The 72089-nt window shown below is 36.2% G+C and overlaps 2 protein-coding genes across 6 annotated transcripts in view; both read right to left on the bottom strand.

Annotated features, from left to right (window-relative positions):
• Positions 1-6121: 6121 nt before the first annotated feature.
• gria2b (glutamate receptor, ionotropic, AMPA 2b) lies at positions 6122-56863 on the bottom strand. Of its 5 annotated transcripts, none has more exons than XM_073820865.1 (16): positions 56606-56863; positions 56372-56512; positions 36189-36428; positions 26177-26373; positions 22586-22639; positions 22346-22504; positions 20413-20580; positions 20122-20226; positions 19505-19612; positions 19191-19397; positions 18728-19095; positions 15615-15813; positions 15186-15433; positions 13898-14012; positions 10429-10644; positions 6122-7930 (listed from the first exon to the last, which is right to left on the bottom strand). In XM_073820865.1, the coding sequence occupies exons 1-16, from the start codon at positions 56688-56690 to the stop codon at positions 7766-7768; spliced, it is 2775 nt and encodes a 924-aa protein (XP_073676966.1). In that variant the 5' UTR covers positions 56691-56863; the 3' UTR covers positions 6122-7765. The 5 variants fall into 5 exon arrangements, with proteins under 5 accessions (XP_073676966.1, XP_073676963.1, XP_073676962.1 ...); XM_073820862.1 differs by lacking the exon at positions 13898-14012 and adding an exon at positions 13370-13484 and having other exon boundaries at positions 10510-10644; positions 56606-56862; XM_073820861.1 differs by having other exon boundaries at positions 10510-10644; positions 56606-56862.
• An 11256-nt stretch (positions 56864-68119) lies between these two features.
• Positions 68120-72089, bottom strand: part of glrbb (glycine receptor, beta b) — a 23821-nt gene continuing 19851 nt past the window's right edge. The window contains exon 9 of the mRNA XM_073820226.1: positions 68120-69006. Within this exon, the coding sequence (XP_073676327.1) occupies positions 68624-69006 (383 nt within the window). The 3' untranslated portion in view covers positions 68120-68623. The remainder of the gene's footprint in view (positions 69007-72089) is intronic.

Raw genomic sequence — 72089 nt, forward strand, 5'->3', positions numbered from 1 at the left:
AGTCGAAGTGTGTGAACTGCTTTTTTCTACTATTTTGTACTGTTCTCTGAGGTTATGGTGAGGCAAAGAGAGATGGGTCTTTGCGGCATATGTAATTTGCATTTGTATTGCTGCAGCACAAAGATAGACAAAATATAAATTTTTAAACATACAATATCTCGGAAAACACCTGGGGGAAAATGAGCTTGAGGAAATCACGCAAAAACTATATAATCAACTAAATACATTTCACCCTTTATAACTTATAATGTTATAAAGATTTTTACATCAATAATCATAATTTAGGAGTAATAGTCAATTTTCTGTCCTGTTTTTAACCCCCCTCATCAGAACGCTCAGTTTGAATAGGCATAGCATGGCGGATTTTAGACTCTAAAGTAAACACCCACTGCTTTGATTGGCTAATAGTTGTGTATGTTTGACAGCCTGTATCCTTCACAGATGGAAGCGGCTGTGATTTAGGTTAAAATGCATAAATACTGTCGGCGCCAATAGCCTTGTGGGCAGTGCGCCGACATAGTGCCGTTGTGCTCTGGGCGTCCCGTGTTCGAAGCCCGACTCGAGGACCTTTCGCGATCCCGCCCCCTGTCTCTCTCCCACTTCACTTCCTGTCATGTTTGATCTGTCCTACCATAATAAATATAAATCTTTAAAAATGCATAAATACTCACCAAGTACATATCAAATGATCTGTAATAACAGACAAAGCAATAGTGACCACATAATAAAAACAGTTACTCACACTTGTGTGATGCGACATTACTGTCAAATCCAATATAGCTGGCACAGCAGCATTCTGTGGTAAAATGAAGCGAACAAAGGACCAAGTTCTTTCTGACACGATCTGCAACTTATTTAAAAGTTAACCTCATCCACTCTTTCCTAATGTTGGGATCAGCAGGTTGTTTTTCCACAACTTGACACTGCACAGCATCTTGTTGTCTTCGAAGCCATGTTTGTCGTTTGGTTTCTTCAAAGACCTGCATTCGCCTCTCTTTTTTACACTACATGCACAAATCGGTGGATGGGGGCTAAAAAGGCAGCGATGTAGAAGCAGGCGTTGATCATCTTCTGCAGAGCATCTTCATGTCAAAGGAAAACTGAGTTTTTAGAAAACACTCTCCAAAGTCGACACTACAATTTATCCATTTTCAAAAAGCTTGGTTTTCATTGCATATTGTATCAATAGATATTTATGTTTATACTGGTATTGTGCCTGTTATGTGCTATTCACTTTCACACCGTTGCGAAAGATATGTTAAATTGTACACAGGGCAGTTGCATTTTAGATCGAACACACAATGGTGAGTGAGCATCACCTGGACGTGTCAGTAAATGAGATATTTTTGTAAATAAAATGATCCTGCCAGAAGAATTGCATGAAAACATATTATGTCTGTTCCGTCTGTAACATCTCATTGAGTTTTCATGCCAATTTACACATACACAGTATGATGTTTCATCAACAAAGTTCGGGGGAAGCGCGTCAGATACTTAGCGTAAACATCACAAGAGGAGCCCACTCAAGTCAATCAGTGTCATAGGTTTAAATACAGCTGACTCACCTCCATTCACTTGACGGTTTATCAGTAACCCTCCACCACCCCATCTCCCACTCTGAGTTCTCACTACTCCTATTGGGGGGTACTCTGGTTTCGGGCCATCCCCGAGCTCGGAGCCCTTCACCGGACAGCACGCCAAACATGCATTACTATTCTCCGGCTAATTATATGTAAGCGTGAACTCGTGAATTGAAACATTGGAAAACACTAGTGTGGACAGAGATTGTTATAAAACGAAAATGCAGGGGTTTTTTTTTCAAGCATATCCATATTAATGTAGACGTAGCCCAAAGCCACTAAAAATCCTTCGAATGACCAATCAGAATTGATTATTCCAGGCCATGTAATAAGTGATTATAAAGCATGAATGTTTTTTGTCCTTGAATACTTTGATCTAAAATGTAACAAAAAAACTTGATCAGAGTTTGTCTTGATTAATCACATCTCTGGACTGGGGAAATAGAAATATTGTAGTTGATGAATACAAATGATTTTGTAATGAGACTTTGGCCACTGACCCTAATATCAAAGTAGTTCTTCTCCCTTGACTGGGTGACATATGCAAAATTCATTGCTTGGGCAAAATTGTGAATTCAAATGAAATCCAATGGACTGTCAATCAAAACATTTCAGGTTTCTACATTGCTCTTTTACCATTCTAGATGGAGAGATTGAGGTAGGCTACATCACCATACAGTACATTCTGGTTAATATGAAGTAATTTCTTCATCGTTTTGTATTTTTGAAGGTAATATAAGTTCATCCTTAAGAATATGTACATACAGAAATATTTACATGTCTTTTGCCAAAGCTTGTAATATAAATTATGCAGTGAATTGGTGTATTATTTAAAGCACAATTGCATTTTTGAATTTGGGATTATTAGGATTACTGCAGGAAATGTTCTTGCCCCAATTTTGTCCCACGTAATTCCACTTATGTTTTCATGAAATTGTAATCGTGTTCTTGCAGCCCGCTCTTTGGTTCCTCTGCAGACCCCAGGATATAGCTTTGGGGCTTCATTATGAGAGTAGCGAGATGAAAGGTGAGGCTGTATGAGGTATTGATGTCTCCACTGCACTGGCATATTCAGGGCAGTCCTGTTGTTCCTCCTGCTGTCATCTAGCTGCGCTGTGCTTGAGTTTATCAATGATGGCTTTGATTGAGTTGCAAAAAGAGGAAGCTCCAGCACTGATAGTCATCTTGGACATGGCAATGGGTTTTAAAGCTTAGCCTAACAATCCCCTGTCTTATCATTGACCTAATGACTGGAGATAACCCAGAGGTCAGTGTTTTCTGTCTGATGTGGATTTAACCACAGCTATCCCTCCTTTTGTCTGTGTATCAAATGACACTGCCTTATTCTTAGCAATGTATCTTTGAAGGTGTTTTGAGGATGTGTTATAAGTCTTATAGTTAAAAAGTCCCTGTGCAACAAAGATAATAAAATTTGTGCTTCCAGATGACCAATTTGATACCAGCAAACATGCCAAAAGGTGCACTCATTAATTTTTCCTTGATTAAAAAGTTTTACCTCTAAAGGAAGAAATTAATTATACATTTAAAATTAAGGTAGGTTTTGGGGGAGGGCGGTTGTTTTGTTTTGTTCTTTAAATTTACTCCAACCAAAATGTGACTAAAATTTGGGAATGGCCATAATGATGTGTAGGTCATGTGCAAGCAGACGTAACAAAAAATGCGGTCTTCGCTTTCTCAGGTGGATGCCTGCTGTTTGGGAATAAAGCCAAGGAGGACAGTTCTGGGAGGCAATTATATAGAAATACTTTAACGACAGACTTTGCTTGGGCTTTTCAAATGACCATAACAACATTTCAGATGTTGCGCAACGAGATCGGTCCACTAGATAGTCAAGTTATGCCTTTTCATCGTGAATTATAAAGTCAGAATTGTGTGATATGAACTCGCAATTGCTAGTTATAAAATATATATCAAATATATAAACGTACAATTTTATATCTCACAATTCTGACTTAACTCAGACGAAGTCAGAAATAACTTGCAATTATGAGAAAAAGAGTCAAAATTTTTAAGATATAAACTCGCAATTCTGAGGAAAAGAGTCACAATTTCGAGATATAAACTCGCAACTCTAAGAAAAAAAAGTCACAATTCCGAGACATAAACTCGAAATTCTGAAAAAAAAGTCACAATTCCGAGACAAAAACTCGCAATTCTGAAAAAAAGAGTCACATTTGACATATAAACTCGCAATTCTGAGTCAAAATGTCACAATTTCGAGATAAATTCACAATCCTGAAGATAAAGTCAAGTTTGAGTTTTGAGACATAAACTAGCAAGTGTGAGGAACAAAATTCACAATTTTGAGACATAAACTCACAATCCTGAGAAAAAGATTCACAATTTCAAGATATAAATCGGAATTCAGAGAAAAAAGTCACAATTTCAAGTTTTGAGATATAAACTGGCAATTCTGAGAAAAAAGTCACAATTTCGAGATATAAACTCGCAATTCTGAGAAAAAAAGCCACAATTCCAAGACATAAATCCGCAATTCTGAAAAAATCTCGCAATTCTGAGAAAAAAAAGTTCATTTCGAGACATAAACTGGCAATTCTGAGAAAAAAAGTCACAATTCCAAGACATAAACTCGCAGTTCTGAGAAAAGTGTCATATTTTCGAGACATAGACCCAAAATTTTGAGACATAAACTCACAATTCTGAAAAAAAGTCACAATTTCGAGATGTAAATCAGAATTCAGAGAAAAAAGTCACAATTTCAAGTTTTGAGATATAAACTGGCAACTCTAAGAAAAAAAAAGTCACAATTCCGAGACATAAACTTGCAATTCTGAAAAAAAGAGTCACATTTGACACATAAACTCGCAATTCTGAGTCAAAATGTCACAATTTCGAGATAAATTCACAATCCTGAAGAAAAAGTCAAGTTTGAGTTTTGAGACATAAACTTGCAAGTGTGAGGAACAAAATTCACAATTTTGAGACATAAACTCGCAATCCTGAGAAAAAGATTCACAATTTCAAGATATAAATTGGAATTCAGAGAAAAAAAGCCACAATTCCAAGACATAAATCCGCAATTCTGAAAAAAAAACTCGCAATTCTGAGAAACAAAAGTTCATTTCGAGACATAAACTGGCAATTCTGAGAAAAAAGTCACAATTTCGAGATATAACTTGCAATTTTGAGAAAAAAAGTCACAATTCCAAGACATAAACTCGCAGTTCTGAGAAAAGTGTCATATTTTCGAGACATAGACCCAAAATTTTGAGACATAAACTCACAATTCTGAAAAAAAGTCACAATTTCGAGATGTAAATCAGAATTCAGAGAAAAAAGTCACAATTTCAAGTTTTGAGATATAAACTGGCAACTCTAAGAAAAAAAAAAAGTCACAATTCCGAGACATAAACTCGAAATTCTGAAAAAAAAGTCAGAATTGTGAGTTTCATCACATTAATTTCCGAGGGGAAAAAAAATTCTGAATTGTGAGTTTGTATCACGTAATTCTGAGAAAAAAGCCAGAATTGTGAAATAAAAAGTTTGACCTTTTTATTTATTTATTCAGTGGCAGAAACAGGCTTCCATAGATTTCAGACATTACCTAAATGTTACATAACCGGCAACCACTAGCCTATATTATTGGCCACTTTTTTGCATCTATGCTACTAAGTGTCAAAATAAATACAAGATGGTACATGATAAACATTTTACATATTAGGCTATTATTGGTGAAATATTAATATGAGTGTGGCGCTTTGTTTGAAAAACCAATCATAGAGGAACGGAAACCGAACAGGTGGTCTTTTACCAAAAGCTTTTATTCCCAAGCCAGATATCTGCTATTTTGTCTTCCATCGAACATCTTTTGAAATGCAGGGAAGTGCATTTGAAGTGTCTCAAAATACAAAAGTTAAGATCATGAAATATGGAATTACATAAAGAGTCTGTATTTCTGAAGTGCCCTCCAAAGCCAATATACACCCTTGTGTAAAAGCCCAAAGGGCCTTTAATATTTCGAGACTAGATGTTAGATAAATGGATGTCTCCAGAAGTGTTGGGCACCATATGGGCTGCAAAGATGCAAAGGGGGGATTATGTAGGAAGAGCAAGGGAGGGTATCTGTCATTTCAAAATGTGTGACATTCATTAACACCAATGCAGAGACGTCACAGCGTGATTATTTATGATCAAAAACACCTCTCTGTTCCTCTCACTTCCTATCAGCTAGCAGACACATTCCAATCCAGCCCAACACAATGAGGAATGAGTGGAAATCACTTCATGAATTATCTATTTGGAATGAAATCGTTGATTGTGTGTTTGATTGAGTCATTTTGTCAGTGATTACTGGAAACGCTTTAAAGAATCATGCTAAAATTGCTTTTTACTTCAAAAAGATCAAAATGATTAGCACATATTTCTCAGATGACTTGAAATTCTGTAAAATGGCGTCTGGATGAAGCTGTGCAACCTCAAACTCCTGCAGAGTATATTTTGATGCTTCCTGCTCAGACATACTTTCTGGTTGGTCATTGAAAACTGCAATCGAAACATGAGACTATTAGTCAGCTTTTATTTAGAAAGGATCCCAAAAAATAAACAAGTTGGCACACATTCATTTACAAAATGGTAGAGAGAGCGGTTCTTAAAATTACATGGCCTTGTTCAACTAATATTAAGTATATAATGACAAAACCAAACGTCTTAACCAGTCTCCCAGTCTAGTATGAAAGACTGAGGAGAGAAAGAAGAACAAAAATCATACAAAAATGTACATAACTGTGAACATTTTGTGAGTTTACAAATGTACTCTCACTTTTAGGGACATCTTTGTTTTTTAATCTTGGCTTATTGCAATATAAGTGTTAACCGTTACAGTTGCAATTGCTTTTATAGGAAATAGTCATAGTACCTGCGATATAATAAACTGTGAACTATTATCATTATCAAACAAATTGTTCTCTCGTGGTAGGTTTCCTAAATACTGAATATTAAGCATAGATGTTTTGGCCTGTAAATGATGCTTGGAATACAAATTAAAGATGCAGAGTGAAAATGTAAAAGCCATATTGTGGTCTGAATTTGAAAATTGCTATAAAGTAAAAACAAAACAAAAAAACAAATTTAAATGAAAACCCTTGATAAATCACTGTGTATACCATCCAACTGTACATTTAGTAACAAAACTTACAGAATGTATTGACTACATTCACATTGATGACAGATTAATATATGACTATATTTATCAATAATTTTGGCACACTTAATTATTTGGCATTTTTAACAGAGCATTTTGTTGACGTGTATGCTTCTATTCATTTCACAGCAAAACATATGCAATAATACAATAGGTACTTTTTTTTTAAACATTTTCCTTTTTTATGTTCATATTGTAAACACTTTATCTTTTTTTTAATATAATAACCGCTACCCTGATTTTCTTGATAAACAAAGAAAAAAAAAAAAATACAAACAGATCCTCGAAACCAAACAAGTTGATGAAAGTAAGAGAACGTAACTGCGGCACCCACTTTTCAAACAGATTTCAAATGTCAAGCATTGCTAGATATTTCATATTAACACCAAAATGTTAATGGATATATCAGAAGAGAGGACTAATAAATTACAAGATAAGCAACATATTTGGCATTAAAATGTGAAACTAGTAGCTAAGCTCTTAAAAGTATGTCGAGATTATGATTTACAGCTTGAATTAACTGGTATGTAAGCAGGTTTATTTAAAAGCCATTTCTGTGAAAATACATAAAAATAGTTTTTCATAGAGATTTTTTTGTTGGTTTTATTAATAAAAAGACATTTCACATCCTGAAGCAGACAATGGTAAAGTGTGCTTGAGCCGAAATAGACATCAGAACGGCGTCAGCTACGAAAACAGACAGACTTTATTAACTTCTCTCTTTCCCGCGAAGAGCTTCAAGTTTGTCGTCAAAAATATCCGTTACAGGGGGTAGATGTCGTCGGCTCGCTAAGCGAGTGTCTTTGTGTCGGTCGGCGTATTTCCAATAGAAGAGTGCGTCTTTTGTTATAAAGGGCCAAGGAAGGATTATGTCTCTGTGACATCAAAACGAGGCCTCCGTCCTCCATTCAGGCGAGAGATAGGGGGAGAGAGCGACAGGAAAGAGAATAGAACGCGCTCTATTGAAAACCATTGTGTAAGGCACTCGGCAGGTTCTTATCCATCAGGAGAGATCAGTCAGACTGACGTTCATTCCCACACCAGGTCTAACAAAGGGCACCGCATGTACTGCTTTGGGGAACTCAGGACTCATCACACGTCCATTCTCGCCAGTACTCCCAGTAATAGACAGTCTCGCTTTGCTCCTCATAGCGTCTGAAAAGGTCACCTGGAACACACGCGCACAAACGCGAACGAAGAAACAAACATTCACGCACGCACACACCAAACAGAGAGACGAAGGACAGTTAGACAGTATCCCGCAAATGAGCTTCAAGCTTATTTTTAAAATGTTGAAAATGCAGACGTGAGTTGGATGTGATGGGAGAACATCAAAAATGAGGAGCAAAGTTACAGGCAAACACCATTTAGAAAATAATATCGCAAGCAGGAAATGAGGGAGATTGTTTTGGAAGCTTGTTTCGGTCATATAAAATAAAAATGCTTTTTTTCTCACAGTTCTGACTTTTTTTTGTAATTCTAAGTTTACATCTCACAATTCTTTTTTTTTTTCTGGTAATTGCACATTTATATTCTCACAGTTTGGACTTTTCTTCCATCTAGGGCCAAACATCTTGCAATTCTGACTTTTTTGTAATTCTGAGTTTATATATCAAATTTACAAGTTATAAACTTGTAATTCTAAGATTACATCTAACAATTCTTTTTTTCTGTAATTTAGATTTTACATCTGCTTTTAGATTTTACATCATCTAATTCTGACTTTTTTGCCACAATTGTAAGTTTTCTGAGTTTATATCTTGAATTGTTTCCCCCCCCCTTGTAATAGATTGCAATTTATCCTCAGTTCAGACTTTTATTTCACTAGGTCTTAACATCTCACAATTCTGACTTTCTTCTTGCAATTCTAAGTTTATATCATCTCAAATTTGTAAGTTATAAACTTGTAACTCTGAGTTTGTCTCGCTATTTTTTCTTGTAATTTCAAGTTTATTTCTCACAGTTTGGACTTTTCTTTTACTAAGTCTTAACATCTTGCAATTCTGACATTTTTTGTGTAATTCTGAGTTTACAGTTCTCAAATTGGCATGTTATAAACTTATAATTCTCAGTTTGTATCTCGCTATTTTTTTCTTGAAATTCTGAGTTCATATATCAGATTTACAAGTTATAAACTTGTTTACATCTCACAATTATTATTATTTTTCTTGTAAATGCAAATTTATATTCTCACAGTTTGGACTTTTCTTCCACTAGGTCTTAACATCTTGCATCTAAACATCTAATTTTCTTGAGTTTATATATCACAATTCTGACTTTTTTTCTTCACAAGCTTATATCTTGTAATTTTAAGTTATAAGTTATAACTATATATAAGTTATAACTTATTATATAAGTTTATAATTCTGAGTTTACATCTTGATTTGTTTTCCCCCCCTTGTAATAGATTGTAATTTATTCTCAGTTCAGACTTTTATTTCACTAGGTCTTAACATCTCACAATTCTGACTTTCTTCTTGCAATTCTAAGTCTCGCTATTTTTTCTTGTAATTTCAAGTTTATTTCTTACAGTTTGGACTTTTCTTTTACTAAGTCTTAACATCTTGCAAATCTGACATTTTTCATGTAATTCTACAGTTCTGAAATTGGCATGTTATAAACTTATAATTCTCAGTTTGTATCTTTACAAATTGCAAGTTTATATTCTCACAGTTTTGCCTTCACAGTTTCTTTCACCAGGTCTTAACATCTTGCAATTATGAGGTTTTTCGTTCTCATATGACATTATCCCCCGGTTTCACAGACAAGGCTTAAGCCTAGTCCTAGACTAAAATGTAAGTCTGAGCTGTTTCAACTGAAAGAAAATTGCACTGATTGATCTTAAAATATATCAGTGCCTTTGTTTTGTCTCAAGAAGCACACCAGTAATGTTTTTTTCTAAGCATGTTTATAAAAATTACTTAAATGTCCTAATTGAACTATGACCTAATCCTGGTTTAGGCTAAGCCCTGTCTGTGAAACCGGGCCTATGAGTTTATATCTCACACTTCCGAGTTGTTTTCTAATAATTCTGACCTTTTTTTTCTTAGGGCTGTTTTTATCTTGTAATTTAAATTTTTTTTTTTTTTTTCTAAATTTGGACTATTCTTTCACTAGTTCTTAACATCTTAAGTTTATATCTCAAATTTGCTAGTTCTAAATTTGTCATTCTGCAACATTACATGTTGCAATTCTTTTCTTTTTTTTCTTATAATTGCAAGATTATAATCTCACAGTTTTTGACTTTTCTTCAACTGGGTCTTAAAATGTTGCAATTATGACTTTTTTTCTTGCAATTCTAAGCTTGTATCTCACAATTCTGCAATAAACTCGTAATTTAGTCTGTGGTGCAAATAAGCTTCCATAGGGATGGGTGATTCAACAACAGTCATACATGACAATGTGAGGTTGACGAAACAAATCACACGAGATGTACAAAAAACTTTTCTCTCTAATATATGTGCAGTGGGCTGAGAGAAAGGAAGTTTTTTTTTCCACTAGGAACACCAGTACATACGATCAAGCTTACGGTCCAAATCTCCTCATTCAATAGAACATTCAGGGAATGGAACAGATGAAAGCCAAAAGAAGCGTGCACGAGGACAGACTAGAATGACGGCCGCGTATCCTACCCCCTTAAATTTTTACACTTTCGATCCCATATACGTTGTACCCTTCCTTATAAGTGGCAAAATTCTGTGAATTCTGCGAGGAAGTGGGATTAATATTCTGTGCATTCTTTGCCACCTTCATGCGCTTGGCCTCGGCTCGGGACTTGTAACAGAACTCGACCAGGGCCACCAGCATGGCCAAGCCCAAGCCGCCCACTAGGATGTAGAAGACCCCAGCCACATTGCTCAGGCTGAGAGCGCTGGTCTTCTCCTGTAAATGCATACGAGACACGGGTCAGCGGTCAGGGAAAGTACAGGATCTCAGTAATAAGCATTCACACTGTATGCATAAATAACAATATATTTAAGTGGCAGTTTTACGTCTATGTGGATACAAATGCACAGCTCAGGACAGTAATGCTAAAACAATAATTGTACTAAGTAGAATGCGCTGCCGGTTAATGTGCCCTTGAAGCAATGCAATGGGGGCATTCAACAATTCTGCTTGAATGGGATGGATTTACTAAAGCCTTTAGCATTGGCTTGAAAATTATATACAAAACCCAACATTGTGGTTTAAAATCACAGCTCTTACAGTCCTGCATGCTAATGGCTGTAGTAAATATTATTTCTTTGTTGAATTCACAGTTATAGCAGGGGTTAATGTGCTATGCTTAGCTGTGATATGAATTACACTCGTGTAAGAAAGCCTACAGGACCATTTAAAGGGATGCTCAAGAGAGGCATCTGGATGGAAGGCATAGCATTAGACACAAGGAAGCAGATGACAGGCATTGTGGGTAAAAGGCAGGAGTTTAACACACAAATACACATCTACAGAAAAGTCTTTGGGCGACAGGGGCTGTCATTTAGATATTCTTTTCGAAATATTAGTGTACTGTACTGTGCACAAAATGACCACGCATAAAACACACAACACATAGACAGATATAAAGCTTACTTCTGTGAAAATGAACAATTCTTTCAAATACCTTAAGGATCCTGGGATTATTTCATTGTTTGATTAACAATTTAACCACCTTTAAAAAAGCATTTTGTTGAAATTTGTATGTGTAACCATATGCAGTTAGGTCGATTCAGTCAAGCTAAATATGTTTGACTTGAATAAAACCTGTTACCACATTTTTAGGTTACCCGAAAAAAGTTTGTCCAATAGTAGCAATAAATTGGGGTTCCAAAATTACAATTATAAGAAAAATGTAGTACTAAATACTATGGAGGCCCGTTTCTACTACTGAATAAAAATAAAAGAAGGTCATTTTTATTTCACAGTTCTGACTTTTTCAATCATTCATTCATTGAATTGCATAATATAAATTTGCAATTCTGAATTTGATATAAACTCGCAATTGCAAATTATAAAACAGAGTTACGAGATATGAACTTGCAGTTCTGACTTTGTTTCTTACAAATGCGAGTTTGAATCTCGCAATTCTGACTTTTTTGTCACAACTGTTTATATCTTGCTAATCTGGCTTTTTTTCTCAGAACTGTGAGATATAAACTCACAATTGCGAGTTAAAAATCAGAATTGAGATATAAACTCGCAGTTCTGACTTTTTTCTTGCAAATACGAGATTGTATCTAGCAATTCTGACTTTTCTCACAATTGTGAGTTTTTATCTTGCGAATCTGACTATTTTTCTTAGAACTGTAAGATATAAACTCGCAATTGCAAGTTATAAAATCAGAATTGTGAAATAAACCCGCAGTTCGAACATTTTTCTTTACTTTTTTGTAAAATTGTAAAACAAAAAACACAATTGCAAGTTATAAAGTCCAATTCTGCCGGGGGAAAAGACTGATATATTCTCATAATTGTTAGTTTATATTTCACAATTCTGACTTAACTCGCTATTGAGTGCTAGATTTAAAATTCTGAGGAAAAGACACAATTGCTAGACATGAACTTGTAATTTTGAGAAAAAAAGCCAGAATTGTGAGTTTATATCTTGCAATTCTGACTTTATTTCTCAGAATTACAACTTTAAACTTTGCAATTCAGTTTTTTTTTTCTCACAATTGCAGGTTTATATCACTCAATACTGACTTTATAACTCACAACTCCAAGTTTGCATCACTCAATTCTGAGAAAAAAATGTCAGAATTGCGAGATGTAAACTCACAATTGTGAGGTAAAAAAAATTGCAGTTACCTTTTTCATTTTTTAGTTAGTAGTGAAAATGGGCTTCCAGTAAATACACCTAAATTGATCAACCACTAATCTGAATATTGCCTATGGTGGATATGACCCTGAAGTTGAGGTTGCACTTTGATTCTATTGCTTTAAAAACAACCTATGCTACGTTGCAAAGAGTTTTGTTTTGTATACCCATTTTTCTTATATTCTAAAAGTGCAAACATGGCAAAGCATGATGTATCAGGTTTCACATACTGTACATAACGATATTTCAGTAAGCACCAAAACAAGGCACACCAACACCAATACGACAATTGACAAAACACAACCAAACAGCTTAACACACAATGAACACAAGGACATTTAAGAATCTTGGACACCCTTGTAGATGGTCCTACAAATGACCTGAGAGAAATCATGTTCATACTTGAACAATTTGAAGTCTTTCGTTGTATGTGCTGGATATGAATGTCTGAGAACTGCTATTCTAAACTTGGCACAGCTCAGGCCTGCAAGTAATAGCAGGATCTGTGATTCTCAGATTTGAGAAGCTGGAAGGAGACCACTGGTTGTGTTACAGATATTACAAAAAGTGCGTATGACTGAAGTGGCATGCATTACTTTTTAATCATCAGTGGATGGTACCAGATATTAGTAGCTCTGCAGGCATTAGTCATAGAATCTCACCAAGGCATCTCATGCTTGTCTGTGCATTGTCTGACTAATTTTTTTCTTTTTTTTTAATGATTACTTTTTTCAGTCATTATTGTTTAAATATGGGTTATTCCCACTAATCAAAAGTGTGCTTGATCACATAGAACCTGCAGCGACTAACCTTACTTCCAGAGTCCTTGGCTCCACATTCACCTTTATCGTACCACCATTTGTTTTTCAGCTTGTCTAAGGTGCCTTGCTCACTGAGTTTCAATACTGCAAGGTTTACTGGCGTTCTTCACGTGGGAAATAACATAAATAACATTATCAATGTTATTTTATGTTATTATTACATCACACTTTCTCTTAGAGATCACCTTTTCTCTCCTCTTTTCTTTATTGCCGTAGCGATTATGACGTTGATGCGCCATTTGGCCTAAGCAAATGCAAGTTTTGCAGAGCCAAATGTGCATTAACGTATCGCCTGAAGTAAGCAGCAAGGGCAACAGCGATGTGTGCTCGCACACGATGACCAATCAGAGAGTTTCTGGTGGTTTTGTTTATGTGTGTGTCCTCTAACAATGGTTAACAATGCTTAACCTGTCAGTGTTGTGGAAAATGTCGGCCTTTGGACTTGGATCCTGTGCTGTTTTGCTGCTTACTTGAGTGTTGCATTGAGTTACCCATCACTTTGCTCTCTGGGGCTGACCTTGGAATCACCTCCCCCGCTGCCGCACTCTCCCTTGTCGTACCACCATTTGTTTTTCAATTTGTCCAACAGGCCTTGTTCATTCAGTTTTAGTACTGCGAGGTTAACCGCATTTCTTGAAACGATAAAACATAACTTGTAAGACAGGGTGAGCCAACTTAGCAATTGTCAATGGTCCTCTTTCAAACCTGATGACTGCTTTCCTCTTTTTCAGCATTTTAACATATAAGAAAAAATCAAGATATCTCCTCCCTTTCAAAAAATGAAGCTGCTATATATAAATTAGCTGAGTTTAACTGAAGAAAGTGGCTCAGAGTGCCGTGAATAGAATAGTTTAACGCAGTACTCACATCCATAACTAATAGCAGTGGCCTGCAAGTAACATTACTAGAAGAAGGACAGCAGAACAGCAATAAAAATTGGTTATATCTTCATCATACATAATTCAATCTTCTCCTAAGGCCCACCCACCCAGCTCCTAAATCTACTGGTTTCTGTTCACAGGAGGAGGAGAAACTGAATCCCACTAAATGAAGACTGTCTCTAATAAGGCTGAGAGATAGCAATATAAAATACATCTCATTCAGATATCAGCATAATAAATGCATTAACATTGGTAAACCCAAGCAGTGCCACCTATGACATGAATATGGCTAAATTTTGTTTGGTCGGCCAAATTGGTTTCAAAGCACATCTTTGTTAATGTTCTTTAATGAAAAATGTGTACTGCAAGGGTTTGGTAAAAAACATTTCAGAAATCACATTATTACAAATAAGCAAAGACAGCAATAATTAATGAATATAGAAAAATGAGAGACATGATAGGAGAGGATATTAGGCAGAACCTTGAAACATTCAAAAGACAAAAAACAAGACAACTTTTGAAAAAGACAATCTCAAATATATAAATCTATAAATTAGCTTTTGTTAAACTTGAATTTAAAGCATCTAATATAATGTATATCTGTAAAATGTAAAGCGGCATTTAAATATATAATGTATATAAAATAAGCTTTAAATATATCATTAATGTAAATATTAAAAAATATAAATCTAATAAATAATTTGGTATTTTTTTCAATATGCAAAAAAATCTGCATGATAAATACTTTTCGTATTTTTTTTTTTAAATAGATTTTTTTTTTTTATCAATTTTTTTTTTGGCTCTAATGTATCCGGCTACCACAGCTATCTCTTTTATACAAACCAGGACACATGAGCACAGCTACATCAGGGTAGGTGGGATACTATAACAACATTGGACACATTGTTATACTATTCCACCCACCTTAATGAGGATCCTTTGGGGGTGGCGATGCCGTAGCCTTTGGAGTCCAGGTTCCCTCCGACCTTCATAGTGTCACAGGGTTTGCGCTGCTCGATGTACTCGTTCATGGTGGACTCCAGGAGGTATGCATACTTCCCCTTGGACTTCCTCACCCGCATAACACCTTCTGCTGTCGTCTTAACAAACACAGAGGGCTCTGCGCTTTTCATGTATGTCCACATTTTGTCGAAAAGAGCAATTTTGGAACGCTGGAAAAGAAAAACGATGTTTGAATTAATAGAAACTCTTTAAAATCTCTAACAGCAGTTAAGGTATTTTCAGTTTACTGTAACTACAATCAGCAATTCAGCCTGGGATTTATGCAAATGCAAAATTAAAGAAAAAGTAGACCTATGGATTAAGGATTACAGAGAGAAAAAAGACTCTTACCCTAAAAAACTCTTTTGTTGAGCCAGAATCTAAAGTTCCGTAAGCAATCTCTGTTTGCTTTGCTAAGTCCTCCGCACTTTCGATTGGAGACACCATCCTCTCCACTGTTAGGAAGGCAGCCAAGTTAGCCGTATAGGATGAAATTATGATCAGGGTGAAAAACCACCAGACTCCACCAACTATGCGGCCAGAAAGAGACCTGATGAAAAATGTCCAATGGGAATCATTAGACTTGACAGCATGATCAAAATCTCATTTTCTGCTAATAAACTTCAATAAAAGCGAAATATTTTCAATGTAAATCTGACAAGCAACACAACTGTGAAGTCTTGTATTAACTCAAAGTAGGGATGTAACAATTCACTCAACTCACGATGCGATATGATTTACGATACTGATTTCACAATACGATTTTGTCACAACTTTTTTTTTAAATGAGATTTAAGACAAATTATAAGACAAAGATGTTCTTTTATGCTGCACATTTCTTTGTGAAACTGAAATGTCAAAAAACAAAAACTTTATTTTATTTTAAAACAAATCCTATATCAAATAAATAAATACAAATTAAATAAATCTCTTCATATAAACAAACTAAGGTTTTTCTTTAAATTACAGTCAAGCCCTACCTTGGAAATCCAGAGGTCTTGCGAGAGCACAATTTGAATTGTCTCTGCAAGACACTCTGGCATCGAGCAATGATGCATGTTACTGCAATACGTAAGCAGTTCTGGGAACCAATCAAATCGGTGTATCTGATGTAGGCGGGCCAGAGGCGAGCTAAGCCGATGACGACAGCGCTGCGACGTCCGGAATCATTAACATTGAAAGATGGCTACAGATGAACACCAGTTGTTTGAAACGGCTTTGGCCGCTACGATGAACGAGTTAGACTTGGCTTTTCATATAAAAGAGAGACAGAAAACCGCGCTCGAATCATTCCTTTGCAAGAAGGACGTTTTTGCTGTTTTGCCGACTGGATACGGCAAGAGTTTAATCTATCAGTTAGCTCCGCTGATAGTTAAGCATACGAAGAGGAACAGATCCGAAGCGGGCAATGCCAGATAGCATTCAGCAGTCCCGAGTCCTGGCTGTTAAAAAAGAAGTGGCGATAAATGTTATTGAACAAGGTATACCGGGCCAACCTGATCGGGATTGTGGTGGATGAGGTCCATCTCATTTACAAATGGTAAGAGTCACTTGGTAAACTTACTGTAACGAAAAACTGAACTATTCAATAGTTGTACAGTAGCCTAACCTGAACAGGACGATCTGTCGTCATTAATAGTTATTAATCTTGTCACATTGTTTATGTCATAACATTGAAATCCACTCTTGTATGTTCACCGTCGCTCTAGATACGCCACACCGTGTATTGTTATGATTGGTCGTGGCGTTATCCAATTGCGTGCAGCGAGAGTTTCAAATGCACGCTTGGTGCCGCCCCTCGAGTTAGGCCCTTTTCATTGCTCGATGCCAGACCCTTAATCTTAATGGATTAGGGTCTGGATTTTTCCAGGCTAGTCAAGCCCTCTATGTTAATAAAAAATCCAAACAAAGATGCTGCACATATGCAGCATGAATAGTTTTTGATTTAAATTAAGTCAAAGCAGGGCTGCGCGATAAATCTAATTGAAATTGCAATCACGATTAAGCACTGCTTAGAATACTATGAAATATGTTGCCTCACTCTATGTAAGAAGCCACATCAGCTTACAGAAGGATTTATTTCAAACACTCGACTGACGTTATGAAGTGAGTTTGGAGTAAAAACGTGTTATTTAATGTGGTATTTTCACATGCTTTCAGATGTAGCAGCATTTACTACACTGAGCATTCACTGAGAAGCTATGCAAACACCTGCCATTATCGCAAAACAATAGCTTCGATTTTATTATCGTGTGATTAAATCGTATGTGATAATGAACGTGATATTGCGTAGCTTGTCAGTGAAGTCGGGCTCTGTGTAGTAAATGCTGCTCCACCTGAAAGCACGTGCTCTACTGATTACAGAACTGGATTAACTGACAAAATGCGTTTGACAATCGCCTTATAATTTCTTATTTTAGTTTTGTGAAACTATACTACATAAAACACATCTGAATGAAACAAAAGCAGTATATGAGCTGAATATCAATGCAAATTCACTCTCTGACAGCAGGTGGTGCTTATGGAACAGCGGCAATATAGTGCTTCTTGGTTACTGTTGTAAACAAAGCAGTGTTGTGCTTATGAACACTACTTAAAAGGTCCACTGAAGTGCTTTGAAACCTGCAGCATTTTTCTGTGTTGATGTAATTTCGACCGAAACAGGAAGACAGGGCGGGATTTATCAAGCAGTCCAGTCCCCTTTTTTTAGCCAATAGCATTTTGTTTATATCACAGCTTGGGCTAAAGCCACTGAGCTCGGTAAAGCTGCATTTGACATCGTATTGCAGCCACAATCTCATCCATATTGCTATTAAATATTGCATTCTGTGTAAAATTCAAATGGGTCTAATATGTTTTGTGGTCTGCGTCAATTTGCGTTTATAATCCGCTCTATGCTATCGTGTTTCTGGACCAGAGCAGACTTCACCCGAAATGGAAATATATTTACACTGTCTGAATTGTTCCCTATCCTCTATATAGTGTACTACAAGCCATTCACTGTACCGAAAACACACAAAAAATTCAATTTTGATTTCATTAAGACTTTAATAAGGCTATTTTAATATGCGTTATACAGAGGCAAGATTAAAAGATAATACCATCTAAACTTTTCTAAAGACAGTCAGTTCCCCTCCGAGATACACTAAATCGTCACTTATTTGTATCGATTTTCAGCCGGCTCGAGGTGCTCTGTTACATCCCTACAGAAAAGATATTTATGAGTTGGTGACTAAGGACTTTGAAGTCAACGTAAAGTCTGAACAGATGCTTCACTAATGATTTTAAGGTATTTGTGAAAATAGCTGCTGGGCTAAATTTGCTTCGCCTGCTTAGATGAGTCTATCATGCACAATAAATAACGATCATCTAAATATGTAATTTTTTATGCGAGGTTTGTTTGAGTGTAGTATAGTTATTCATTTCAGCATGGGCAAAAAGACCAAGAAATATCAAGAACAAACCTTGGTGAAATGTCACAGCCCTGTCTCATAAAAGCTCCAAGAGAGAACCAAAGGCTGTTGAAAATCCCAAACTCATTGGTTGATTCGTTGGTCTGTATCTGGCCATCCTCATATTCCTCTGTGTGCCATTCGTATGGACTAAAACGACTGACCAGGAAAAGCACCACGCTTACACCGATGTAGGCAAACACGATACACATCCAGATCTCGTAGGCCAGAGGGTCCAGGAATGAGAAAACACCAGGCTTGGATTTCTGAGGCTTCTTGATCATGATGGAGATGCCCAAACTCATGAATGGCTTTGAGAAGTCGATGACTTCTTCTCTGACTAAAGTGATAGTCAGGGGAGCCACTGCTATGTCAGCTTTCTAAAATGAAAGAGATTCAAAATGTATTTCTCATAGGAAATGTTGATGGTAATAGTTAAACAGAAACTATTATCAATTACGCCCAACTTTCTTACCCCATAAACCAATTCTCCAACCATTCCATTCCAGATCTTCGTCTCTGCATCTCTGGCTCCATATTTGCCATCTCCTACTATTTTCAGCTGATATTTAAATCCACAGTGTTTTGCTATTTCAGCTGCCAGGTCCACACAGTACCCCTCATATCTTTCATTATCCACAAAAAGGTCAGCATTCTTCTTTAGCATTACATACGGCGCTTCCTGAAAAGGACAGCAGGGAACACCTTGTCAAGGAGCTGTGCTTTACTACAGAGCACATATTTCAACAATACAGGATAATAGTATGGAAAACCACAGCTGAGACCTACTAGAATAGTGGTGACGATCACAGTCTTGTTTTCCAGCCCCATTGTATCGTTTGGGAAGAGATCAGACTTTGTCACAACCATCTTATCAACTTCATTCCAATAGCCAATCTGAAAAAAGAGAAGCATTTGTGAGTAACTTGTAATGCTCATGATGTGAAATGTGACCCTGTACCACAAAACCATAAGGGTCCATTTTCTTTAAATTGAGATTCATACATCATCTGAAAGCTGAATGAATAAGCTTTTCATTGATGCACTGATGTGTGGTTTGTTAGAATAGGATAATATTTGGTCGAAATACAAAAAAAAATCGAAATACTGAGAAAAAATGAAAAGTTGTCCAAATTAAGTTTTTAGCAATGCATATAACTAATCAAAAGTTGTGATATATTTACGGTAGAAAATTTACAAAATATCTTCATGGAACATAATCTTTGCTTAATATCCTAATGATTTTTGGCATAAAAGAAAAAAACGATCATTTTGACCCATACAAAGTATTTTTGGCTATTTCTACAAATATACCCGTGCTTCTTAAGACTGGTTTTGTGGTCCAGGGTCATAAATGCTAAATGATGCTTATCTTTCCATACAGTTTGCTTAGAACCAAGCCTTACCTTTACTGGTCCATTGCTTTTCAGTTCCATGACATTGACGCTGTAATTCACCCTCTTTCCGTATTGATCAAACTGAATGTTACCAGTGAGACCATCAACTCTGACCTGCATGAAAATGATATGACAAAAAAAGAAAATCATTTTTGAGGGATTGTTTGTTTTCTTTTTCAAATAAAGGCCTCTGAAAGTAGGCTCTTTAAACAAAGATTTTATATTGCAAACCCAATATAGACAATAAAACTATATATAGTTGGTTGTGTTCATGAGCAGGTTGGCAAAATGACTAGTCACCTGTTTTAGGGCACGCTCTATCTCCACCCCTTGTGCCCATGGTACAGCAGGATTGGCCAGGCAGTCTCCATTGTTAGCTCTACGGGAGATGTCAATTCGCTGTTTGTGCAGGTAACGGAAGGCCTCAGTCATCACCTGAACTGCGTCGTATGTCAATGCTGAAGTGTACTGGATAAAGAGAAAGAGATAGTGAGGAATTAGTTAAAATCATAAAAATACTTGTACTTAATTAGGCCACCTGATCTTGTGACATCTTCAATGTGAAATATCCACTGAGTGGCGCTAAAAGAGTGTTTGGTTTTTTCCCCTTAACAGATGAACATACATATGGTACATTTTATGTGACGTTGGTTTTGTATGCGTCACAGCATTTCTGACTTGAAACATCCATTAAGTGGTGCTAATAACTATAATGCTCTGTGACGTTTTAAAATAACACACCATCTGCACTATACCTAAACCTACCCGATAGTATGAACAAAAGCGAATGGGATGTAAAAACGCAGTCACAAGCATGCCGTTTTAGCTTGTTTTTTCGATCTTTCCTCTTTCAACTCTTTTATCATGAGTTATGTTTTTTACAGGATTTGTACCCAAGGATTTCACATCTTAGGTCCAATTCCGTGCCGCCTGAGCTGCCGAGCAAGCTTATGTTTGGAAAGCAAAACATATGGAGCTGTAATCATAACTGTGTACAAAAACGAGTACAAGTGCTTGCCTTTTTACTGCCTCTAGTGTTTATTTCTGTTGGAAACTGTAGTGATAAGTACTTGCAAATAAGGTCCTGCAGATACGTTTTCTTCATGAGATCAGGTAGACTATAGCAATTCTAGATGTAATGTGTGGTCGAGAATTATTGTCACTAATTTATAAAAAGTTAAACATAATTGATATCAATACATTAAAGGGATAGTTCACCAAAAATTGCAGTTCTGTCACTAATTACACACCCACATGTTGTACCAAACGTTTATCTTCGTTTAATTAAGATATTTCTTATGAAATCCGAGAGCTTTCTGAACCTGCATAGACAGCAATACAACTGACACAATTAAGGCCCAGAAAGATAGTAAGGACATTGTTAAAATAGTCCATGTGTCATCAGTGGTTCAATCTTATTGTTCTGAAGCTACAAGAAAACAAAAATGATATCTTTATTCAACAATAAAGTTGAATTATTCTCTTCCATGTCAGTATTTAATGCACATTTACGAGAGTACCACAGTGCATGCATAAAATTAAGGTTAAACTACTGATGTCACATTGAATTGATGTCCTTACAACCTTGCTGGGCCATAAACATGTCAGTTGCATTATTGTCTATGCAGGGTCAGAAAGCTCTTGGGTATTAACAAATATCTTAATTTGTGTGTGAAGATGAACAAAGGTCTTATGGGTTTGGAACAACATGAGGGTAAGTAATTAATGAAAGAATTTATATTTTTTTGGGTGAACTACCCCCTTAACACACACATATGGGAATGATAGACCAACATTTATTTGGTAAAGCTGTCTCTGGAAAGAATTACAGAGGTACATGAATTCCATGAATTTGAATTTGTTTGCTACCTCAAAGTACGTTCGATTGAAATTCAGGATTGAACTGTACTTTAAAAGGCGTTCTCAATTCTAAATGTCGCATTTTCAGGATTCATTGGTAATGTGTAAATGAAACACTTGATTTCAGTCCCAGGAAATTAAGCACCTACTTAGTCTTCGTAAATTGGCGAAAAGACAGATGAGACTACATTTTATCTGGAGTAGAAAATGACTAACAAGCTTGTCCTGCAAATGGCCTGAACTATACAGGCTTTTAAATGAAGAGGTTTTATGTTCATGTAGCAATTACCTGAACATTTCTTTTAATCATATTTAGTGAAGCTGTCTGAAACAGTAAAAGGGAATGTCACACACACACATACACAGATCTCACCCTTATCTTGTTATCTGCTCCTGGATATTCTTTTTCCTCCAGGGCTTCCCAGCGCTGGTCAAATTTAGACACCAGGGGGTCATCGAAATCCACAATCTGAAAGCCTGACACATTAGCTCCACCATATTGGATTTTTGAAAGATCTCCATCGACAAAACCCTGAAAACATGACATGGTTTTCTCAGCATTTTTGCACTAGACATATTGTTCTTTGGTAGTGTTACATTGTAGATCATTTACCAGGTTTGCTATGATGTAGTGATATCCTTTCACATGCCGGCCAATGGTTATGACCTGCAAAGAGAATAATAAAGCTCATTAAATCAACACTTCGTAAATATATTTAAGAAATGACAAGAAAATGTGTACTGCTCCACAATGCCAGCTAGAGATACAGACAGAAATAAAAGCAGTCTAAAAGGTTTTTTGAATTGGCAAGGTACTTGTGATGTGTATGTGCAAGTGTGTGTGTAGATAAAGCTATATTATAGAGCCCAGATCAGCTGCATTGATTCTGGCGGTTGGTTAAACACACTTCTGCAGGCCTTAAATACAAATCAATAGCTCTTCCCAGAGGGTGCAGCGAGTGTGAATGAAAAACCCATCTCATGAGGACTTTTCTGCCTGCTAATGGTGTCTGTTTGTGCAGCCTAATTAATGATTCATAGCACACTTAGTTGCTTTAATTGTTATTTTTGTAAGTATCATGTAGACTTGTGATTTATATAAAGACAAAAATTCCTTTTGGATTGTCAGTTTCTTCTGTTTAAAAGTGTAGGGTCTGTGGGTCTCTGATGCTCACAAAGGCTGCATTTATTTAAAATAGCTTTTGTCTATTTTAGTACTCTTTTTAAAATGTAATTTATTCCTGTGATGGCAAAGCTCAATTTTCAGCAGCCATTACTCCAGTGTTCAGTGTAACATGATCCTTCAGAAATCATTTTGATATGCCAATTTGCTGCTCAAGAATAAAAATAGTTGATGCTGATGAAAATAGTTGTGCTGCTTAATATTTGTGACCCGGGACCACTAAACCTGTCATAAGGGTCAATTTTTTGAAACTGAGATTTATACATGACTGAAAAAGCTGAATAAATAGGCTTTCCATTGATGTATGGTTTGTTAGTATATAGCCGAGATACAACTATTTGAAAATCTGGAATCTGAGGTTGCAAAAAAAAAAAAAAAAAATCAAAATATTGAGAAAATCACCTTTAAAGTTGTCCAAATTAAGTTCTTTGAAATGCATATTACTAACCAAAAATTAAGTTTTATATATTTACAACAGGAAATTTGCAAAATATCTTCATAGAACATGACCTAAATATGATCTAAATATCCTAATGATTTTTGGCATAAAAGAAAAATCGATCATTTTGACCCATAAAATGTATTTTTGCCTATTGCTACAAATATACTCTTGCTACTTAAGACTGGTTTTGTGGTCCAGGGTCGCATTTATGTGGCAAGCTTGATACATGATACTGTACATCTTTGATGATTAGAAAGTTCAAAATAAAATAATTTATTTGGAATCTAAATCATTTGTAACCATTTATATACATTTACTCAGTAATCAGTTTTTTATCAGTTTGTTTGTGAGTAAAAATATTAAAGTTAAAAAGTCCTGGCTCTTCCAATCTTTATAATGGCAGTGAATAGCTGTTTAAATTGAATAGTCCAAAAGAAGTCCACTCCATCCATCCATCTATCATAATATAGACACCCTGAAGCGAATTGATGCATTTGTGTAAGAAAAATATCCATATTTATAACTTTTTAAAACATAATCTCTAGCTTCCGCTAACTTAAAGGAGAACTCCGGTGTGATTTTGACCTAAAGTGTATTGAATCATGATACCGAGTGTAAACGTACCTTGCATATCTCATCTCGTCTTGTCCACTGCTGTCCGAAATCTGGGGTCAGTTAGCCGATGCTCACAACAGCTTGTCAATGAAAGTCAATCGGGCATCGAAGGAGCTATGTAAATAAATCACTGTTTTACGCCATTTACGAGGCACAAAGTAGCTCCACACTTAATTGGTAGACTTCCAAGGGCCCTGACATTTAAAACGAGACATTGAGAACTCATAAAAAGCACCGGTAGTTTATTTACAAGTAGATTTATACAGACAGTAACTGCAAGAAGTTTAGCGCCCGCCGCCATCTTAAATGTAGTCACGATAAGTCGAGTGTCGAGCACCAAGGAATTTATCAGCTTATCAACGTATCAGGTTGTAGTTTCCTTGGTGCTCGACACTCGACTTATCGTGACTACATTTAAGATGGCGGCGGGCGCTAAACTTCTTGCAGTTACTGTCTGTATAAATCTACTTGTAAATAAACTACCGGTGCTTTTTATGAGTTCTCAATGTCTCGTTTTAAATGTCAGGGCCCTTGGAAGTCTACCAATGAAGTGTGGAGCTACTTTGTGCCTCGTAAATGGCGTAAAACAGTGATTTATTTACATAGCTCCTTCGATGCCCGATTGACTTTCATTGACAAGCTGTTGTGAGCATCGGCTAACTGACCCCAGATTTCGGACAGCAGTGGACAAGACGAGATGAGATATGCAAGGTACGTTTACACTCGGTATCATGATTCAATACACTTTAGGTCAAAATCACACCGGAGTTCTCCTTTAAATATACAGGTGCATCTCAATAAATTAGAATGTCGTGGAAAAGTTCATTTATTTCAGTAATTCAACTCAATTTGTGAAACTTGTGTGTTAAATAAATTCAATGCACACAGACTGAAGTAGTTTAAGTCTTTGGTTCTTTTAATTGTGATGAATTGGCTCACATTTAACAAAAACCTACCAATCTCAACAAATTAGAATATGGTGAAATGCCAATCAGCTAATCAACTCAAAAGACCAGCAAAGTTTTCCTGAGTCTTCAAAATGGTCTCTCAGTTTGGTTCACTACGCTACACAATCATGAAGAAGACTGCTGATCTGACAGTTGTCCAGAAGACAATCATTGACACCCTTCAGTGTCAAGAAGGGCAAGCCACAAACATTTATTGCCAAAGAAGCTGGCTGTTCACAGAGTGCTGTATCCAAGCATGTTAACAGAAAGTTGAGTGGAAGGAAAAAGTGTGGAAGAAAAGGATGCACAACCAATCGAGAGAACTGCAGCCTTGAGAGGCTTGTCAAGCAAAATTGATTCAAGAATTTTGGTGAACTTTACAAGGAATGGACTGAGGCTGGGGTCAAGGCATCAAGAGCCACCACACACAGACGTGTCAAGGAATTTGGCTACAGTTATCGTATTCCTCTTGTTATGCCACTCCTGAACCACAGACAACATCAAAGGCGTCTTACCTGGGCTGAGGAGAAGAAGAAATGGACTGTTGCCCAGAGAGAATCTATGGGGTTTTGTCAAGAGGAAAATGAGAAACAAGAGACCAAAAAATGCAGATGAGCTGAAGGCCACTGTCAAAGAAACCTGGGCTTCCATACCACATCAGCAGTGCCACAGACTGATCACCTCCATGCCACGCCGAATTGAGGCAGTAATTAAAGCAAAAGGAGCCCCTACCAAGTATTGAGTATATATACAGTAAATGAACATACTTTCCAGAAGGCCAACAATTCACTAAAATGTTTTTTTTTTTTTTTTATAAAGTATTCTAATTTGTTGAGATATTTTTCTAACACAAATGCATCAATTCACTGGATGGTTTGAGGGTAAATTAGGGGTAATTTTCATTTTTGGGTGCACTATCCCTTTAAATTTAATACATATATAACTAAACCAGCACATATGACTAAAGTAAATGTGATTCAGAACTATTTGTGTTTGTGCATGTGTATATAGCTATACCTGTTCCATGATGTCTTTAACTTTGTCCTGCTCACAGTCAAGGATGACCCTCCTCTCCTTCTTGTTTTCTAGGTCCTGAAAGAGCGAGCGATACGCTTCATCCTTTCTCTCATCCTTCATGTTGCCCACGTTGATGGCGGTCACCTGCCATTTCTTCTCTGCTGCTGTGTCCAGCACAACTTGGAGAGTGGTAAGTCCTGTTTATGAGGAAAAGGAACAAATTAGGTTTTTGGAGGATGGAAGGAAGCCATAAAAGGTACAAAGGTCAAATTAGGCTGCTTTAAATATAGTCTTAATAACAATGCAACATTTTAAGTGCTTTACCTTTTGCACTGTTTGGGCGAAGCAATTCAGGTTAGCCCAAACAGTTTCCATTTCTTTGAATGATTTACAGTGCTTCACATCATTTTGAAGCACCGGTTGCCAGTTACGTCCTTAATAATTCTCCATGGAGATTTGATACAGATAATAAGGCTCTAAAATTGGCATTTTCATTTCTGTCAGTCACAGGGGAGGTAAACAACTAAAACAATCGATTAAGCGTGACGGCATAACAGCTAGAGCGCATGTTTATAAATAAGTACATGTCACTGTGTGAGCGAGTGCTAGTATGTTTATTTGGTTTTTAAGAATATATAACCAGTGTTTCATGTTTTAAGTACATTAATCGTGGGTACGAGGCACAGTGGGCTCTAGTGTTTAACGTTTGTTAAACTGTTGGCTTAGAGACATGAGGATCAAGGCTTACAGCTATTCTTGGAGATAAGTGATTAAAAACTCGTTAGAGAGGGCCATTAGTGCTAACAAATGAGATGAAAGCATTGAAATGCATTGTTACTCCAGCACACTCCAAAATCACTTCTGAATCTAGGAAATCCTGATGTGGGTCACTTAAAACCTAAGGAGCAAATGAGATGATAGCACTTCAGTTCATTATTGTTCCAGCACACTCCAAAATCACTTCTCAATGTAGGAATGCCTGATGATGCTGAAGATTTAACCATTTAAATGCAGGCAAAGCCAGACTCAAAAGGAATTTGTTTAATTTGCTAGCATTTTTTTTTAGACTCAAATATATTTTGAGTCTTTTATTCTAAACAAGATTGCATTTATTTGTTCAAAAATACTGTAAAAAAAATAATATTGTGAAATATTGTTACAATTTAAAATAACTGTTTTCTAATTTAATATATCTCAAAATATAATTAATTCTTGGGATGGCAAAGCATAATATTTTAGCAGTCATTACTTCAGTCTTGAGTGTCACATGATCCTTCAGAATTAAATAATAAAATGTCTCCAACATCTCTGTGACCCTACAGTACATAGTAAATGTGGCTTGAAGAATGAAAATAAAATGAAATGAAATAAAATAAAATAAAATAAAATGCATACATAATCTCCAGCATCTATATGATCTAAAAATCGCTGTGACCCTACATGGTACAAGTGGTTCGAAACTAAATTAAATTAAATTAAACTAAACTTAAATTAAACTAAACTAAACTAAACTTAAATTAAAATGTAAAATGAATAAAAAATGTAAAAAAAAAAAAAAACCTCCAGTATCTCTGCAATTGGCTTAAAAATTAAATTAAATTAAATTAAACAGTTTAATAATCAATACATTTAATAATTTTTTTGTGAAAACTGTGATACTTTCCCCCCAAGATTTAATTATGTGCATCCTTGCTCATTAAAATAAATAAAATCTTACTAAACACATACTTTTAAACAGGTGTGTTTTTGTAGCATCCATTATATTATTTCACATAGTTTTTTTTTTTTTTTGTGGTCCAATATAAATTCCTATTCCAGTCCGATTAGATAGTTAGGATTAAGATTTCCATTTCAAATGAATGTTTAAAAAAAAAAAAAAAAAAAAAATATATATATATATATATATATATATATATATATATAAACATTGATCAAAATTAGAGATGTTTTACAAATAAAAAAGTTTAATTTCGAATATATTAAAATATAAAACAGTTATTGTAATTATATTTCACAATTTTTGTGAAAATTAATTAAATTACAAACCTTAGTGAATAATGTTTGTGGTTCAGTATATTGGTTTCCCAATATGGGGTCTCCCTGATTGAACTGTGATGTCAGATATATTACATAATCTCATTGTCTCTCCATAAGCACTACGCAGCTGGATCTTTGTAGATCGTCAGAGGTGTTTGGCTGATTTAATTTGCCTTCCCAATTATGTAGAGGTTATGGATGAGTCTCACAGTGAGTGAGAATTAGTCTTTGTGCACAGCCAATCCTTTATTGATTATATAAGACACTTTAAAACAAAGCAAACCATTAACAGAAGATAAAGTCCAAGGAGACGACGAGCAGTGACTGTCTTTAATATCCTATAAAGAAATGCACAATCCAGACAAACTTTCCATTTAATGACCTGCTGAAACAGGGATTCTGGTGCTCTAGCATGTTTTCCAGTTGTAAGCATATTTCTCTGTTGTTATTTTTTTTGTCATAGACCTGTCCCTGATGACAACACACCACCTAACAAGCATGAGAGAGCGTTTGTGAGGCTGTATGTGTGTCAGTGTCACTCTGAGTCTATTGTCTCATGTGCTCCAGGACCACGGACAGCGACACGCCAGATTCACATGGGCAGCAGGAAGGGTGACGAAATGACCCTCAGCTACAGTCACTTCACTGCTCATCAGCGTCCAGCACTAATGGGATGCTGGCAACTCTGTCAGGTGAGTGATGAAGAAAGTATCTAAAGCGATCAGCTGTCGTGCAGAAAGCAACCAGCATGCTGTAAGAATCCATCACCTCTTCATATAAACGCCTCTGAATAAAACACTAAACTGGAACCTTGACATAATTTATATAAGCATAACAACTACCACCCTACCACCAGTCACTTTCACTTCCACGCTCTGTGCTTTAAGAAAAAAAGCTTTTCTGGCACTATAAATTATGAATTTGTTTCCTGCTAAAGTGCTCAATAATAGGCTTGAATAAACTCTTTATTAACCCCTCAGCCATTTTTTTACGAAAACATGCATAATATATTAAATTTAGCAACAAGTGTGTATGCCTCTATTTGTGAAGGTTATCTGGGCCAAAGAAAATGCAATGGAGTGTGGTGGATGTAAAGAAATGACTGAAGTGATTTTTTTTTGTCCGATATAAATTCATATTCCAGCCTGATTAGATAGTTTTGTTTTTTTTTTCAAATAAATAGTTTCATTTTTGATCATTAAATTGATCAAAGGTGACAGTAAATACATTAAGACTTCCATTTCAAATCATTAAAATTCTTTAACAAAAACTAATCCACAAATATATTAAGCAGAAATGTTTTTTGAGCGGCAAATCAGCATATTAGAATGATTTCTGACTGATGGAAAATTCAGCTTTGCATCACGGAAATAAATTGTGACCCTGGACCACAAAACCAGTCTTAAGTCGCTGGGGTATATTTGTAGCAATAGCCAAAAATACATTGTATGGGTCAAAATTATTGATTTTTCTTTTATGTCAAAAATCATTAGGAAATTAAGTAAAGAATTAAGTAAAATTCCTACTGTAAACCTATCAAAATGTAATTTTTGATTAGTAATATGCATTGTTAAAGGAGAAGTCCGGTGTGATATTGACCTAAAGTGTGTTGAATCATGATACAGAGTGTGAACTTACCCTTCATAGCTCATCTCGGCTTGTCCACTGCAGTCCGAAATCTGGCGTTAGTTAGCCGATGCTAACAACAGGTTGTCAATGAGGGTGAATAGGGCATCGGACTAGCCATGTAAATAAATCACTGTTTTACACCATTTACGAGGCAGAAAGTAGCGCCACACTTCATTGGTAGACTTCCAAGGGCCCTGACATTTAAAACGAGACATTGAGAACTTTGAAAAAGCACTGGTAGTTTATTTACAAGAAGATTTATACAGACATTCCCCTTAGTAAAATCACCGGTCGCCACCATCTTGAATTTAGTCACGATAAGTCGAGTGTCGAGCAGGAAGGAAACTACAACCTGATAAGTTGATAACCTGATAAGTTCCTTCCTGCTCGTCACTTGACTTATCGTGACTAAATTCAAGATGGCGGCGACTGGTAATTTTACTAAATTTTACTCTCGTTTTAAATGTCAGGGCCCTTGGAAGTCTACCAATGAAGTGTGGCGCTACTTTGTGCCTCATAAATGGTGTAAAACTGATTAATTTACATGGCTAGTCCGATGCCCTATTCACTCTCATTGACAACCTGTTGTTAGCATCGGCTAACTAACGCCAGATTTCGGACTGCAGTGGACAAGCCGAGATGAGCTATGAAGGGTAAGTTCACACTAGGTATCATGATTCAACACACTTTAGGTCAATATCACACCGGACTTCTCCTTTAAGAACTTAATTTGGACAACTTTAAAGGTGATTTTCTCAGTATTTAGATTTTTTTGCACCCTTAGATTCCAGATTTTCAAATAGATGTATCTCAGCCAAATATAGTCCTATCCTAACAAACTATACATCAATAGAAAGCTTATTTATTGAGCTTTCATATGATGTATGATATATCTCAGTTTTGTAAAATTTAACCTTATGACTGGTTTTGTGGTCCAGGGTCACAATTACAGTTTCAAATATATTACAAAAGAAAACAGTTATTTTAAATTGTAATAATATTTTAAAATAGTACGATTTTTATTGTATTTTTAATCAAATAAATGCAGCCTTGGTTAGCATAAACGTCTTTAAGTTTTTGCTTTTTCGGCTTCAAAAATGGGGAACAACTGCAGTAACACAGTAATACACACTACCAATTAAAAGTGTTTTAAAGTCTTCTGCTTCACAAGTCTGCATTTATTTGATCCAAAGTACAGGAAAAATTTTGAAATATTTTTACTATTTAAAATAACTGTTTTCTATTTGAATATATTTTAAAGTGTAGTTTATTCCTGTGATCAAAGCTATATTTTCAGCATCATTACCCCAGTCTTCAGTGTCACATGATCCTTCAGGAATCATTCTAATATGCTGATTTGCTGTTCAAGAAACATGTATTATTATTATTATGTAAAACAGTTGAGTACATTTTTTCAGGATTTTTTGATAAATAGAAAAATTCAAAGATCAACATTTATCTGAAATAAAACGCTTTTGTAATATTATACACTATTGTTATGATGCGTGCAGGACGAGATGAGACGATAGACAATATTCAAACAAACAACTATATTTAATATTAATCTTCAAGAGGAACAAGGCAGGAACAGGCAGGAACACAGAGATCTTCTCACACGTATCCAACATTAAGGACCGACAATAAACTCAAGAAACAGACAGACTTATAAATGGTGACTAATCATTGAACACAGGTGAAGGGGATGACGTTAACGAGGACTAAACCAAAATATCACAGATCGACGGGGGGAGACAATGGGAAAAACCAAGTACAAAACAGACATGAACGTATCATTACGCCCCCCTCTGCATAGGCGCGTCCTCGCGCCGTAGAAGGAAAACAAAACAGACGAGAGGGGCAACAAAACAGGACAACAGAGTCAATAAAGGAGGAGGCTTTGGTTGAGGACGCAACCCCGGGAGGGGGACCAAAACAAAAGTCAACATAGTCCAAGGGGGTGATGACGGTGGGAGGAGCCAGGGAGGAAACAGGAGGGACCTAAAGCAGGAGGAACTCAGCAGGACCCAGATTGCAGCTATGATGACGGCCCACGGTGGAGCCGACGGAGGGAGGAGCCATGGTGGAGGAAGGACCGCCGACTCCAGGGGGCCGATCGACAGAGGCGGAGCAGCTGGCGAAGGAACCCGAGGCGGAGATGGAGAGCCGAAGATCCAGGGCGACACCGTGGATCCGGAGGGCCAAGGCGGAACAGGAGGCTCTAGCGGCCGAGGCGGAGGCAGAGCGACAGAGGATGGAGGCTGTGCCAAACGGAGGGAGGAGTCCGAAGGAGCCGGTGGGACGGCGCGACGAGGCACAGCCGGAGGAGCAGAGTCCTTAGGTGACAGAGGGACGACGACTGACCAGGGCGGAGCCGGAGAGACGATGGAGCCCGGTGGAGCTGGTTGGCCGACGGTGGAGCAGAGGCCGTTGAGAGCCGTGGTGGAGCCGCAGGGTCGGAGGGCCGAGGTGGAGGTCTTGGCTCTGAGGCTGGAGGCGGAGCTGAGGGATCCTCCAGCCATAACACCGATGTTAACTGGCAGCCCTGCGGCGAGCCCACTGCATTGATGGTAGGCTGAGGGTGAGCAGAGGGGCTGTCAGTGGACAGCGGTGGCCAGGCAGACGGAGACATGAGTAGCATGGGGGGATGGGTGGGAATTTGAGACAGACAGGTTGGACATGACAGGCAGGTATTTCAACATTGAAGTCTATTAAGTCATAAGAGTTATCTTCCAAGCAGTCTGAAAAGAAATCTATCTCACCCCCAGTGGTGTTGCAGTGGGCAGGGCTCTCCATTTCCCTCACTTGCTCCACGTCGCAATCCACCGTCGCAGATGTAGAAACCGGCTCACGCACCTGATCAGCCGGAGAGGACTCTGGCTCTGTCGCTCGCAGCTCAGGCTCCGCCTCCGCGGTGCGCTCGGGTTCAAACTCCGCCTGTCGGGGTGATGGTTGGCTGCTCTCTGGGTCTTGAGTGGGGCTGACATCCTCCTCGACGATGCCGATAGTCCAGGATGATCCACAGGACGCCAGCACCCACTCGATGTAATCGGGCGATGCTCTCTCGAGGACCCTCCCCGGACAGCTGCGCCTTGATGGTATTGTTAAGTCCCTTATGGTAGAATGTGCACAGGCAGCTGTCCGGGTAGTGCGTGTAAGGCACGAGGTGGACAAAGTCTCTGGTGTGGTCCTCGAGAGAGCGATCCCCCTGCTCCAGGAGGATGATGAGGACGGCAGGGTTATCCATAAAGAAAACAAAAAAACTAAACAAACACTGATACAAAAACGGAAAAGAAACACAGGGGAAAACGCCGTGAACGGTTTCGGTCGGTCCTTCTGTTATGATGCGTGCAGGACCAGATGAGACGATAGACAATATTCAAACAAACAACTATATTTAATATTAATCTTCAAGAGGAACAAGGCAGGAACAGGCAGGAACACAGAGATCTTCTCACACGTATACAACATTAAGGACCGACAATAAACTCAAGAAACAGACAGACTTATAAATGGTGACTAATCATTGAACACAGGTGAAGGGGATGATGTTAACGAGGACTAAACCAAAATATCACAGATCGACGGGGGGAGACAATGGGAAAAACCAAGTACAAAACAGACATGAACGTAACAACTATAAGCCAATTTAGCAAGAATACTTTAAATTGATCAGAAGTGATGATAAAAACATTTATAATGTTACAAATAATTTTTAGATAACTGCTGTTCTTCTGAACCTGAAGGAACCTGAAAAAATCTACTCATCTGTTTTCAACATAATATAAATAATAAATGTTTTTTGAGCAGCGAATTGGAATATCAGAATGGTTTCTGAAGGATCATGCGACTGGAGTAATGATGCTAAAAATTCAGCTTTGAAATCACAGGAACAAATTACATTTTAAAATATTTAAAATAGAAATCAGTTATTTAAAATAGTAAAAATATTTCAAAATTTTACTGCTTTTGCTGTACTTTGGATCAAATAAATGCAGGCTTCTTTAAAAAAGACCCTGGTAGTGTATTTCATGTAGTGTTTATTTTATTTTATTATTTTTTTGCCTTTATTAGCCTTTATTATTCATAGTTACCTTCCTTCAGACTGTTATTCAACAAATCTTTGATAAACACCACAAGTGTAATGATGGTTGCAGACATGAATTTACCACTAAAAATGGCTTGCTCACGATTCATCACATCAAGTAATTTTTAAATATATTCAATTTAGACTTGACCAAAAGTGGGTGACTATGTTCTTTAATAATGACATTGCTGCCTTTTGTAGAACTGCTTAAGCTGAACTGAATTAGTTTTAAATTGATGAATTCCAAACTGTTATTGATCTAAACTGAATCAACATTTAACTGAATAAAGCTAAATAATGACATTATTGTCTGTATTGCATAAAAACACTATAGAAAAGTGACTTGACTTGATTTTAAACTTCAGAAATGAAAGTCTATGTTCTTTTCTTCATGCCACTGTATGTAAATCATCTGGAAATATACAGTGTATTACGTATCCTATAAGATGCAGTGCACATCCTATTAAGCACCCTCAATCTTCCGTGTTATTTTTCACAAATGGATGACTGGAGGAATTGCTGGATGCAGCATTAAGTTTGCATTTATGACTGATCTCACCAGTGGAATGCATCATGACCACAGGCGTTGTGCTGCTGCTCTCTCACAGTAACACTGACACATTAATAACACACACAGCACAATGGTTGCCATGGGAATGCAGCGTCGATCGACCTAATTAGTATGACAAGTGATGTAAACGTGTGTGTCAAGGTGCATATTTCATCCCACGTACACAACCACACAAGTCTGAAATAAATAATGCAGATTCAGCCCGCAACAAAAGCAAACAAAGGCATACATGCAAATGCACACACAAAGAGATTTTTTTGGGGAACACTGGGTTATGTATACATAATTAATATTCATAAATGATAAATGACACAGTGTGTGCATACCAATCTTCATCACAGGAAAGTTAAAAGTAGCAACCTCATAGTTAATAAAACATCTCCATTACAGACATTTATGACGCCACAGTCCTAAGAGACTCACGTCAACTGTTCTCATTTGTGCCACACAGCTTTCAACCTCCGCAACCATCAAAGGAAGCGAGAATTGGAGGGTGACATAGAGGAAAATGAGTGAGACAGAAAGGGAAAATTAAAAAATGGAGAGTGAGAGACACAGACGAGCTTGGGGCGAATGCAAAACAAAGGTCCAACAAACACAAAATGAACCTTTAATAATGTTGTAGCCCAGCTTCACTCTAGCTCAAGGTGCAAAATAAACCTGTGTTTTATTGTAGATATGCCTTTGGACAGACTAATATCCTAATATAAGACTAATATGAATATTCCGAATAAAACTGCCATAATCCTATCTGTACTATCATATACTGTCAAATGCTTTTACATAGCATCATACATCATATCAGTTATAATACCGTCTCAGACCCTGCCTTTTAACAATTTTCTATGCTGAACCAACCCCATGTACCGCCTTTAAATACACATAAGCAATGAGACTGTACTCATATTTATTTTACATTACTAAAGACATGCCTTCATCCAAAAGTCATGATTTGGGCTAAACACAAAACCAGCTAATGTGCCTAAAAGCCGTCCCACTGGCAAAAAAAAAAAAAAAAATCAAGTTCTATTTTAAAATCCCCATGAAATCAAAATTGAAGTTTTTGGCTTTTAGTATGAATATGTTTGCCTTAAGGTTATCTCTAAGCTAGTGTGCTCCAAAACAATGAGAAAATTCACATTTAGAAGATAGAAGCATTCAAATCTCTAACTGTCACCAATATGGATTAACGATTTAGATCACCCTGCACTTGAGCAAACTTTCTGTCCAATCAAATGCTCTCTAGAACCCAAAGTGTCCCGCCCCCTACAATCGGTCACTTGTTCACAGAATGTGTATTTTCTATATGGTGAACGGCACCTAGTGCACTATAAAGGGGATATGGAACGATTCAAAGATTGTAAATATGCTTTCCATTTGAGTTCTACCCAGAAAGCTAAATTTTATAGCGATATGAATGAGATTGTGGCTGTAATGCAGTGTCAATTGTGGCTTTAGCAAGCTCAACCTGTTATATAAACAAAACTCTCTTGGCTATTAAAAAAAGAGGGCAGGACTGCTTGATATGTCCCGCCCTGTCTTTCTGTTTCAGTTGAAATTACGTCAACACCTAGAATATCATGCATGTTTCAAAGCACTTCAGTGGACCTTTAATAGTAAATCTGTCATTTCTCCTCAGCACACATATGTCATGTTCATATGGTGTTGAATAATGCATTGCAGTGCCTTACCTCGGTCACTGTCGTACAGGTAGGCGAACTTGTCCCATTTGTAGTACTCAATGAGACTCAGAAGGGGTCCTTTGATGTCTGGTCGCATCTGAATGATGAACTGCTGGTTTCCATCCAAGGGAAAGCTTGGTGTGATGAAGGAGACGTGAAGTGTCCCGCAAAACGACGTTATTGTGTTTACTGACTTCTTGTCGTAAAATCCAAAAATAGCATAAACTCCTCTTGAGAACTGAGAACAGACTGAAAAAAAGAAAATCAATTAGAATCTGATAGAAAAGTAACACATTATGAAAGTCTTGCACATAATAGAGTATCTAATTTGTAAAAAATCTTCTCTTTAGAGAAAAAAATACTAAAATGTATTTGAAATACATTTATTGTGTGCTAAGTATACTACAAATACATTTATAGATTTATGTGCTTAATAAAAATACCCTGCAATTGTACTTTTGGTATACTAAACTGTTGTACTTAAAGTCTGCTAAACTGGAAGTTAACTGTGCTTAATGCATTTTAATTGTGCCAAAGTAGTGCTGAGGTCCAACTAAAGATATACTGAGGTATATTTGATTGTGGTAACTATTGGAACCATTGCAAGTATGCTTCAGGTACTCCTTAAATATTTTGCATTTAAACACTGATATTATACTGAGTTCATACAATACTTATTAATAGTAATATTAAAACACATTTTAGGCACAGTATTAAAGGAGTAGTTAGTTCACTTTTTAGAACAAAAATTTACAGATAATGTACTCACCCTCTTGTCATCCAAGATGTTCATGTCTTTCTTTCCTCAGTCGTAAGGAAATTATGTTTTTTTGAGGAAAACATTTCAGGATTTCTCTCCATATAATAGACTTCTATGGTGCCCCCGAGTTTGAACTTCCAAAATGCAGCTTCAAATGGCTCTAAACGATCAAAGCCGAGGAAAAAAGGGTCTTATTCAGCAAAACAATCGGTCATTTTCAAAAAAAAAAAAAAGACAATTTATATACTTTTTAAATTCAAATGCTCATCTTGTCTAGCTCTGTGTGTACTATATATATATATATAGTATATAAATTGTAAATGTTTTTAGAAAACAACCGATCGTTTCGCTAGATAAGACCCTTCTTCCTCAGCTGGGATCATTTAGAGCCCTTTGAAGATGCATTTAAACTGCATTTTGGAAGATAAAACTCGGGGGCACCATAGAAGTCTATTATATGGAGAGAAATCCTGAAATGTTTACCTCAAAAAACATCATTTCTTTATGACTGAAGAAAGAAAGACAAGAACATCTTGGATGACAAGGGGGTGAGTATATCATCTGTAAAGTTTTGTTCTGAAAGTGAACTACTCCTTTAAGAAATGTACAATGTGCTATAATAAATACTCCAAATAAAGTTTAATCATAATTTTATACAAGTAAATATTAAGTGATGTGTCAATAAATATGTTAATGGATTTGAAGGATTTTATATAATTATTATTATTATTTTTTATTTTTTAACTAGGGTCTTTCCTCAAGATTTCTGGAAAACATCCAGAGTAATGTAAAGTCTTTACAAAGATATGCTTATCAAGTGTTTTCAAGAATTATGTGAAATTTGAAAAAATACATAGTTAGCATCAATCTTTCATAAAAAAATAATGCACTTCAGTATTACATTATTGTTTGATCTCAAAATAATATTTCTGAAATTAAAATGCTATATTAAACAGTACAATATAATTATATATATATATATACATACATTTTTTATGACATTATTATATTAATATATTATTTTAATTACCAAAAACCTGAAAGAGTCACTAGACATGTCTCTTTTTATCAAAGAATAAAAATAGATTCATTAAGAAAAGACAATGCAATCTAGTTCAGATCCACTATTTTTTTCTATGTTGTCAGTTTAAGGAAATTAATTCTACTTTGGAAGACTGTAAACTTCTCTGTTCCTATATAATGTGAAGTCAGCAGTAAGTAAAAAATAAAGATTATTACTGAGGGATGGCATAATCAAATTTATTGATGAAATATGCATTGCAATCAGTGTAATCAACTGACTTGCTGACCAACTTATGACTTTATGATTGATCAGAGTTAAATTAGTAAATTAAAAACCCATGAAAATGAATTTAGAAGGTGGTACTAGCATGTTTCTTTTTTTATCACTGCAATCTTGATCCTGTTGTCTGGTCACAGCCTCAGGAGTGTATGAGCGAGAGCAACAGTATTACTAATAAGGGCACCTAATGAGTCCTAGTGTCACTCATGCTGAGCATCCATATAAATCACACCAAGACAAATGTAGCAGAAAACGACTGTAAGTACAGTCTGTCCTCATGTTTCTGAGATGGTACAACATACTGTAACTGGGCCACCTCTATATCAATGACCATCTGGCTCTGAGCCTCTGGAATTTTTTTCCTGCAAGGTCCCTTCTCCCACTTCCTCCACCCACGACAACAGCTCTATTTTCGTTACCACCCCCAACCCGGACTGTCGCTATTTCCCAAGACACCTTTCTGCCTGTCACCTCTATGTATACATTTTATACAATGGAAGATTCTCCATGGCATGTGACAGATCATAAAGTAAAAGCTGCTCTTAGACCTGTCCTTAATGAGTCTCGGCCCTCAAATAAACTAGATCAAGCAGCATCGTTTAAACCATTTTTGACCATAAAACATTCTTATCTCTAACCAGTTTCAACATTTGCATTGATCTAGCCATCAGAGGGGCAAGAAGAGTTCAGGTCATCTGATGAGTCAGGACAGGTCATCTGGTAAATGGTTGATGAATCAACAAAATGTGGCATATTGCTGATACAAGTATATGAAGCTTAATATTCAGTGCAAATGTCATCCACAAGACATGCTTTTAATACTCCCATATACTACATGAACTCTGTGAATACATTTTTTCAAATTACCAGCTGTATTACAACAAAATAGGTGAGAAAGGATGTCAAGTACAGATAAAAGGGCACTTTCGAATTGCCTTTCCTCAGGCTATTACTGTATAAAAATAATGGGACTGTTTCTTTATAATGCTGCCAATTATTGCTTGCAGTCGACCTCAACACAGTACATTCTGAGTGATTCTTTCGATTAGGGGAACTGTTCCATTCCCTAGTATGAATTATATATGAATTGTAGTTTGAAAATGTGGATTATAATAGCCTTTAAAATTATGTCTCTTTAATTACTGTTTCCTATATAACAAATTTATGAAAAGCATTCTAACAAGTGAAGTCCAGCCTTGCACTTTTTCCTAAGAACTTACTTATATTTTCAAGTAACGTGAGAGCACATCTCTGTAATTAATTATAAATTTTGCATCATTATTGGAGAGAGTGTTCCGTATAAAAATTTTAATTTACATTTGATGTCAAAAGTTTACATACTCCTTGCAGAATCTGCAAAATATTAATTATTTTACCAAAATAAGAAAGAGATCATACAAAATGCTTGTTATGTGTTATTTAGTACTGACCTGAAAAAGATATTTCACATAAAAGAGGTTTACATTTAGTCCACAAGAGAAAATAATAGTTCAATTTATAAAAATGACCCTGTTCAAAAGTTTACATACACTTGATTTTTAAGACTGTTTTGTTTTGTTTTGTTTTGTGATAGTTCTTTATGAGTCACTTGTTTGTCCTGAACAGTTAAACTGTCCGCTGTTCTTAAGAAAAATCCTTCAGGTCCCACAAATGATTTGGTTTTTCAACATTTTTGTGTATTTGAACTCTTTCCAACAATGACTGTATGATTTTGAGATCCATTTTTTCACCCTGAGGACAACTGAGGGACTCAAATGCAGCTATTACAGAAGCTATTACATAAGATGTGTACATTTTACTTATTTTTCCTAAATATTGTCTTATTTTTTTATTTATTACTGCCCTTCAGAAGCTACAGAAGCTACGTACATGTTTCCCAGAAGACAAAATAAGCTAAATTTACCATGATCTTAACATTCAAAAAGTTTTCACCCCCGGCTCTTAATGCATTGTTTTTTTTTTATTTCTGGAGCGTTCAGCGAGTCCCTCACTGTGAAAATATCACACAGTCATTGTTGGAAAGGGTTCAAATACACAAAAATGCTGAAAAACCAAAGAATTTGTGGGACTTGAAGGATTTTTTCTGAAGAACAGCAGGCAGTTTAACTGTTCAGGACAAACAAGGGACTCATGAACAACTATGACTATTGAACTATGACTATGAACTATTATTTTCTCTTGTGGACTATATGTAACCATCTTTTATGTGAAATATCTTATTCAGGTCAGTATTAAATGCATTTTGTATAATCCTTCCAATTTTGGTAAAATAATTAACATTTTGCAGATTCTGAAAGGTGTATGTAAACTAAGTGAAGTGAAGAAATGCCTATTTTTGAGAATTTTAAATGTTTATAGTTTCTCTATAATCTAAGAATTGCCTATATAACCTATATCTCAGAATGAGTGCTATGTAATGAATGCAAACTTGAGACTCAAGACTTAAATGTTTGTATGGCCCAGTCAGTCAAGTGTGAAAGAACAGTAGATGTACGTCTTATTAAAGTCTTTTAATCAAGAGCAAGAGCGCCGCCATATACAGAAAGCGAATGAGACTCGAGAAGCCATTAATGACACTGTCACATATGACTGCTTTTCAATGGCATAGAGTCATTAGCATACAGAAACAACCCTAACAAGTGGAGTGTGTGGATAAATTACTTCACGCTGTTAATAGCTAATGCTTCCGAGCTCCTCTTATTTATTTCATTTCTTGTCATTATTACTTTTACATTTAATCCAAGAAACACAATAAAGGCTGCTCTGTCTTAAAGGCTATATCTGTATGCGTTCTGTCCTTAAACTTTGCTTCTCTTAAGCGTGCAATTTAAATCTCTAGTCTAAAGAAAAAAATACTATGTGAAAGAACAAAGACTGCATGGTTTGGTTGGAAAATATTTTTATTAAATTCTGCCAAGGAACAAGTATGTCGCACTTCTCTGTACAACAACTATGTCTTAGATGAGCAGTTTGTTCACACCAAGACATTGCCAACTCATACAGACAGTTCATAGTGCCCAGGGTGCGGTTGCACCAGAAATTCACAGGTTCTTTAACTGGACTGTAAAATCCACATTAGAGGCTTTGTAACTTAAAGCTAGCTTGTAACTAATGCTTTGGTTGCACAATTTGTTTGAGCCAGAACGTAAGAGTCATAAGTACTCTGAAGTAATGCATAGTCTTATGAAGTTTACCTTCAAAGAACAGAAGCTGTTGAAATGTTGTGAATTTCAGTTTTGGATGATTCTAACTTTGCCTCACGTAACTACACTGAAATATGATGCCTAATCATGAAATAAGGTACTTGTTTTTATTTGTAAATAGAATTCAGAAACTATTAATATCATTAAATGATACATAAAAAAAAAATATTCATTATGATTCATTTTATTTGACATGCGCATGGAGGTGTGCTAATTAGATTTGATTTTTGCTGAAGAGCTAGTAACATAAAATACAATGTACATATCAACATCATACATGTCTAAAGAATTTAAATTTGTCAGGTAAAACATTCCATGAAAAAAAACAGTTTATTCGTGGACTTTTATTCCAGCCATTTACTGTAAATATTTAGTTTATACATAGGTTTCACCTAAAAATGTTGCAATAAAAAATAATTAGTAGTTGTAACTAGGGTCTGTAGGGCTCCAAAAAGGACAAAAAATACCATTATAATAGTACTATTATTGTTTTTTTTTTTTCTTGTTTGGAGTTTGGACTATGGCAAGCCATTTTAGCTTCAAATATTCCCAGCGTTAGTTGTCGTAATTGCATTTTTACCAGTAGCAATTAGAGAGCAACTAGAGAGCTCTACAATTAAATTCTTCCTAGTAACAATGCCAATAAGGCAGCTCTCTAAATCAGTTTTTACTAGTAACAATTACAATTAACAATTACAACAACTGTCACTATATTGTTTTTTTGTTTTTGTTTTTTAACTACAGAACTCCACAGTTGAATTCTTATTAGTAACAATTACAATTAGAGAGCTCTGTAATTAAAAATGAATGGAATTCAATGGAGACAGATTAACAGAATCTGCTAAATGTTTGCAATACACAAAAATGCTTAAAAACCAAAAAAAAATATTTCTGAAAAGCAATGGGCAGTTTAACTATTCAGGACAAACAAGGGACTAATAAACAACTATCACTAAACAAAAAAACACAGCTGTGCATCATTCAGGTAACTGCATAGTATTAAAAATCAAGCAGATGTAAACTTTTGAACGAGGTAAATTTTTACAAATTCAACTATTATTTTCTCTTGTGGACTATATGTAAACGTCTTTTATGGGAAATATCTTATTTAGGTCAGTACTAAATAATAAAGAACATGCATTTTATAAGATCCCTCTTATTTTGCTAAAATAATTAACATTTTGCAGATTCTGAAAGTGTATGAAAACTTTTGACCTCAACTGCAACTAGTAAAAATTCATTTGTAGAGCTCTCTAATCAAAATTATTACTAGTAAGAATTGAATTAGAGAGCTCTCTAGTTGTATTTTTTACTAGTAAGAACAGAAGTGTAGAGCTCTGTAATCAGTTCTTTCTAGTAAAATGCAATTACGACTGTTAATGCTGGGGACATTTAAGCTAAAATGGCTTGCCATTTTGAACAGCCCTGGTTACTATAAACCATTGTTGTATGGCAAGAATTGCATGAAAATCTACTTTTATGCTCCTCAGAAAAAAAGTAAATAAATAAAATAGAAGCAAATGTGGTCCTAGCAACACAAGGGTGACCAAATAATGACAGAATTTCAGAATTTTTGCACTCTAGCCTTGGACACAGAAATTAGTGTGCCTACTATAAAGAGTATGATGGTCCAAACCCTACATAAAGCTCTATATGGGCTCACTCGGCCTGATCACAGTGCTGATATTAAATGTGTCCTGGTGTAATGAAAGCAAGGTAACCTTCAGAGAGAGAGAGAGAGAGAGAGAGAGAGAGACAGAGCGAGATGAGAGAGCGAGAGAGCAGAACGCCTGTAGTGGTATATTTAGCTGTCCTCATTAGTTGGCCTTATTTTCTTGCATCTGACACATTCTGTTCTATAGGGCTTCCATTTCCTGGACCTGCGATCAAGTTTGCTCCCAAAATGTGTTTCTTGATTGATTTATAATCTGGCTAAGTACATTTTAAAATACAGTATAGCATTGAATGCACTATTTACACATCATTTTCCAGTTTCATACCTTTGATTAAATAATTATATTAACTAAAGCGAAAATTGGCACATGAGGTGCCACACAAAACCATTGTATGTACTCCTATAAGACCTTATTATCATTTCAAATTAGGTATTTAAAATGACTGAGAGCGTGTACATAAGTCAAATTGAATGTTGATTTTTGTAAGCATGATACTTTCTGGTGTCCCTCCTCCTCTCATGTGTTCAATGTATTGCATGTGCCACCTTATTGCCGCATGCCTAACCATTTAATAGGCTTTGTACTGTTAGCAAACAGAACTGTGGTTCCTTTTTTATGGTCAGCAGTACATTACTCTGTCACTTTTCACAGTTTGATGTGCTAAGGATGTGACTGCTGGAATGGCTGGTTTTGGTCAGGTTTAATAGGCTCTGGTTGTTATGGTCTTCTCTTGTGTGTGTGTTTAAGTCCGTATGGGTCTCTGTGTATAAAAGCAAGTTTATGTGAGCAGACATGTCTGACCGGACACATTCCTGACATTGGTTTGAGAGGAGCATTGTGGGATGGATGTGGTTCTCACAGTCTCTTCCTGCAGCTGCTCCATGGAAACACAGAGAGCCTCAGTCCCCAGCAACCCGCTTGTTTACAGAGACCGGATAGAAGCATGCTAAAAAGATAGGGGGAGGTAAACCAGACAAAAGCCTGACCTTCGAGACCTGACCTAAAAAAGTTCAAATGAAACATGTTTCAACACATAATCATGTCATCTGGAAATGGAAAGTGACTTTCTGATTCAAAACACAATGTTCTCCATGAAATTAACGGTCGGGTGTACTTTACTTCGTCACTTTTCACAGTTTGATTTCCAGAGCTATTTTAGTACAAAATTAGGAGAAAAATAAGATTATACCACTCTGACACAGCACTACTCAGCCAATGGTGTTGGTTTGGGGCCTGGCTACCTGTGTTCAGCTAATGGCAGACGGGGAGTGTTTTAGAATCCTGACTGAAAGTGGTTTTTGCTCTAATTTCTTCCCCACTTCCATTTGTTGCAAATCTCCTTTAATAGTCTCTTTTTTTAGTATCCTCAGGACTATTTGATATAAGGAACTTTTTTTTTTTTTTTTTTTTTGTGAGAAAGAAATCATTGTGCTTTTATTAAACTTTTAGGCCCGGTTTCGCAGACAAGGCTTAAGTCTAGTCCTAGACTAAAATGTAAGTCTGAGTTGTTTCAACTGAAATAAAATTGCACTGATTGATTTTAAAATATATCAGTGCCTTTATTTTGTCTCAAGATGCACACCAGTAATGTTTTTTTCTTAGCATGTTTATAAAAATTACTTAAATGTCCTAATTGAACTATGGTCTAATCCTGGCTTAGTCTAAGCCCTGTCTGCGAAACCGGGCCTTAAAGTTTATAAAACATCAATGTAAAAGTACAACCTTTAGGCTGGGAAAAAATGCTCTTATTCATAAATTAGATTCTCTTCTTTATTAAAAAAAATAACTATTCTGGATCAATAATCCAGCAATATTACAGCAAAAACTGTATTTAAATATTGTACTGGTTGATAACATTCCTGATTTTAGTAATTTATTTTAAATGTGTTTTATTTTAGCATTATTTATATTGTATGATTATTTTTTATAAATATATGTATTAGCTTTTTATACATTTTAAAATATTTCTATGTAAACAAATAAAGCTCAAATTTATTTGTTTTACTTCAGGTGTAGTAAATATATAATTTATAAATATAAACAAGTATATACACTATCAGTCAAAAGTTTTTGAACAGTAAGATTTTTAAGGTTTTTAAAGAAGTCTCTTCTGATCACCAAGCCAGCATTTATTTGATCCAAAGTACAGCAAAAACAGTAAAAATTTGAAATATTTTCACTATTTAAAGTAATTGTTTTCTATTTGAATATATTTTAAAATGAAAATTATAATGTAAATGTAAAATAAAATATTTTAGCATCATTACTCTAGTCACGTGATCCTTCAGAAATCATTATAATATTCTGATTTGCTGCTCAAAAAACATTTCTTATTATTATGATGTTGAGAGCAGCTGAGTATAGTTATTTCAGTTTTTTTTTTTTTGATGAATAGAAAGTTAAGAAGAACAGCATTTATCTGAAATAAAAAAAAAACTTCTGTAACATTATGTCAATTTTGATCAATTTAAAGCATCCTTGCTAAAAAATAATAATAATAATAATATATTTCTGATCTTTGGATCTTTCTATTCATCAAAGAATCCTGAAAAAAATTTACTCAACTGTATTAAATATTAATAATAATAATAATAACTGAAGTAAAACTAATAAATTACAGCTTAATAGAAATATACATATTTGTATACAGTATATAGTTTTAGTACCTCAGGTTACATTTATTTGAGTTAATTGTCAAGATAACATTTCTCATTTTTGTTTACATTTTTTTAATACTTTTAGCTTAAGGTTAACAGTAACAACCCTAGTGCCAACTGTCTAAATTTGATTTAGATTTTTTTTATTTTTTAATCTGAGTGCACAATCAGTGAATTCAGGCACAAATAAAAGCCTGAATGCAGAGCAGGTGCGTTTGACAAAAACAGCCAATGAGGAAAATTCTGCAAATGGCTGGATGAAGAGAGTGCAGCGCACTGATGTGTCTCAGCATCTAATCTTTTGTAAGTAGCTCAGAGTCGGAGTCCAGTATAATAAACACATGAGACTTGATGTTTGCTCATTATTGACGTGCTGTTGCCATAGCAACAGGAACAGCCAGACACTTAATGGTGCGAGAGGGAAAGCTGAACATTTCAAAGGCTGTGAAACAAACTTGAGGAATGATGAAGGGAATAGTCGAACAAAACATATATCCATTAAATTCATCATTTTGTTTTAAAACAGACCTTACAGTATGGGAAAATCAATTTAATGCAAAGACTCAACTACTCATAAAAAATTACCTGTGTATTATTAAAATAATCACCCATGTTCAATAAGCAGTTACATTTATTAGTAATAATTAGCAGAATAAACATTTTCTCCAATACGTAAAATAGTTCATTAACCTAATTGGAGGTTGCAGTTGCCAAGCAACACAGCAACTTGGCACTTCAATATAGAAGATATAGAACATGTGTGATTATAGTCGTTTTACAGCAGCTTTTTTAAATAATAATGCTTTTATACTAATTTTACATATGTTACCCTGCGATCAATTACAACATGAGCTTAAGATAATGTAATTGTCTGCCTAGAACGAAAAAGCGAAAACACTTTGGGCATAACTTATTATAATGCAGTCAGCATGAATACCAGCACAGCTTGCAGACTTTCAAACACTGTTCTGAATTCACTTCTGAGAATTCCTGTTCAAACATGCACACTGTAACCACAAACTGAGAGCAACCACTTTGATTAGTCATGCTTAATTTCAGTCATGAACACTTTATATGGATTACAGCAGCGCGACAGCGATAGATGCAATTTCCATTATGTAAATGCAACCCTTTAAAGGAACCCAGCATTTCCATGGTGACCGTCGAATAGAGCGTGTGTCTTTCCTGTGTGTTTGTGCATGAGTGTGTGTGTTGAAGTTGATTTCACACTCTGGCAGGACAAATCATATTCCACCCACACATACAAACACACACACACACACACACACACACACACACACACACACACACGTTCATTCTAAGGGAGTTATTCGGTGGCGAGTGTACAAGCTTAGGAACAGATAGATAAACCACAGGGTGTTAGAAAAGTCTTCCTATAAGAGGAAAGCACATCACTATGGAAACAATGGAACAGTCTGGAGCGCCGACTGTGAGAGATAGTAGGAAGTCCCTTCGCTTCCTGTGAAAAACACCCAACAATGTCCAAAAAAAAAACACTTTTCATTCATGTTCAGAACACAAATTAATATATTTTTGATGAAATCTAAGAGCATTCTGAGCCTGCATAGACAGCAATGCAACTGACACATTCAAGACCCAGAAAGGTAGTAGGGACAACGTTAAAATAGTCCATGTGACATCAGTGGTTCAACCAAATTTTATGAAGCTACGAGAATACTTTTTGTGCGCACAGAAAACAAAAATAACCAACATGGTCTCATAGTGAAAACATACCTGGGGGGACTTTTCGCGGGACGTGAAATACGTACCAATAAGTATGTATCACTGCAGTTTCCCACATAAATGTCCACCAAGTGGCACTAAAGAGTGATGAACATACATATGGTACGTTTTATGGTAAAGGCTAGATGGTATACATATGTACTGTACAATAATAGCTGTTTTTGCATTATTGTAAAGGGTAGGTGTAGATGTTAAAGGGTTAGTTCACCCAAAAATGAAAATTAGCCCATAATTTACTCACCCTCCGGGCATTCCTAGGTGTATATGACTTCCTTATTTCAAACGTATCCAATCGGAGTTATAATAAAAATTATTCTTGCTTTTCCAAGCTTTAGAATTGCATGGGCAGGCGTTTCTCTGCATCAGTCCAAAACAAGTCCAATAAAGTGCATCCATCCATAATTAAAAGTGCCTTACACAGCTCCAGGGGGTGAATAAAGGCCTCCTGTAGCGAATCAATGCATTTTTGTAAGAAAAATATTCATATTTAAAACATAACAATCATTTTAATCTAGCTTGCACTCACTGTTGTACATGAAAGCCGCTCCGGGCGGGTGACACATGAAGTTGGCGGTCCACATACGCCGCTCAGAAGTGTCGAGCGCGAACGCGCCATGGAGAGGTCAAAACAAAACAACTGTCACGAATTAGATAAATTAGAAAATTTCGATATAAACCAAGAGAAGACCGGTTTTCTATTGCTAACGTAAGGGAACATTGCTTCCTTTGCTCCTGTAAACAGACGTTGGTTTGTGCGAGACTGCATCATCCACCCAGAAGGGCTTCCGTGTAAGACCAGTTGGCGCAAACTAGATTAAAGTGATTATTACGTTTTAAAGGGATAGTTCACCCAAAAATGAAAATTTGATGTTTATCTGCTTACCCCCAATGCATCCAAGATGTAGGTTACTTTGTTTCCTCAGAAAAACACAAACAAAGATTTTTAACGAAAACCGGTGCAGTCTGCCAGCCTTATCATGGAAGTGGATGGGCACCAAACCTTTAAAAGTAAACAAAAACATGCACAGACAAATCCAAATCACACCCTGTGGCTTGTGATGATACATTGATGTCTTAAGACATGAAACGATCGGTTTTTGTGAGAAACTGAACAGTATTTATATCATTTTTTACCTTTGATACACAGCCACGTCCATCTGTCATGTGCACGAGTTTGGCATCAGTCACGTCACATGAGCACACGCTCTGGCGTAGAATACGCAAAAGCCGTAAGGGGAAATCAGTGAAAAGTCCCGGATGAGTTTGCGCAAACTAATGTAATCTTTTAGCTTTAAATCGGTTTAAACAATCAGGATACGCGCAAGTAATTACCATTTTGAATAGCCGCTATACCCACAATCTCTGTGCTCTGTGTAAACAATGAGTGTCGTATTCATGCAACAGATCGCTTACGGCGTTTGCGTATTCTACAACAGAGCGCGTGCTCGTGACGTGACTGATGCCAAAGTCGTGCTCATGACAGATGGACGTGGCTGTGTATCAAAGGTAAAAAACGATATAAATACTGTTCAGTTTCTCACAAAAACCGATCGTTTCGTGTCTTAGGACATCAATGTATCATCACGAGCCACAGGGTGTGATTTGGATTTGTCTGTGCATGTTTTTGTTTACTTTTAAAGGTTTGGTGCCCATCCACCTCCATGATAAGGCTGGCAGACTGCACCGGTTTTCGTTAAAAATCTTCGTTTGTGTTTTTCTGAGGAAACAAAGTAACCTACATCTTGGATGCATTGGGGGTAAGCAGATAAACATCAAATTTTCATTTTTGGGTGAACTATCCCTTTAAATATGGATATTTTTCTTTAAAAACGCATCAATTCACTACAGGAGGCCTTTATTCACCTCCCAGAGCTGTGTGAGGTACTTTTTATTATGGATGGATGCTCTTTATTGGACTGATGAAGAGAAACACCCGCCAATGCAATTCTAAAGCTTGGAAATGCCAGGGTAATTTTTTATATAACTCTGATTGCATTCGTCTGAAAGAAGGAAGTCATATACAGTACACTTAGGATAAATTATGGGCTAATTTTCATTTTTCATGGGATTCATACCCGAGGATTCTGCATCCTAAGGCCAATTCTGTGCTGCCTGAGCTACCGAGCAAGCTTGTTACATCCAGTGTTGTGTCCATTTGTCAGGTGCTACCCTGTCATGTACACCTACCCCAACCCTAAACCTGTATTAAAAATACAGCGTTGGTAGCATAATCTGATATGTAGTATTATTTGTCAGAATCCCAGAAAGCAAAACATAGGGAGCTGTAATCATAACGGTGTAGGAAAACATTTAAAAGCTTGCTGTTTTACTGCCTCTAGTGTTCATTTATTTTGGAAACTACAGTGATATGTACTTATTGGAATGTATTTTGTGTCTTGTGAAAAAGTTACCCCAGATATGTTTTTGTCATGAGACCAGGTTGAAAATAACAACTTTGTTCAACAATTTCTTCTCTTCCGTGTCAGTCTCCGCCATGCATTCACGAGAGTAACGCGACGCATTCGCTGTTGCAGGAGCCAGCACTCTGACGTACGTACAAAAAACAGTCTTCATAAGGATGCCAAAGATTGCCATTTTTTGCCCAGCTTTACTTATTTGAACCAGGTGACGTCAGAATCTATGTTCTATGTCAGAATGCCAGCTCCTTTGACAGCAGCACCACAAGAATGCATCGTGGGTCTCTCGTGAGCGGCAGCAAAGACTGACACGGAAGAGAAGAAATTGTTGAATGAAGTCGTTATTTTTATTTTCTTTGTGTCACATGGACTATTATGGTATCCTTACTACATTTCTGAGCCTTGAACATGCCAGTTGCGTTGCTGTCTATGCATTGTCAGAAAGCTCTCAGATTTTATCAAAAATATGTTAATTTGTGATCCGAAGATGAACGAAGGCCTTACAAGTTTGGAACGACATGAAGGAGAGTAATTAATGACAGAATTTAAATTTTTGGGTGAGCTATTCTTGTAATGTTTTTGTGGGTTATATGGTTACATCAGTAATTTGTGACAAGTGAATTTATGAGTTAAATCTATTAAATAATTTATTCAGTCAGTTTGTTCAAAAATACTGATTTATTCAGGAACAAACATATGACTGCTTATATAAATCGTTTATTCAACCGATTTGTTATATTTATTTTTTTACATACACGGAAGCAGAAAAACATTGCATTCAGAACCTCTAGTAGATTGCATGTTATGTTGTTTAGTGTAAATCACTGACATAGTTATATTTGTGGCTATAAACAATTGTATCCATTTTTATACATGAGAGGACCACAGGTTTAAAACATCGCTGAAGCACAGACTGAAATAGAGGCAATATTGAGATGTTAACCAGTACTGACTCTCACTCATTTGTCATGATGAGATGATGTACTGGACTTACACAGAAATATGACAAAGCTGCCCTGCCTCACACGGCTCAGCCTTAAAAGCTCTTATTGGATGGCACACAATTACCGCTTCCCTCTGTATGAGAAGGCTAGAGAAAGTGGAAATCGAACTGTCAGATAATTTATGCAGGCCATTTCTGTTATGTAGCAGCAGCCAGGGAAAAAAAGGGCTTTTAATAGATGGGGGTCATCCCTGAGCGGGGAGGGGATGAAAGTGTGAGCTGCTGTATACTGCACTTCACTGAAGACGCCTTTCCAACACAGCCTCTTTTAAGTGCCACAGGGAATTTTTTACCTTTCTTTCTCGCTTGCCTTCTTTCAAATGTGCTTTTCAGTAATTTCATGCATTTTCCAACTTACTGGAAATTCTATTTATTAGTATTTAGAAGGTTTTTGGACGGTAAATAAAACCAAGTTGCTAATGAGTTGCTTAGTGACTTCATTAGGAACTGTAACATTAATATGTTACCCTGGACCACAAAACCAGTTATAAGGGTATTTTTTTTTTTAAATTGAGATTTATACATCATCTGAAAGCTGAATAAATAAGCTTTCAATTAATGTATGGTTTGTTAGGATAGGACAATATTTTGTCAAGATACTATTTGAAAATCTGGAATCTGAGGGTGCAAAAATCTAAATACAGAGAAAATAGCCTTTAAAGGACAAAATGAAGTTCTTAGAAATGCATATTACTAATCAAAAATTAGGTTCTGATATATTTAAGGAAGTAAAATTACAAAATATATTCATGATGAAACATGATATTTATTTAATATCGTAATGATTTTTAGCATAAAAGAAAAATTTTAACCCATACAATGTATTTTTGGCTATAGATATAAATATACCCATGCTACTTAAAGGAGAAGTTCACTTCCAGAACAAAAATTTACAGATAATTTACTCACCCCCTTGTCATCCCAGATGTTAATTTCTTTCTTTCTTCAGTCGTAGAGAAATTATGTTTTTTTTGAGGAAAACATGTCAGGATTTCTCTCCATATAGTGGACTTCTATGGTCCCCGCGAGTTTGAACTTCCAAAATTTAGTTTAAATGCAGCTTCAAAGGACTCTAAACAATCCCAGCCGAAGAAAAGGGGTCTTTTCTAGCAAAACGATCTGTTATTTTCTTTAAAAAAAAATAATAATAAATAAAAAAAAATTACAATTTATATACCTTTTACCCTCAAATGCTCTTGTCTAGCTCTGCGTGAACTCTGTGTATTCCAATTCAAGACAGTTAGGATGTGTCGAGAAACTCCCGTCTCATTTTCTCTTCCAACTTCAAAATCATCCTACATCGCTGTTTTACCTTTTTTGTAAAGGGTTGATCTTCTTTGATCTTCTTTGCACGGTCACTTCGTAAACACTGGGTCTTTAATTGTACTTGTACTTGCAATGTAGGATGATTTTGATGTTGGAGGAGAAAATGAGATGGGAGTTTCTCGACATACCCTAACTGCCTTGAACTGGAATACACAGAGTACACGCAGAGCTAGACAAGATGAGCATTTGAGGTTAAAAAGTATATAAATTGTCAATTTCTTTAGAAAATAACCTATAGTTTCTCTAGATAAGACCCTTCTTTCTCAGATGGGATTATTTAGAGCCCTTTGAAGATGCATTTAAATTGCATTTAGGAAGTTCAAACTCGCAGGCACCATAGAAGTCCACTATATGGAGAGAAATCCTGAAATGTTTTCCTCAAAAAACATAATTTCTTTACGACTGAACAAAGAAAAACTTGAAAAGCTTGGATGACAAAGGAAGGGGTATCTGTAAATTTTTGTTCTGGAAATAAACTTCTCCTTTAAGGCTGATTTTTTTGGTCACAGTTCAAACCAAACCACCTTTTAAAGAAAAAAATCTGCTGCTGGAAAATATGAGGATTAGCTAATATTAGACAATACAAATGCGAAATATTCATCGCATTAAGCCACCAAAACGGCAATATGAGGAACAAAATCACGATGAGTCATACTGTCACAGGTGCAGTTTTAATAACAGACAAAGTGTGTAATAATGACAAAAAGTAGTAAAAAAAAAAATATGCAAAATACAATTTCATGGTCGGAAATAAATATTTAAATAAACGTCTTCAATTCGCATGGCATCAGCAGGTGTGTCAAAAAGTTTATTTTGGACCCTGACTTCAAATCATTCACAGTTTCTAATGCTCTTTTTCTGTTCCGTGCCTTTTCTCAGCAGTGTAGCACTAAAGCCTTTCCCAGGCTGCTGTGTGACAGCCGGATCAGAGCGAGCACTCCTGAGAACCCTACTGTGTCAGGTAGGAAAAAACAGCAGGTCTTTTTAATTGAAAAGGGATCGAATCACCCAGTTAGCGGAGGATAGTCGAACGACTGTGTATGTACCGACAAGAGACAAGGATTGAAACGCACGCAGCTATTGATCATGATCACGTAATTTATTTCCCACCGTTAACAGACTCCTACAACAGACTGAGAGATGTCAGCATAGATAGGGCCCTGGCTGTATTTTTGGATACTGATATTTCTAGGGTTTTTATGTCTGAATGTTTCTTGGTTGGTGCATTTAGTGAAGCACAAATGCACTGAAGCGAGTTCCAGCACTGGAAGTGCTTCCAAAACCAGGGACAAAACCACAGTGGATATCAATCAATCCTCACAAATGGAAATTTGTCAGCCTTACATGCAAATGAATGTCCCGAGAAAGTACTCCGAAAGCGGAATTGCACATAATTGATTAGTCTGAGGGAATATTTTGATATACAAGCTGATCATTTAGAATATATACTTTGTATTAAAATAAATATATGTGTACAACATAGTGAGTTGCAGATAATTATACCAGCGATTCAGAAGATACACTTTTCATCCCATTAATTTGATAATTAATCTTTAAGTAATCCCAAGGAGCCCCAGACTCTTTAACCGTATTTATCTACAACTAATCTGTTTTATATTTTATGTAATGTCAGCAAACATGCTCCAGATATGTCTTCTGGATAGATGAGGAGACTAAGGAAAGCTGACCAGCACATCTGCCTTCTTGCTTCAAATATATGCATAGAAATATGACTCATAAATCCACTAAATTAGATTGTGAGGCCCTGTGCAAACATAAAGCTTTTATGTTTAAAAGCTGGGGTGTTTTATCATTCAGTCTAGCCTATTTGTCATTTTTATTTTTTTAGTTTGTTGAGAGAGGTGAGCAAGCAATCATGATCAAGAATCTGCAACATTATCTTTTAACAGCTTTTAATACCATTAATCGTGACACTTTGAAACTCTTCTTGAGAACATATTTCTCAGTGGATATCAGTTTGAAGTTAGGATATGACAAACAACCAAGCCATATTTATACAACAGTACGAGTGTCATCAGGTTATCAGATATCTCATCTGAAGATAAGAGCTGGTAAAAACCATAGCATCTTGCCAAAAGCCATACAGCTTCAAAGAAGAGTCTCATTAGCTGCATCTCATACCAAGGTGCCACATTTTGTTGTTTGCCTCATTAGAAAAGCCATTTAACATCGAGACATTCGCTGTATCTGTTCTGTATGAGTTGTCATACTTCAGTAACAAGATCGTTCTGACTCATGCCTAACCAACAACACCGAGCAAATGTCAGGTTTAGAGAGCAAATGTTTTCCGAACCAACAAGACCCATGAAGTCCTATACCAGAGACCAAAAACCTAGTCTAATCTGTGACGCAGAATGGATCATAACATACGCTGTTCATAAGTAAAACACATCATGACTGATCTACATCCACATGAAGTTTGTCTAAATGACTTAAATACAGTTGATGGATATAGCTGGTTTTTAAAGGAGACACTAAACTGTATGGAAAAGATGGAAACTATAAAGCGGTGTCTGTAAATGCATAGTGCCATCTAGGGGTTTTTATGTATGAGAATTAAAAAGATCAGCGCTTGAAAGACCTATTGTTAACACACAACACTCACCTATTCAAGTAAATATGGAAAATGAGAAATATTGAGAGGTGATCATTCAAGTTTAAACAGAAAATTATAGATTACATATGAAAGCATACTGATACTAAGTTAAAAGACAAAATTCATATATATTCTGAGAGATAAAACACATGGGATGCGTCATTTGCAAACAGGGAACACATCCACAGGTTAACTTGCATTCAAACATTTTTCAGTTTTTCAATAAATATACATTGCAAATGAAGTAATCGATCATAAGTGCTGCGATATTAAGAAATAGGTTTAAATTGCACCTGAATAGGAAACTTAAACATTTGTGACCATAATAATATAGAACATGATTCTCATGAGGAAAAAATGTTAACTGAACCTCTCGAGGAGAGTTTCTTCAACAAGAAATATTGCTTAGCAACAGCCCACTGAATACTAAATGAAATCCTTGAATATAAGTGATCCACTTAATAAAGGCTTCATTTATTCATGATCGTCTCATAAAGTTCTGTGCTGATTAAATCTAATGCAGTGATGGTCACAAAAACTATAAAAGAGGTTCTTCTTTTGTGCTCTTCTGACCATTTGTAGCTCAACAGGCTATCCACATTAACAGCATAGATGTTTATGCAAATCAACAATATGTAATCTAGCCTCATGATGCTGATAAACCACAAAAAATGTACAAAATAAAATTGTGACATAGTTTTAAATGTCTGGATGTGGAATGTTTCATGGAATACATTTTGTCTTAGCCACTTTTGCATCTTATTATATCTCATAATTATAATACAAAGACCGTATGTGACTGAAGCAGTCAATACGGGCCAAATTTGCACATCTGTCGTGACAAATCCGTTCCATCCCGCTAACACAAAACAATTACTTGAAGGACTACAGGTGTTTCGAAAAATGCCATGGATGTTTTAGTAGAAAATGACATCATTTAAAGACCTATTATCTCAGGTGGCCTTTAGCCCCTTTGTACCCAAACAGAAAACAGTGCGTGAGAGGCTATACAAATTAAAAACAAATAATTAAATAAATAAAGCAACATGCTGAAAGGGCCAAAGGTGAAAGGTCATAACCTAGTCAAAATCTTGGTCAGATATTATTTTATATATATATTTATTGTTATTAAAATATATACATTCTTAATAATGTTAAAAATATTAGTTCCTGTACCAAAAACGATAGTATTTATAGCATTTTCGTTACCAAAAGCGATGGGAAATGACCCGAAGACAATAGAATGGTTAAGCAGCTTCTGATGATGAAAGCTTATTCTCATCTCCGTTACTGTGGAAACCAACTTCACATCCCGCTCTACACGAATTCCTACCAATAGGCACACTTAAACTTCAGCATTCAAACTATTCATTCCAATAGCCAGAATCTGCTTTTCTTCAAAATGCATACAAACGAATCACTAAACAATGCAGTCACTTGTATTTATAAAAAAGAAAACAACTTACAGCAGTTAGTTACAGCGAAACTGTTAGCTACTTCCAGATTGTCGATGTGAGGCGTCAGTCTAAATTCAGCCGTTCCGAACTGAACCATTCCGATCCGAAACGCGCTGTACTCCTGATCAGCTCCTCTCGGAAACAAGCCCCCTGCACGACACACACAAAATATATGTTTAAATTATTCATTTAACTAAAAGTAAAACGTAAATTTTAGAAAAATGACGCCCACGCAAAACATACCGATTTGAACACTTGGAGACCCTCCAGTTGAGAGCCCACATAAAAGGGAAATGAGGCAAATCGATAAAATCTTAAACTGTTGCATCTCCACGACAGTGTGTGTTCACCCACTGTATGAAGGAAATATTTGTCGTTTACACAGTGTTGAATCAAATCCGTAACATATTGAGGCGTTGCTGGAGAATGAGAGCGGCTGCTGTCTGCAGGTGGTTCCTCTATCGCGGACTCCTGCCTCAATCCCGCTTCTGGAGGAATAATGCAGATTTATCTCTCTCTCCCTCTCCCTCTCTCTCTCACTCTCTCTCTCCTCCCTCTAGTCGCGCGTCTTCTTATGAGTTGATACCTTTACAACATAGAGGAACACTGCACACATACACGACAACCGGCGACGAACGATAACAAGACACACAAGTGCACGGAGGTTATTAAAATTTGAAATTGTTTTAAAGAACTACTTTAAAACGCACGTAGCCTACCACGTACACGTTTTGGTTTCAGACGTTTTTGAAAAACATTTGCGCCGTGTTCTAAACACATTTTTATTTGATGATAAGATCAAAATAGAAAAATATCAAATATCAAATGCTAAAAATAAATAGATGGTGTAACCATCATGAAAAAAAATACTACTCGCACCTTGACTACAGGTTTGTATACCTGAACACATTTTGAAAAAAGTTTTCAAACATTGCAAGGTAAATAGTAAGTTATGATGTTCCTCCTACAGTCATGAGGGTCTAAAGATGTCTTATCTGTTTTGTCTTATCTAGTCATATGACAACAAAATGGCTTCCTGCATGTTGGTTATGCCACACTGATTTTGAGTCGACTGACACTAGTTTTTTCAATTATAAGTCATATTTTAATAAAAAATAAAAATAATAAACTAAATAATATTAATAATAATAAACAAAAATAAATGATAATAAAAAACTGTGCCAAGCTTATGCCATAACTGCTTTGTCAAAAATTCCAGTATTTTTATTATTATTATTAAGCTATTGTTGTTATTATTATTTTTTTTTTATTATTTTTTTTTAATTCTGGGCAGTTTTGTTTTTAAGTGCAACATATACAGTATATAGTCAAACCAAAGTTTATTCAGACACCTTCAACATTTTTCACATTATTACAGTTTATTCTCTATAGTTTAGAAAATGGTAATCAAATATGACAAGAACTCAAGAGTTCATCTTGATAATGTCAGATTATTGATAGACTTTGATAGAAAGGTATGTAATGGATTACAATCAACCAAAAAATCAGACAACTGTTAGTATGACAATATTTACACAACTATCAATACTTTGTTGACCAATTACCAAGCAATTCTTAATTTTGTTCAGTCTGTGGTGTAAAAAGGTCACATTAGCAATTAAAGAAAAAACACTTAAGCAAAACATGGTCAGGTCAAAGTGTCTAAATTATTTTTGGTCCCAAATTGTTTATCAATATGTCACAGTTTACCTAATTTTGCTATCCTCACTTATATAAATGAATTGTAGTATCCTGCAACCACTAGTAAAAAAAATAGCAAAAAATATATCTGGTATTTTGTGTGTTTGCGTGTGTGTGTGTGTGTGTGTGTGTGTGTGTGTAATGCATATATATGAAATGCGTTTTACGTGAATTTTTAAATGGCTTTAAATAACTTAATAAAGAGAGACAGAATAACAAAATAATTTTCCTGGATCTTGAAAATGGACTTTTATCAATGTAAGATTAAAATGATAAAAGGGGTTTCTTTGTCTAATAGATATTCTGTTCATTTATCCCTTTTTACAGTGGGATGACTCACTCAATGAGAATAGGCGATTATAAATGAATGAATATTTTATAATCATACAAAAAGTGCTAAATTATACAAGTTTTACCACCCATATACGCTAAATATAGAGCATATCTCCATGTCGTTACTGTAGCATACATCAACAGGGATGTAGCTAGGAATTCTTGGCCACTTACCTTTTTTCAAAATAACATTAGAAATTGGGCCTTATTGGATCTGTGGAACCTTGAGTCTGGACAACCATACTGGACTTCATAAACTCATGTTGTCCACATCTGAGAAGTTCCATTGCTTTCAGCACCATGGACAGGTCCCTCTCACCTCCACAAACTTTATTTTACATTACTTTACTTTACTTTACTTTACTTTATTGTCTGTACAGAGGTCCCGGACAGATATTCATATTTAACACTGGCATAAAAACATATAATAAACAGTATGCGCACACTTAAATATCTCCAAAGTGAGGGCCTCAAATGAGTCTGGTCAGAATACACTGCAATTGCCTTTTACTCCATAAATTGTAAAAACAGCACTTGCATTGTACTCTGTCTCTGGCTGATTAATTGATTTGCTTTGTTAATTACTCATGTTAGTTTATTTATTTTTTTCGATGTTAAACTACCATACCACGAAACAATATTATATGTTAAAATATTCTCACTGATACGTAGATTTCTTCGTTTTCTGAATAGACCTAAACACTGTCTTGCCTTCTTATGTATGTGGTCAAATGGCATGAAAACCAACCTGATTTGATAAGCTGAACATACAGCCATGTTTCTTTATTTCTCTGGATTTCCACATCTATGATGAAACAAAAGCAATTAAAATTTCATGAACATTTTGCATTACACAGCTTTGAACAACCTCCTGAGACCAGTCTTGTTTTACACTATGCTTGCACTCATTTGTGTGTATTTATATGTGTGAATCACAGCCCTTGCATTCTTCTAGTTTTGAAGTGTACATCACAGGCCACATTCTCTAAAGCCCAAAGTGCAGTCTCTGATGAAAGACCTGACTGCTTTCATTGCTGAATATATAATGGCAATGAATCTACTAATAGTGCTCACAGATCTGATTGAATTTTGGAAACATTCAGTTTCCTCCCCTCCCTTCAGCACAGGCCACAAGCAACACCTTAATCATCCTCTCTTACATCTCCCCAACCACCACGTCCCAGTTTCATTCCCCTCGGCCCGTGCTCCATACTGCATGAGTTGCTATAACAAGATCCCAGGCTGGAATGTGTTTCGGCGTTAGATTGCAAATATAAAAATTGAGCTCACTGAAGTGATAAATGGAAGATTAAATATTTCATGATGAAAAAAACGATAATGTGTTTTTCTAAAGAAAGGTGAAGATAACCCTAACCCACTTTTAATCATTCAGGCTCAGGTAACAGTAACTTCTAATCACTTCACAAGCATATTTTAACTTTAATCAGTATGGATAGAATTCCCTTCACAAGTAATTATTGCTTAGACAAATGAGATTTTCCCAGATATGAGCTGAACATAAACATCCAAATCCAAAAGCCAAATACAGTTGAGGTCAAAAGTTTACATCCCCCTTTCAGAATCTGCAAAATGTTATTTTACCAAAATAAGAGGGATTATACAAAATGCATGTTATTTTTTATTTAGTACTGACCTGAATAAGATATTTCACATAAAAGGTGTTTACATATAGTCCACAAGAGAAAATAATAGCTGAATTGATAAAAATTACCTGGTTCAAAAGTTTACATCCCCTTGATTCTTAATACTGTGCTGTTCTTCAGGTCCCACAAATTCTTTGGTATTCCAGCATTTTTGTGTATTTGAACCCATTCCAAAAATGACTGTATGATTCTGTGATCCATCTTTTCAAATGTTCAATAATGCTTCAGAAGGAAAAAACATGCATTAAGAGCTGTTCAAAAACTTTGGAACAGAATGGAGATGTGTAAATTTTTCTTATTTTGCCTAATTATTTTTTATTTAGTACTGCCCTGCCTTTAGTATGTTTCCCAGAAGACAAAATAAGTCAAATTTACCCTGATCTTCAAATTCAAAAAGTTTTCACCCCCGGCTCTTAATGCATGTTTTTTTTCCTTTTGGAGCATCAGTGAGCATTTGAATCTTCTGTAATAGTTGCATATGAGTCCCTCAGTTGTCCTCAGTGCGAAAAGATGGATCTCAAAATCATACAGTCATTGTTGGAAAGGGTTCAAATACACAGAAATGCTGGAAAACCAGAGAATTTGTAGGACCTGAAGGATTTTTGTTTAACTGTTCAGGACAAAGAAAGGACTAATGAACAACTATCACTAAACAAAACAAAGCTGTAGATCATTCAGGTAAGAACACAGTGTTAAGAATCAATGGTATGTCAACTTTTGAACCGGGTCATTTTTATAAATTCAACTATTATTTTCTCTTGTGGACTATATGTAAACGTCTTTTATGTGTATCTTATTCAGGTCAGTACTAAATAAACAATAACATGCATTTTGTATGATCCCTCTTATTTTGATAAAATAATTTGCATTTTGCAGATTCTGAAAGGGGGATAAGGTTTTGACCTCAACTGTACATTATATGTTTTCCCCTGTATATGTTTGTAGTTGATTAGAAATGACAAATAGATGCATTTCTGCGATGCAAAAATTAGTAACTATAATCTATTTAAGCTTTATTAAATGTTGTGCATGGCAAACATGCATGCTCTCGCTTTCTCTCTCCGTGTCTTCCGGCACTCTTCAATGTCCTTTTTCATGCTCATGGCTGTTTATCAAGTGGGTCGTCCTCACATTAACATGTTACTGCTCTCTCGTCTCTTCTCACGGATAAGCCACATATATAAGCAGAAAGGGCATGCAGTGAGCAAGGAGATTGGCTGCAGGACTAATGGCCATTTCTCATGGCATGGACCTTAGCGTGACACACTGAGAGAAGTTCACATAATATAGTATGATTTAGCCTATAGCTATATCACAGGCTAGTGTGTTTGCCTTTCCGGCTTTGCTTTTGTAGAAAACAGAATTTCATGTGCTTTACAGACCAAGATATTATACACTTCACTGATTTTTTTTCTGCTCAATTATTATGAATTATTATTGGTGTTCAGTTATTATTAATGGTTCTTAAACAGTTTAGCTGCCTAATATTTTTGTGGATGATATGACACTTTTTTTTCAGGATTATTTGATAAATGGCATCTTTTGGAACATTATTGTTACAGTAAATGTCTTAAATGTTACAAATACAGTTGATGCTGAAACAATAACATGCATTTTGTATGATCCCTCTTATTTTGGTAATATAACTGACATTTTGCAGATTCTGAAAGGGGGGTGTAAACTTTTGACCTCAACTGTAAATGTTTTTCACTTTTTGCACTCATTATTTTAATGCATATTTGGTAATTAAAGGTATTTTAAAAGTAAATATTTAAATATGATATTACAATAAAAATATTAGCCAGCAAAAATTATAAAAATAAGAAATACTTCTTGAGCGAATAAGCATATTAGAATGATTTCTGAAGGATCATGTGACACTGATACTGGAGTAATGGCTGCTGAAAATGCAGCTTTGCATTTTAACATATATTCAAACAGAAAGAAAATGTATGTATTTTATTTGGTTTTAATATAAAAGAAATAAAGATCACGAGTAAACATACAGCTGTGAAATATGTTTTAGAATTTGGTCATATTTAAGCATATGGACCTCCCCCATATATGTGCACTGTGTACTAGAGCTGCTCTAATCCATGCTGACATGACATTGAGGCCATAATCAGCAGTGTCACCCATGCAACATACAGCTAAACTGGTCAGAGAGAGAGTGAGTTGGAGGTTAGAGGAGGAGATGAAGAATTAAAAAAGACAAAGAGAGGGAGAATAAACAACTTCTCATCATCTATTTCCTCCACACATCATTTCACCTCATTATTGCCCTATATCCAGTTCTGTCATGCCTACATTTGAAAGATGCCAGCCCTTTCAAACCCAAATTTATGCACACACTATCACGCGCACACACTCTCCATATCAAAAAAGTCAGTCCATCTGTCTGGGTGTTTGCAAGTAACCTTATCATCAGTCTCAGCTGATGATAAAATTTCCCCTTCACACTATGACTTCACTCAAGCATGGATAAGAAGCAGTGACACTGGAAAATTCAGCATTGGGAATGAAGCTTCAAATGCCACCTCTTTTGACTTCCAGCAATACCTTTAAGTGAAATGTCGCCCACTTGTCTTAAACACCTTCTGTAATAATATCGACTAAAGACGTGTCACTATACATTATAATTATAATAAAGGGCAGAGTTGGGTGTGAAACTGCAAGAAAGGAGCTGTCATTCCACCCCTACCTCCCACTTCGCCCAGTGTGTGTTCAGGTTGTATTAGGCAGTAGTCTATGTGATATAGGTTACAGAGTGAACTGACCGGTGGAGTGGGAGGAGGGATAACCAGCAGGAATCAGACAAGCTGCTTGAAACAATGTGTGAGACAGCAATCATGGGGAAAACGCAGAGGCGAACGCATGTGGGTGGGCTTGGAAACACATGCTGAGTAGTGTCACGCTCAAGCACACAACTGCAAGCTGCTCAAAATAACTTGAAAGACATTTTTAAAGAGTGCTTACCTGTTTAGGTTTAATCGAGTTAGTCTTTTAACTTAAATTTTCCTGCTTCGACTATCAGTAGATATCATTGTAAAATCAAAATGGCTGATATGCATTTGAAAATGAAGCTGTCACTAGTGCTGGCTTTTGTGCTTGATATCCACATTTTCAAAGGCTTACACCTCCATGTTAGCCTGTCTAGTTACACAAAAGCAGCGGCGCTACCACAGTAATTAGTCAAATGACTGTGGAGGAGGATCTTGCTGTATTGCTCAGAGGGAGGAAATACATATAAAGTAATTGGCTAGATAACTGAGAACCGTTTTTCAACACTCCATCACACATTTGTGTGATTTTTGATATGTATACTGTGCAATTATACTGTTTCTGTAGTGAGTAAGTTCATAAGTTGTGCCCCTAGGGGGCTCTGTAGTGCATCTTAACGTTTTGAAGTCTGAGGCTTTAATCAACTTTAAGTTAAAGTAGGCTATTTAAAATACATAATAGCTAATCAAAAACATAAGGTCCTTATGTTGAAATGCATATGCACTGAGTGAGATGATTTCCTCAGACGTCTGAATCTAATGGGACTGCTTTAAAGGTTTCAAAAGCAGACCTGGCTCCAGACACAGTCGACCCTGTGAGACAGGGAAATATATCAGCAAAATCACGCAGTAGCTCTCTCGGTGTCTGTTGCCATAGCAACTAACTAACCATTCGACACATGCTCTGCAACTCTGTGTATACCACAAAGATAATATGAGGAAGAAACAAAAAATGTGCTCAGGTTCAACACGATTTCTTCTTGCCCTTCCCTATTTATATAAACAACTCCAGGTTTCTCTTAGATTTATTGGCATGGCCTATTTGTTGTGTGAATGTGGCAGCTAGGGAGGGGTTGGGCATTCTCCATTTAGCACGCTTCATTACATTCCAGACAGATTTCATATTCCGACTAGTGCAAAGACACCCGTAGGTCAATCTGCCAGCATATTTCACAGCATAATGAATACTGGTTCTTGGGTTGGGCGCAGGAACAGGTCAGACCCCAACTCCCAGACAGCTGTGTATTGAGTATCTTAGGTCAGTAACATACATTATAATAAATCAGCAGGACCTTTTTTTCCACCCTTATGAAAAAATACTGGTGGTTTTCGGGTAAATTAACTTGAGTATTATGGCATCAACACTGTATCCAACTTCTATTTTCTCATACACACCCTATTTTAAAGCAACCATAAGTAGTTTTGCATATTTCTACTACTTTGCAGCTCCCTACTGTTAAAGAGGTCCTATTATGCTCTTTCACTAAGTCCTTATTTTGTTTTGGGGGTGCACTAGAACATGCTCTCATTCGAAAAATGCATTATTTTTCACATAATTTTTCACATAATTTACATTATTACAATAGCTTTCTCCTCAGGCTGGCACAAATGGCTCGATTAGTTCCAGGTTTGATGAAGGTCCGCCTTCCAAAAAACTATATGTGTTGTGATTGGTTAGCAGTCCGAATAGCTTAGACAGCATGCCCCTTCCCAAAGCAACAAATTCCGTGTACAACTGCGCAGGTTAGATTAAAGTGATTCTTACGTTTTAAATATTGATATTTTTATTACAAAACACATCGGATCACTAAAGGAGGCTTTTACTGACCCCTCCGGAGCCATGTGAGGCACTTTTTATTATGAATCGACTTGTTTTGGACTGATGGAGAGAAACACTTGTCTATGCCGTTCAGTCTATGCCGTTCTAAAGCTTGGGAGTGCTAGGATTACTTTTAATATCTCTTATAAGTGCACTTATAACTTATAAATTATACCTATATCTTGCACGTGCTGCTTATTGCACTCCTGGTTAGACCTAAACTGCATTTCGTTGCCTTGTACTTGTACATGTGTAATGACAATTAAGTTGAATCTAATCTGATCTAATCTAATCTTATATAACTCTGATTGCATTCGTCGGAAAGAAGGAAGTTATATACACCTAGGATGCGGTGAGTAAATAATACGCTACAGTAGTGTTGGTCCTATTGTAAGCCTGCGAGATTGCGGTACATGATATTATCATTATTGTGCTAATTTATTTAATTATTTACATGCACGAAACCAGCTCCAGCATAAGGCTAGTGAAGCTATCTACACTGTATGATGAATAAATCTCTTACCACACACTGCACACATCTACGGCGCGGCTCAGACGCAGCAACCGATGACTGTCACTCTAGTCAATGCTTGTGTTTACATCAGGCATGGCTCCGAAAGTGTTTCGACCCTCTATACCGCACACTTCAATGGCGTGGCTCCAGCACGGCTACTGGAGCAATGCTCGCGCCCTGCGGCTCATTGAAGCATCCCAAAAACGGCTGTCCATGCTACATCGCTAAAGTAAGGCAATTTCCCCCACCTCGTCCTTCCCCACCAATGCTTCGGATTTCCGTAGGCGGGATTTATTTGAATGATATTCTAATGGACCGCATTGTGACATCATAGCATCCGGAAAACAAATGCTGTAGTCCAAAGGAGCCGTTTGTTGAAGTTCTTGAAAATGGATTTTTAAAAAACTAAATATTTCTCTTTGGAGTGGACTTTGAGATTTGTAACTTTGTAGATGTTTTTTATGCCTAAACATATACTGGCTAAAATTCAAAAAGTGAAAAAGCATAATAGGAGTGACTGGAATTCACTGTGGTGAATGTGTCACTGTCGTGATTACAGCTGTACACGTGCATTTGCTCCTGCCCGTTTCGCGGAATTTCGTACCGCTCACCAAACTATCCTATTCCCAGAACAGACGTTTTGAAGGGAACATTGAATAGAAACAGAAGTCATTCATCTTATTAGAGGTTAGTAAACTATCAGACGATTTTAAAAACTGATATTTCAAGGTAAAAAGTGCATAAACATTAAACCAATGAGCAAATTAGCATTTCTACATTTACATGTTGCACTTTATTAGGCTACGTCCAGAGCAAGAGCTTTCCCAATCCAATCTTTTTTTTTACCTTGTCTCAAGAAATCTGCGTCCACTTGAAACCATGAAACTAGTCTCAGCCTCAAAAGTCACGCCCACGGAACGTTGGCTAAACGTCTGATGCATATGGTACACTTAAGTGGAAACACTTCAGGAGTTTCGAAGTTGTCATCTGATTAGTTGAATTTGATCGGATTTCCGGGAGACGCGAGTGTCGCGTTTATTTTCGGTCCGCCGGGAAACAACGTTTGCGAACAAATTACTGACTTACCGCTTGTTTTCCTTCTTCTTTAACTTTGAATGCTGGTTATTTCAATGACTGACTTGTTGCACGCCAGTCTGTTGTTGTGGGGACATCTCCATGCCGCGAAACGTGAAGCTGAATGAAACGAACTATGGCCTTATGGGCGGGCCTTGGCCAATGAAAGCCGCCATGGATTCCAGACCTTCAGCCATCAGTCTGAAGGTCTGGCTATGCGAGACTACCATGCAACCAACACAAACGATGTAGTATACATGCCAGACCAGTATATGGCACTGTAATTCTGCCACAGAGATGCACTAAAAACCGACAAAAAGATTGGACTATGTGCATAAACCTTGCGTGTGGTATACAAACGAACATGGAACAATTCATTTATTAATCTGTGTTAATGTTAGTTAATAAAAAGACAATCGTTCAGTGTTTTGTTCACGTTTTTGTTGATGTTACGTAGCGGTGTCTGACTAGGGGCGATATCTGGGCTGATGACATCAACAAATTCGCTGTACACATGAAAAAGCAGTGGTGTCGTTTTCAGATTTATCCACTCTGGGATCCTGGTTAAAAAAAAATGTCGGTTTCACTCTGCCACAACACAGGATCCGTATAGACAAAATGCCTATTCGATACAAAATGTATGCGTATACAGCTAAATGCGTCTTCGTGTGGACGGGCCTTAATGTTGTGTGTTTGGTCAGAACATTTGGGAATTAAGAGTGTGTGTACATTTAATTGTCATTTAGATTCATTCACAATCCTTTGATACTTTGATACTTGATACGTTTGGTTACTGTAGGTTTGTTCAATTGAACATATTCAACTACAAACTGATAAGAAGTTTAGTGGACTTCACAACCAGAAGTTAAACATAAAATTAACATAGTAGTTTATTCCATATCGCATCTTATAACTTTAACTTTCATTAAATACTTAATAGGGTGTTTTCATGATGTGTGATCAATGGGCCATATTGGCAGCTAAATGTAAACAATGCCACTGAACCAAACCAAACTTGCATATTATACTAATTATTGCTGTTGAAAATGGCCAATTATTGTCATGTTTTGGGCTGTACTAATCAGTCGGAACGGGAAACACATTTGGGTACTATTGACAAAAGTTATAACAAATCAAGGAGAATAGAACAAAAGGTGTTTTGTGGTTGGCCAAACTAAACCAGGATTTCCAGGGCAAGAATCTTGACAACATTTGTGTTTGTTCTTATAATTTCCGATCAGGTAGGTGAAATATTATGCTAATATCTTAATTATATTATTCTTATTTAGTCTGTCAAAATATGTTTGTTCTGTGGTTTATATCCGAGTATCGCCAATATGGCCGCGCATCCAGGTAACTGATCAAAATCGTAATGTAAATGCAAACCCTCTAAACTTAGTGATAAGGGTTTTATATTTATCTATGTTGTTTTAGGTGAACAACCAGCCTAACATTTAAAAATCAAAGAGCTTTCTGACCCTGTATAGACAGCAACGCAACTGACACATTCAAGGCCCAGTAAGGCAGTACTTAAGGACATCGATAAAATCATCCATGTGACATCAGTGGTTTAACTGCAGTGTTACTGTCTAAAGCTATACGAGAATACTTTTTGTTTGCAAAGAAACAAAAATAATGACTTTTGAACCACATTTTATTGATGTCCTTACTACCTTTCTGAGCCTTGAAAATGTCAGTTGCAGTGGAACGGCATGAGGGTAAGTAATTAATGACTGAATTTTCATTTTTGGGTGATTCATTAAAATATCATCATAGACAGTTACCACAGATGGTTATTTCTATTTCTAGATTTTATGTCTAAGTTGACGTTTGAGGATATGATTAGTAAGAAAAAGACTCATAGGTCATGAGGTTAGCTGAGCCATTGGGCCATTTATTTATTGATAGTTGATTCACAAGCACAGAATATGTTTATTTTCTGCTTTATACACTTGCTTGTAATTTCTGGAATGCTTGTAATAGAAACATCAAAAGACAGTTCTTATGGCAGTGTTTATCAGTACAAATGTCTCAGCATCATCTTAGCTGATCTGTAGGTCAAAAATAATAATAATATATATTTTAAATACAATATATTAATATCCATATATTCCATTTCCACATGCAAAATAATAATTTATCTCAGGTTTGTGCATAAATTAATATAGTAGCTGAAAATCAAATGTTTTAAGCAATGCCTTCATTCCTTCTATTTCAAAATGTTGCTTTTTATTAGCAATACTGTATTTATTCCCATAGTCTGCACATCATTGGCAAAACTGCTCCGTTTGATGTCTGAGGTACAAATTATATGAACCGAGACGATACGAAGGAGGGAAAAGTTAGCTGAATGGAAGCAGTTTAAACTTTACGCAATCACAAATACACAGACCAGTAAATGACATTAAAGAAAAGGAAGGTGAACGGAAAGATCGCACGAGCATAAAGATCTACGCGCTTGGCTGCCGAGGGGATGACAGGTTTAGGAGGTGGCGGCTTCTTGTTGTTCTTGGCTTGCGATTTACTGAAGGCAGCACCAACATCAATGGGTTTGCCGTAGCAGTCAAAGTTTGAGAGTTCAAAGTCCCGTGGCAGAGAGCCTACGATGCTGAAGTCATTGGAGCGCAAATCCGACTTGGAGGTGCATACCTTTTTGCACCTTGTCTCTGTCACCTGAGAGGGATAAAAAGGGAGAGAGTGAGAAAAAAGATGAATAAAGAGAAAACATGTCTCAGATCTCAGCAACATCTGGTGGGATTTTTACTGAAACATTAAAGGGATAGTTCACCCAGAAATGAAATGCTTTCATCGCTTCCTCTGCCTCATGTCATTCTAAACCTGTGACTTACTTTCTTCAATGAAAAACAAAAAGAGATATCCTGAAGAATGTCCAAGCTGCTCTCTGTATGATTTTGAGATCAATCTTTTCACACTGAGGACTACTGAGGGACTCATATGCAACTATTACAGAAGGTTCAAACACTCGCTGATGCGTGGGGGAGAGGGGGGGGGGGGGGTGAAAACTTTTTGAATTTGAAGATCAGGGTAAATTTTACTTATTTTGACTTTTGGTAAAGATGTAACTATCTTCTGTAGCCTTTGAAGGACAGTACTAAATTTAAAAAAATATATAGGCAAAATAAGAAAAATGTACAATATCTTCATTCTTTTCAAAAGTTTTCACCCCCAATTCTTAATACATTGTTTTTCCTTCTCAAGCATCAGTGAGTGTTGAACCTTCTGTAACAGTTGCATATGAGTCCCTCAGTTGTCCTCAGTGTGAAAAGATGGATCTCAAAATCATACAGTTGTTATTGGAAATGGTTCAAATACACAAACTTTTGACCTCAACTCTATACAAAAATGCCAATAATTTAATTAAGCCTTACAAAAAAAGTACTATCGGTGCCATGATGGAATCAGATGATAAAAACAAATGCACAAAAAACAACATATATTACCACAGAACCATGTCTAATAAATCTTTACCAATGGCACTTTGTGGTGTTTTTATCATTTAATAATATTACTATTGTATTACAGTAAATTAAAAATTATAAAATTATCACAAAATATTAAATGGAGTCAATGGAAAAAGTAACTGATTTATTATTACATTAGTGTGCAAAAAGTGTTAAAAGAATTATAGTTATGTAAATACATGTAGTTTTGTGCTTCACTGAAGAAAGAAAGCCATACTAGTTTGAATCAATATGAGTGTGAGTAGGGCAGGACAATAATTCGATATCAATATCGCGATAGAATTTTTTTCAATAACGGTGATACGATTTTTAAACCCATTTCCGATATTTCGATATATATTTGCATATATATACTTTTATATATATATATATATATATATATATATATATATATATATAATTTTATAAATTAGCATTTGTCACTGAATGACGTTCAATGCTCAGACGTCAGAAAGAGCAGAACAGAACTGCGTGATGACGTACATCACAGACACGCTGCCAGCTCTCAGCAGCAGTAGTTGGTTAAGCTCCATCACGGAAAGTTTTAGCTACAAAATGAGTACCCCTGACCGCAATACAGATGTGGATGAACAAGCTTCCACAAGAAAGAAGGCAGACGAAATAGTTGATAAGACAGGAAAGACTAATTCAGTGGTGTGGAAGTGGTTCGGCTTTTTAAGTTCAGATAAACTCTGACATTGGTAAGTTATACACCGTTCATGCAAATGTTCGCCATAATATCAGCGCTGACCGCTTCAAATAGATTTTCAAAAAGGCTTTGACATCGTTAAATAAACATGAGCACTGCACGTTTCACAGTCAACATGTGGCGCTGTTTGTTTGTTTTTTTTTACAATGAAGGTCTCTAAAAAGGAAACTTTACTGTATTCAAAAAAAGTTTCTGTCATTTTCATTTAATTGTTACTATAATTCCTTTTAAAGTAATTCATGACCACTGCGTTACTTTGTGTCCAAATGTTACCAGGAAAATGCGGTAAACAGCACCTCCTTCTGGAAGAGGATTAAAAATTAGTTGGCCTAGTGGCATAATTTTTATTATGATTTCTTTCCCCCTTTTTAAGCGATTTTAAAAGGAATTAATTTAGTCTTTAGTCAAGACATACATATTTGTATAGATTATTCACAGTTCTCTCAATTAAAGGTTGTATCAGCGATTTCTAGCCTGAAACATAAAGTGTAAAATTCAGCTGATCTTTCATCACGATCCGCTCGCTGCCTGCCCCATAAATTGTCTGTGAAAAAACCGCGTCTCTCTGGTCAGCCTAGGGTCCGAGATATGCCAAAAAAACAATCGGCACTACCAACCATTCCACAGCAAAAACAAACATTGTTCCAACCAATCAGCGTCAGGGGTTTGGTGTTGTGGACTTTCGCTCCGCCTCCCTCACATCCCTGCACCAGTAGGAAAGTCCACAACACGAACCCCCTGACGCTGATTGGTTGGAACACGGTTTGTTTATCTGTGGAAAGGTTGGTAGTGCCGATTGTTTTTTTGGCATATCTCGGACCCTAGGCTGACCAGAGAGACGCGGTTTTTCACAGACAATTTATGCGGCAGGCAGCGAGCGGATCGTGAATAAAGGTCAGCTGAATTTGACACTTTATGTTTTAGGCTAGAAATCGCTGAGACAACCTTTAAATAAGCCTGTTCTAGTTTAAATGGAAATATATTATTGTTAATAAGCTGAGTCTGAGAGTTTTATTTATTTGATAGTTTATTTCACATTTCTTGTTTGTAAAGGCTAAATACAAATAAAAAGTGAACCTTATTTTTTGTACTATTTTTATTTAAAAATAGAAGGAGCCAGGAGGTATTATAGACTTTGCAAATTCAGTTTGCAGACATTTGTAGGTACAGACATCCATTGTGTGTGTCCTCAGCAGTTTTTTCCTTAAGCTTTTTAATATTGTCCATATCGATATCGGAATTATATCGTATCGACCGAAATTAAGAAATATATCGTGATATCATTTTTTGCCATATCGTCCAGCCCTAAGTGTTAGTTATTGATAACAGGATTTCATTTTTGACTGAACTATCCCTTTAATTTCACACTTAGGTATTTTCATTTGTATAATTAGGAAATGAACAAATGATAGCTGGCAGGCGAATCATTTATGCATTATGATACTCATTCAGGCATCAGACATGGCCATCTCAAAAACCAAATGTGATTAAACGTTTCCCTCAGACTTTTGTCTCTCAAGTAGAGGCACATACACTCTCTATCTCTTTCTTTTAGCATTCTCCTTTCTCCTGACACTCTAGACTGCTGGGAGAGGAAGATTTTGAGGACAGGCAATTATTTCAAGCTCTTCCTGAAGCCCTAACAGGGCAG

Source organism: Garra rufa, chromosome 16 (assembly GCF_049309525.1).
Source record: "Garra rufa chromosome 16, GarRuf1.0, whole genome shotgun sequence".
Classification (NCBI taxonomy): Eukaryota; Metazoa; Chordata; class Actinopteri; order Cypriniformes; family Cyprinidae; genus Garra; species Garra rufa.

What these genes read in the sequence shown, in the direction of transcription:
- gria2b (XM_073820865.1), bottom strand. Translation starts at nt 56,690, where the DNA reads ATGCAACAGTTTAAGATTTTATCGATTTGCCTCATTTCCCTTTTATGT. An exon ending in GTCTCCAAGTGTTCAAATCG is followed by an intron (nt 56,513 to 56,605) that starts GTATGTTTTGCG and finishes TGTGTCGTGCAG; the next exon opens with GGGGCTTGTTTCCGAGAGGA. An exon ending in TTAAAGACATCATGGAACAG is followed by an intron (nt 22,640 to 26,176) that starts GTATAGCTATAT and finishes TTCTCTTTGCAG; the next exon opens with GTCATAACCATTGGCCGGCA.